Below are 72,089 nucleotides of genomic sequence, written 5' to 3' on the forward strand. Positions count from 1 at the left end.
TCCAAATTGACTTTGCACTATTAATTCTAAGACTAAACTTAGAGTTATTTGCAGTTTCAGTTCTTCAAAGCGCTTCGCTGATTACCTTTGATTTTTTCAAAACTCATCACTTTCCTGCCATTACTACCTTTCTGTTAGGCCACAAAGGTAATTATTACTTCATTAAAATATATATATATATATATATATTCATTTAATTTTATGTTGTTGGCTTCCATCCTAGTACCCCTTGAAATTTGCAAAGTATTTGCAAATTGTTGGTAAATTGATTGATTTATTGCTGTTTGTTCATGTGTGTCATGTTTTTAAACCTAAAAATTATGCGCCTTTTGTTTAACTTTTTGTTTACAGAAATTTTCAAAAACACAAAAAAGTAGAGAAACTCCTAAGTGCCAGTTATCTAGCTTCACGCTTAACAACATATGGCTAATCTTATTTTGACTCTGAGATGAGATATTATGTAATTGTATTCATCATGCAGATGTGTAATTTTATTTATATTTTTAAAAGACATCAACTCCTATCAACTCATAATAAAATTAATTAAGAGAATATTCAGGGACTTGCTAAAACAAGAAATAAGTAAAAAAGAAACTAACATCCAAGGAAATTCAGGGAAAGATGTTATTCATCATAACATGGTCTGATGACAACTAAGGAAGCTTGTAAGAACCATTGGGAAAAGAAGTGGTAATAAGCCAGGTGTAGGGGGTGCATGCCTGTAATTCCAGCAACTCAGGAGGCTGAAGCAGGAGGATCACGAGTTCAAAGCAAGTCTAAACAAATTAGCAAGGCCCTAGGCAATTTAGAGAGACCCTGTCTCAAAATAAAATATCAAAATGGTTCGGGATGTGACTCAGTGATTAAATGCCCCTGGATTCTATCCCAAAGTATGGTAACGAAAATCACCCTCAATGAATATCAACCAAGAGATTACTTAGATCCCAGAGAAACAATCCTAATAGAAATTCTTTAGAAAATATACATTTTTGCTTTGAAAAAAATTTAAGGATTCACATGACTAATAATGAAGAAATATTTTAAAAATGGTATTATTTAGGTATTAAAGGACTCATGATGTTTCTTATCAGTGAAGTCAACTGGAATCTAGTGAACAAAATAGCATTTCTGTCTTCTGCATTCTTCCAAACTTTCAGCAATGAAAATGACATTTGTATCTAAATATTTTTGTGTTGCACTTGAAATAAACTAAGAAGACTGTTGTTGCAGAATACAGAGGATCAACAGCATATAGCTCTCAGCTCCTGAGGTCAGCCCTTCTGGTGGCCAGAGATCAGCATTTCAGCACATTTGTAAAACATCTTGGGCACTCAGGCTCAGCAGCTGGGCTCAGCAGTATTAGATGAGAGATGGTGACCTGAGTTACCTATGTGGTTCTCAAATGATGTTCTGATAGGCCTTTTTCCAAGTCTTTCAGTGGTTGTGACAGTGAGGCTGAACCCTAAGTCCTCTGACTCCTGTATAGATAACATTCCTTTTATTTATTTCATACATTGAGCTTAAGTAGCAGATTTTATTTGAAGAGAAGGAGTCTTACAAAAATAACAACAACAACAACAACAAAAACATGGTTGAAAGCCACTGGCCTTATAGAGAAAACTTCTTCAGTCTGGAATGAGGGAAGTTTGAATGCTTCAACTAACTTGCTATAAATAATTGGAGATGTTTGGTAAGTCCTTTACCCCTTGAGGTTTGGGTTTCTCCATTTATTTGGAGAGGATATGCATACCTGCCCTGCATATCTTTCAGGGTTGCTATGAGAACCCAGAAATGTGGCAGCTTGAAAGCCTTTTACACATAAGTGCAATATTTTTTTTTCTTTTTGAAGTCATAAACATTACTTATAACACAGAGGTTTCTAGGGAATCAAAAATCACTTAGTTATCCATGAAGACATTAAGTGCCATCAGGGGAAAAACTATGTTAGAATTTTCTTTTTTAAGTAATAATGGAAAACAACTTATTTTGCAAATTTGGCATGATATAGGAGCTAAATACACAAGTTCAAGGAAATCCATGTGTCTGGCTGAAATATCTCTCTAGGGACCTCGGGACAAAACAAAGCTTTTTAAAGATAATATGTCAGGTTCTGCTCCTCTCTAGGATAGTGACATCGGTGAAGTGCTCTGACTCTCTGACTTTGATGTGTTTGAAGGATAATCACTGTGAAAAGCCAAGGGAGGAGACACATTAGAAGCTTCTTTCCCCACAGGCAAGAAGGAACCTGAATATTTCAATACTCTATCATTATCATGTAACAGAGGTTGTAAAGCTTGATGTAATTCTCTTTAGGTTGAGCAACCCAAAGAGTCATGCTGCATACCTAAAGTTCTAAAATGATTTCAGAATTCTTCAGAATGACCTAATTAATTTATCTTCCACAATTGGACACCCAAGAGAGTGGGAAAAGTGAGTTATTCAGCTATCCCATTATCTAGATAAGAAATCTGCTCTTTACCTCTTAATGGTTCTACCCGTTTCCTCATCTGTAAAATGGTTAGAAATAATAATTGTAATTAAGATAAAATGGGTAAAAATCATCATGGTTACAATCATCATTTACTAGAGTTATTAAAAAGATTAAATGAGGTAATTACCCAAATTGTAAGAGGCTGTACAATGGTATATACTAAGTTTGTGTCCACATCACAATGCTCTGTGGTTTGAGAGGCTCTAGACTACAATCTCAGAATATGTTATTGTTTTGTTTAGTTGTTTATTATAAAATGCTTTTTTAATATATGCATATGGTTATATCTTGACTATCTCATTCAGATGGAAGAAATTCACATGCTATATAAATAGGGGACTAGGAGAGGTAATCTTCCCTACAAGTTATTGGAATTGAGATGGACATACAGAAAGAAGAGAGTTGGAGACCAGCCTTGTGTTCCTACTCTCAGCAATGCCAGAAAGCATATCCTATATTTCCCTCTTAAAAATAAAAACCAATCAATTCACTTTTTTCTCCTTTTGAGTCGAGTCTCTTATGACTAAGAGTCTTAAATAATTAACTTCTTATAGATAACACTATGTTTCAATGCTGGCATTATATATCATATCATCATGCAACTGCATTAGATTACCATCTTACATATTGGTGCTCCTTAATATCTTGTATATACATATTTATTTTGACTCTAAATATCATATTTTTCCTGCTGATAGGAATTGGGGTAGGTGGGAGTGGAAAGTTTGCCAAAAAAGCATAACTAAAAAAGAGAGTCATTATGCACTATGAAAAAAAAATTCAGGTTTATCTGTGAGAAATTTAGTCCAGTCTCTGCTCCAAAAGTGAAGACCTTCTCCTCAGAGCACCTGTGCCAAGGCATATTAAAGAGTTAGATGCCCAACCATCTGGTTCTGAGGGCTTGCTTCCTAAGGTAATTCTGTTTTGTTTTTTAAGTAAATGGATATGATTATAATATGATTATTCTTTTTTAAAAGTAGCTAATATGTCTTTATCATCTTCAACATACTCTTCAGATTTGGTCTCAGGGATCTTATTTGCTGTCCTCATAATTAATTCCCATAAATTTAAATAGTAAGGGATTTGCTAGATGGTATTAAGTAGCTTATAACAATTTCCAGGAGGATTAGGGGATATTCATGAATGACACATCCATGGAAAGAACCACTAGTAAAAACAGTGTTCTGGGGAAACCCAATGGCCCCCAGCAGCTCTTGGAGGCTGTGTTGCTCTAGGCCATATGACTAGCATTAAGAACCATGACCAATGCCCGTCATCCTTGCAGGTAGAAAACATTTCCTGCTGTGTGGCTAATGATGCCTATTTCTCACTTATTCCTTTTAATCCTCACTTATGTCTCCCCATGTGGTAGAATACAGGCTGCATCTAGAGGCCTAATTGCAAGGAAGTTTCTGAAACAAAGTTTTTGGATTTTCCAGTTCTGTGGCATTAGGAAATCTACTAGAAAGTATTCAGAGCAGGTGTTGAATGTTCCAATCTACAGTGTCCCCTGTGAATTTTATCTCAACTTTGTCTTACACCAACTTCATGAAGTAGGTACTATGCATCCTGATTTAAAGATGAGAAGACTAAGACTCTGAGATCATGGGATGGTTATCTCCTGATCCAAATTTCCTGTTGCTTTCCCCTTACCTGGTGCCTTTCTCTGATTGTTTCTGGAGCTTACATGAATACTTCATTAAGGTTTCTTACACCTGCCATCTCAACAGAGACCACCAGCATACTGTCAAAATTGTAACATTTAAAGAGACATTTACCACCCATATTAGCCACCATTCTTCCATTGAGAGAATGGAATTAACAACTGGTAAGATTTGTTTCAGCGCTGTAATTTGGGGATTTTTCTTAGATGACATGTTTTAGGACTGTATGCTATATATATGCAAAAATTCTTCATGTCCATGAATGAAGCCAATTTGACATTTTCAACAGGTCTACTGTAAAATGTGTTGATACCAGTGATACTCTTCAAGACTGCAGTGATCAAATACAGTTAATGTCCTTAAAGTTGTTTTGTAAATGTGATTATAGTTTGGTACTGGAAAGAGAGGCATATTTTTAAAGATATATAAGGCATATATGGCAAAAAAGGGACAATTTATACTACTGAAAGTCAGTTTCTCATGCTTTTCCTTTGTTTAAATATCCCACCTTCAGATGCAATTACCATTTCATGCCTTCAGAACTCCTCAAGAAAATGGGAAAATTGATGAAAGAGTTGGTATGTAGAAGCATTTCAGCTGGGTTCAGGTTTTGCATCAATTCTCTTAAAGTTTAAAAATGTCCCATAGAATGAGGGGAGGGAAATTGTAAAACAAACAAAATCTGTGGAATTCATGAACTAGAACAGATATATTCAAAGTCAGGCTTTCTCTAGCCTTAACACTGAAGCTGGGTGCACTTGAATTTTCATTTTAGATCTATAAGAACAAAATGTTACTGAAGTTTAAACATAAGAGCTACATGGAAAACTTGAGTTTAGTTCATTCAGAATTTATTGGTAACAATCAAAAGGAAGTGCACACTATTATTATTTCAAACATATGTCAATTTCTATTCTAAATGTCAGGATGTCACCTGTGACTGCTATAAGAAAAACTGTCATCAAGAAAAGACTGAATTTAGGACTCAGAATTATCCAAAAAGGTTATGGGATATATACACGAGGTGGAAAGTGGGTGGAGGAGAGAGGGATTGGACCCAAGTCCTGCTGATTCTGTAATAGTTGCTTACTTATCTGGAATCATGAGTTTTTAGTCTGCTATGGAGTTTTATATTTTATGGCTCATGCCAGCCTCTACCAGTTGGCTGTAAATTCAACTACTAACCATTCTTCACACTAGAGAAACCATGTAAGCCAGATTGCTATTGAGCCAATATCAAATCCTTTTGGCAATTAGGATTCAACTCTAGCATTGGGGATGGGGTTAGGAGGGCTATATTGTTCATATATTACAATGACAACAAGATGTAGAGCTAATTCTGAGTGTAGAAACATGCATTTATAAATTGGCACAAAATCATGACTTGTTCTACAGTTCAAGAGATTCCTTCTGTCTGCTCCAAAAACCCTAAAAAATACCTTATATGAAAAGTTTTTCCCAATGCAGATCCAATAACAGTGTTAGAAAAAATAACATTGCAACTGAGCCAAGTGATAGGGTTGGAGAGGAACGAGACCAAGAAGTTTTCATAACTCAAGGGCTGCCCTGATGTTATTGAACTGCCATTTGCTAGAGTCCTAGATTTCTTGAAGGTTTATAGGGGCCACGCAGCCTTTATATATGCCAATTTTAATTTCTGATATCACCAGAATAGATTAAAAAACTTTCTGGTGTGATCTTTGACAATCTATGTGAAATTCTACAGAACCACATGTGAATGTGTCGTGTTTGGGTAGTTCATTGGCTAGTTAGATGCTCTTGGAGTACCTTAGCATACCTTTCTAATGGGAGTTTTTCAGATTTTATTAGCTGACCCTAGAGTGTGGATGAGAACTAAAAAACAAACATACATTTCACTATTGATGTACGCTTATTTTAAATTAAATTACCATGAAGATGGTGTCTTTCTTCATACTGTTACTGCACCTGCTTTTCTGTATCCATAATACTTTCATCGTTTCTTTGTAAGGCAAGTGCTATGGAAATTGACCTTCACCATTAGGGCATCCTTCCCTTTACCCCACAGCACACAGAAAACTCTTCCTTGGACACCTACCATAGACAACTCTCTCGTATTGTCATCAGGTCACTCAACTCTCACATGTTTATATTTAACTTCCCTAGGTGGAAGTCAAGTATTTTCTCTCCATAGCTCTTTATTCGTCTACCACTGGGTTGTATATCTTGGAACTTCTCTCTAGATATCTGTTGAATAAATGAATGAATAATGACAAGAATGAACCATTAAGAAGAACTCCAATATTCCTTAATACTACTTCTATTTGGAAGAGGTATTGTGGTCCATTTAACTTTGTGATCCAGAATTCTAAGGCAGAAGACTTTCATGTTATTTGATTCTGGAAGCAATATACTTGGAAGCGTCCATTTTAATGATGAAAGCAGGTGTCTTAATGTTCCCCTGTAGCCTGCAGCAAACATCACCATGAGAAGGCATATGGGGGCAGTGCTATGTAAGCACATCATGATGACTGTGTCCTGTGTGTCTGCCAACCCCCATCCCATCTCTCTCTCTCTCTCTCTCTCTCTCTCTCTCTCTCTCTCTCTCTCTCACACACACACACACACACACACACACACACACACTGAAAGAGAGCGAGCCCTATCATTTGCTTTGCTGCTTGGCATTTACACAGTAGCAGATGTGCTGTAAATAGATATGCAGCAACAGGGATGGCATACCAACAGACCCAGAGGTGCAGCATCTGGCAAAACAGATGAAGCCTGGCAGGGGGACCCAGATTTCCCCCAAATTGCTCATCTCCCAAGATCAGCTCCAAGGATCTGACCAGTACTTGGTTGGACACTGTGCCTTTGAAACAGATGGGAGTAGAGTTGAGGCAGTAAGAATATATGAAGAAAATGGTCATATTGCTTATGAGATGGAGGTATCTGTGCCAGGAAAGTTGAACCAGCCATTTTCTTTTAAAAGTCAGCTCTCACTGTCACCTGGTCACCATACATCAAGCAATGTCAAACATTGTCTCCCAAGATTCATCACAGCAGAGTAAGCCTTTAAATAAATGCCTTACCTTTCTGACAAGAGGATTAATTAGTTAATGTTACCACTGCTCCTGCAAGATGAATGGATGAAAGAAAACTCACAGAGTGTATTATTAATAATGGAATGAGGTCACGCCCCCTAAAAACCCTTTAGAAAGTTCCATTTTCTGTATAAAGCAGACATTTTGTACCATAGCCCTATGCTATTGTTGAAATATTTAACAAGCACAAAGCCATGTAATTTGTGTTCACTAGCAAAAAAGAATGCTTAAGGAAGAAACATAGAGGAAAAGACATTGAATCCACTCATCTTTCACTTCAGTGTGGTCTAGAAGCTGGGTCTCTTTTTCCCCTTGAAAGATAAGCTTACTTGTTCTCAGCTCTAATACTTACTTTTAGTTCATTGCATCCATTCAATTAGCTTTTATAAGAAATAAAAACTAACTATAAGGGACACTTGGATCTTTAGATATGTAAAATAGAGGTGTTAGATATGTCAGTGTAAATAAAAATCCTTGAACAAATGTAATTTTCTTATTGTCAGGAACATGTAGCTCCAGAATAAGGCTAACAAAGTGTTTCTGAAGTGGAAGTCTCCAGGGGGCCTGTATTCAGTAGGAACAACTACAAGATAAACAGCAAGGTACCCAGATAATAGGAAATTGAAATTAGTATAATTTCTTCCTCTAAAGAATCTCTTTACTTTCTAACTTTTTAAATCTCAACTTGCTATCAAGGCTCCTTGAATTTCATTTTCTTTTGTGAAACAAACCAGGTAATCTTAGCTTAACAATATTCTCTTGCACCTATTATCATACTTTTGAATCACATTTGCAGTCATAATTATTATATTTCACTTAAGGTATCCATGCCAGTTTCATAAAAGTAATCATCATCTCATATACAGCAGAGCCAGCATTTTATCTCCTGGACTCTATTACATTACATTGATGTAGACTTTCCCTCATAAATATCTATTGATTGATGCTTAATTTTTTTTAAAAAAATGATAATAATAATAGATAATACATAGAGAGCACTCTCAGAGTAACAGTCATGTACTATTTGATTTAATGCAGTGTCTTCTACTTATCATAGCACTTTGTAAGGAGAGTACAGCTGTCATTGCAATTTTACAGATAAAGATAATGAATCTCAAACAGGTGCACTACCATCACCAAAATATATAGCTAGCAAGGTGCGTAGTCTGAACTTGAATCCCATTCTAGATAATTCTAATGACGTTCATTTAGAAAACATTTTTTTATTGCATACTACCTTATAGGTAAATTCCAACTCTTTAAATTAGTGAGAAATACAAATAGATGACAGTACACTCTGTTTGGCCAGTGAATGTAATAATCTGGGAATATCAGGTCTGAAAGAGAGGAGTTTATTTTTTGAACACACAGTCTCATTCATGCACTAAAGTCACCCTTGATGATGTCTGTTTCCAAGGCTTTTCCGTTATCTCTGCTCCCAACCAGGGATGCTTTGGGGACTAATTAAGTATTGCCCACAGTTTGTAAAGCAATAATATAATTAACAATAGGCCATCTAGGACGCACTTCTGCTGTTATAAAATCATTTGAATACCACTGTATCTATGGTCCAAAAGCAGTAAATAACTTGCAGCCAAATAGCACTGACATTCAGATTCCGAGCATTCTAACGTATGGGGTAATTCAAAGCACTCTAATAGCTTGAACTGGAGGCTCGCATTCTTGATTGACTATTAATGGTGAATTGCTTAGTTAGTTACCAGGATAACTGCTGGGGAATGGGAAGTAAAATCATAATGGCATATGCTTGCAGAAAATGACTTCTTTATTGTAAAGATTTACAATCTTATGCATTTGTCTATTCAATAAACAATGATTCATCTCTGCACTAGCCCTAGGCACTGTTGTAGGTGCTCTAGATACTGAGGTGAACAGTACAAGTTCCCTGACCTCATGGAGCTTACATTCTTGTAAGCAAGACACAGTGTTGATATATTTAACTATGTAACTGCCTAATTTCAGACAGTGATGATTGCTGTAAAGAAAGGGTACAAATAAAAGGAGCCAGTGGTAGAAGGAGGTATCAAGTAGGGAAGAGCTCGGCAGAGCTTACATGAGTAGAATGCACTGTGAAGGTACAAATGATGAAAATCTGGGAGAAGAATATTTTGGGCAGAGGGAATAGCAGGCATAAAGACCCTGAAGTAGGGACAAGATTGGGCTGTTTGAGGAAGTCCAGGTGGCCATACTGACTGCCGAACAATGAGTAAGGAGGAAGTTGTACACAGGGAGATGGGAAAGGTAGTCAGGGACCAAAGTGTACAGATTCTTGGAGAACATCTTTGAATTTGAATGTGAAGCTGTGGGAGATTTGGAGGAAAGGAATAGCATGGTCAGATAATATGTTAGAAAGATCACGCTGAGGGCCATGAAGGTAACGTATCCCACAGGAAGGCAAGGGAGTAGGGAATAGCTCCTGAATAGCTATTTCAGTAGATGTCAAGCTTTGGTATTATGGATTAGGAATGAAGAAAAGGAGCATGCTCAGATTCATGATCGAATCATGATTTATAGCTGTCAAATGGACACTGCTATGTGTGAATAAAGAGAAATCTCATATTCAAGGGTTAATGCTAAAGTACCCAATGCTAAACTACCCCAAACAGGCTTGTTTTCTTCAGTTTAATGCACTGTTCTCAGTGGGAACTCCCGAGAACAGAACAAAAAGCCCTATTCTCTAAATGCTCAGAAATTAGTGTTGTGAAAAAGTCCTTAAGTCTAGGATTCTGGCACAAGTCCTTCTGCAAACTTTTCCTGGTGACCTTGGACAGGCTTTCCTACCACTCTGGACTTCAGACTCCTCTTTGGAAAAATGGGACCAGGAACAAAGGATTCTAAAATGTCAAAGCTTCCTTCCAACTATATTCTTTTAGCAAGTGATTATGTTTAATAAGTTGAAAGGTTTAATTTTAACCTAAGTGCACTCTATAGTCAGATATATTTTCTACTGAAAATGTTCACTGATAATACAGTTTTCACACTAAAAATCAAAATAAATCCTGGAAATTGATATAGTTTGGCAAGTACGATTTTCTGAAGAAGAATGGCAAGGAACACCTATCAAAACAGAGTATGTGGGTCTCTGAATCTTCTGGGATGTGACTCCCTAGATTTGGAATCTTTGTAGTGAAATGATATTTCTTTTGTACCTTCATCCAATATATGCACTAAATCTACTGAATGGCTTTCCCTTTACTCTCTTCCTCCCTCCACATAATGGATTGTTTGGGTAAAAAGACATCTTGACAAACTACATAGCTTCCGTTTAGTGTCATGTGGTCAATGCCCTTTTACACATTTAAAAATTCATACCCATTCAAGAATATGGAAAGATTCTGGAGGAAAGGATTAGACTCTCTTAAATGTAAGTGCTTCAAATCTAAAATAGAGTAAACTTAAGAGGTAGATATAAGCATTCTGAAATTGGTCTTAGTGTGGATTCCTAGAAAGAAGACACTGACCAAGGGCTTGTGCACAACTATTCTGTTAAGAAACAAAATCAGAGAGAAGCACAAATCAACAACAGCAACAAAAATAAACAAGAAAGAGATGGGGGTGGGGGTAAGGGCAGGGGAGGGGGTAGGGAGAAGGGAAAAGGGAGGGCTGTAGGGAAAGTCAATACAGGGTTATTAACCTGGTCCCACTGAGAATGTCTACTTGATGTTATGGAATCATTTTCTAAGAAGCTGCATAGTCTGCATTTTAGTTTATCTGGGGGGTGGGGGGGGTTATCCACCAGAATCTCCACCCAATGGGTCAAAATTCACTCTGAAAGGCTTTAATTCTTCCTTCAGTCTTGTTTTGCACAGAGATCCCAGGGATGTCTTGCTGTGCCCCATTCCTTTATGTTAATAAAGTCTGGGGGTGGGGGAGAGACAAGGAGCAGGAGCAAAGACATGAGAGGCTCGGGTCCCACCACCTACAACCATGAAGATTTGGCATCCACAACAGTGGCTGGAAACCATAAGTGTCTGCAGAGATGCATTAGAAGCATTTTTTCAAAGCATTTTCCCCGACTAATGATAAATGTGAGGTAGAGGAGGATGTGCCTCATTAGCAATATATGTGAAAATGACTTAGGGGACTTGGTCTGGTAAAAGTGACATGAGTTAACTAGTTACATAGCTGCCAAACAAAAGAACATAAAACAAACAGGAGCAATTCCACATTTATCAGTGTTAGCACAAGTAGAGTGTATAGAAACGGGAAGATTCTAGTACTGTTGTCTGCACTGGTCAGATCACACATAAAGCAGAATGTGATCAAAGAAAAGTGGTTGTGAAAACCAAATAAATTATGCTCCATAAAGAATCACAAATAAAGGAATTAGAATTGTGTGTGTGTGTTTGTGTGTCAATGTGTCTGTGTTGAATGTGTGTGTGTAATAGTAGGAGAAATTATACTGCCCAGTCTGTGCCACTCAGTCTAATACTTGCAGGTGTTCATATGAAGCAGCTGAGAGTTATTATGTAAAGTCCAATAGGTAGAAATAAAGACAAATGTTTGGATTCATTAGAGACACAATTTTTCATTAGTGAAAACTTTTCACATATGGGACGTGTGCCTTGGAGTGAAACAGGATAGTGCTGCAAGTATTAGTACCTTGGGGGAGACAGAAAAAGGACAAGGGACTTTTGAGTCAGAGGATATATGTTTGACTATAAACCCTAGGGCTTGTAGTTGGGTGATAACTGACAGGTTGCCTGGCATTGGAGTCTCAGTTTCCTCAACACAATATTGGTGATACTCTTAGGGTTAATGCAAGAATGACAATGTAGAGTATGTGGCTTCATGTGAATCTCTAGGAGTGCTGAACAAGTGTGCATCAATGTTCATAACAATTCCTGAGAAGTAGGAGGGTAAAAGTGTGGAGGCAGGGTTCCTTGGGTAAGGTTTAGCATCACGCACATGGTTGGTGTTCTCAGGTTAGGCAGTGTCTTGAGCTCTATGGAGAAAAGGTGGTATTCTCAGGAGCAACCTTCATTCAGTGGCAAAGCTGCTGTATTTTAAAATAAGGCTCTTGTGAATGAAAAGAAAGAAGCTCAAATTGTAATGAGTCTCCAAGGCATCTTACAAAATTCTCATTAAAAAACAGCATGGCCAACAGGCTGTATGGGTACTAAATCTAAGAACAAATAACGTGAATGAGATGCTAAACATCCAAATCCTGTACCGTTTGGTAAAAGGCATAAATTCAATTGGTCAGATGCCAAATTAAATGTAAGAGAGACTAATACAGTATTACCATAGCAGAAAACATTATTAGAAATTAAGCAAATGAATAAACATGTCTTCCCTCTGGTGAATATTTGTAGCAATTACTGAAAATTTTTGCAAGCATGTGGTATTTTAACAAAGCTTAGCATTATATGATGTACAATTGTGTGTGAGGAAGCTCTGGGGTGCTTTGCTCTGAGATTTGGATGGTGTTCTGTCCTTGCTTTTAATGAGAAGCAAGTAAATGATGTAAAAAATCAATTTGGTACTCAGATGGTGTTAATGAATGAGCAGCATCAACTGCCAGTTCTTCTCTGTTGGGACAGGTGACTCCATGTGTAGCAAGGTCCTCCACTCTAATGAGAGATGAAGCTGTCCAACAGCTTGAATGAAATGCTGGCACTCTGTAGAAGACATAGTACTCCTTTTGAGATAAACCAGTATCTTTTTTAAGCAAAAAAGGTCATTAAGACCCACAAGTTTTCAAATTCACTTTCCACTTCAATTTTCCACTTTTGTCTGACATCATTGAAGAATTAACTCATATACTTATTCATCCATCTGTAATTCATCATGAATGCATGCATCCCTCCATACACAAATCCTTTAATCCACGTGACAATTTAAAGCATGATCTTCAAAGTTATGCTACCTGACTACCTGTTTTCGGAAACTTGAGCCTCATTTTTTTTAAAATTTTTTTAATATTTATTTTTTAGTTTTCAGCGGACACAACATCTTTGTTTGTATGTGGTGCTGAGGATCGAACCTGGGCCGCATGCATGCCAGGCGAGCGCGCTACCGCTTGAGCCACATCCCCAGCCCATTGAGCCTCAATTTAATAACGTAGCCCTTAGAAAATTGTTAAGCCTTCCTAAGGGACAATTTTCTTATGTGTGAAGTGGGGATAATAATAGTTATTCTCATAGGCTTCTGGTCTATGAGAATAAATGCCTAGTATTGAGTTTGAGATGTAGTAAACACTCATTTAGTATTGATGTAATAGTTGTTATTTCATTTAAATTATTTCATTCAAATTATTGAGTACCATTAGTACTCAAAAAGTATGCTCAACAATCCTGCCAGTTTGCTTTCTTCATTAATTGCTTTCAATATTATAGATACCACATGAAATCAGCCTCTTATTAAATAGTGCTCATCTCTAGGAAAAAGAGCAGTTCTATAAGTTTCCTATATGAATCTCCAACTGACCAATTCCAACTTTAGCTCGGCTGCTTCCTATAAGTAATACATAAAGTCCTGTTTTCTGAACTTTGCCCAGAATTCAAGATACCTGACCTTAGAAAAAGCAATGAGGACCAGCCAGGACATGCTGCAGGATGTACATAAACTGCTGTGGCACTTTCATTCCAAATGAACGTCGGTATGAAGGCAGCACCTGCCCCCTTTTGCACAGACCATCCTGAAAATAACCCTGCTGTTTCTCAAGGGACCTGAATAACAAGAAATGTCCCTGGGCCAGCCCTCACTCCTGAGACATATTCATAAAACATGCTTTCCATTTGGATCAGTTTTTATTTTCTTCACATGAAAAAGCCCTTCACCATTCCTGCAACTGCTCCTTGTCTGAGAGATCCTTTGTCCAAAGTGAGTTGGATCTCAACGGAATTTAACCTAAAAAGAGAAAACTATTTGAAGTAACTGGGGAGATAATTAAGAACATAAAAACTCGCATTTAAAAGTGAGTTTTAGGAAGAATCAAGTTGTTCTCACCTAGTACAGTATACAAATATAACATCATGTCACCAAGAAGGAAGGGTGACAAATCTTCTTGAGCTCAAAGCTTCCATAAAAAAATTAGGACTGATTTGCTCTAAGCAAATCAAGTCTATGTAAATAAATAGTGATAAAACATTGGAAAAGTGTATTTGCATAAAAACATTTGCTGCTGAAATCTCATATTAAACTTTTTTTTGGGTGGGGGGGAATACAGGTGCAGATAAAACTAGAGAGTTGTGGGAAAGTTTGAGTTTGCTAGAGTTGTGGGAAGGTTTGGCAAATTACTCAGTATGATTTAAATATTTCTTGCCATTCTTATACCAGAATAAAAGATACAGGATACACAAGAAAATAAAATGTAGAAATATCAGAAAACAACAATAAAAAATCATTTACTAAATCCCAGGCAAGAGTTTTATGCTGAGAGATTTTTGAGTCCATATCTCACCTAAGCAAGAGAAACCCAAGTACAAAATAAAGAGAGTAAGGAAGGAGGAGAAGGAGAGGAGAGATAAGGATGAATAAAAAGGGGGGCAGAGAGACACACAGGCACAGAGATAAGAGAGGATAGTCTCCTTTGAATGATTCAATATCACAACCTCTCAAACGGGAGTTAGGTATGGATAAGAAAGTGAGATGTTATACAGTCATTCTTTCAGCATATATTTATTAATGTTTATTATCTTCTCAGTATCTAATAAACATTAGAACAAAACAAATTGAGAAAGGTAAGATTCTTTTTTTCATAAAATTATGAAAGGGCATAATTTAGGGTATAAATTTTTAGTTGAAGAGCAGAGATAATGTGAAAATAAGTTCACTATTTAATTCCTGGTAGTGATGAGCACTATGAGAAGAATAAAACAAGGTGAGAGTTGGCATGTGGCTGTGCTGGCCTGAGAAGTGCTCTCTGAGGACAGACACTTGAGCTCAAGCTCAATGACAAGCCTGGTCTAGTTTTGGAGGCAGCATAGCAGCAGGTGCCAAGACCTGAGGCAGAAGTAAGGAGGAGGCCATGTGGCTGGAGCTTCATGAGTAAGTGGAAGAAAAATGCCTGAGGAAATTGTGGACAGGTAGACAAGGATCAGGTCATTTAAAGCTTCACGAAAGGTTGAATTTTATTTAACTGAAATGGAAAGTAATTGGAAAATTTTAAGTCTCCCATTCTCTCATTTACCTTATTTTCAGTTGTTCATGTAACATTTACTTTTTAATGACTACATATTAGGCTGAACATAGGCCTCATTAAGTTCCAAATAACATAAATTGTATAGGCCACTTTCTTTTGTCACAATGGCATAAAAATAGCAATTTATAATACAGTGAAAGAAAAAAAAATCTATTACTTGTAGAATTTAGGTAAAAAAAAACAGTCTCTGATGAAATCATTGGATCATGAGGGAGTTACAATTATAATTTCAGATTTTTTAGAGAATAATGAAAATTAATATATACTTTAATTTGTATCTACGGGCCAAACTCAATATCTTGCACAACTCTTTTATAAAATCAAGTAAATCTCTGCACAAAATTTGCAACAGAAACTAGATAGATATTCACCACCTTGTTTCCCCCTTCTGGGCTCACAGCTAAACCACATTTCTCAGCGGTCTTGCATCTAGGTGGGGTGATCTGTGTCGTTCTTGCCTATGGAATGTGAATTGCAGTGACGTGTCTCTTCCAGTCCAAGGCAGCTAGAATAGGTTTAGTTTCTTGAAGTTCTCTTCCCATATATCCCTCCACACAGGTTTGTTATCTGAAGCATACCAGGATGATTATGAAGCCACATGTTGAAAATGGCAGAGCCTGAGCATAGGTGGACCCTGAGAGTTGAAGGATTGAGTTCAGCAGAGTTTACTACTTAACCTATTGACCTGCATGGACTGAGATGTAAGTGAGAAATACACCTTGTTGTATTTAGCTTTGGAGATGTGGGGGCGGCTTATTTGAATACCTACTATTACTTGTGCTGTCTATACAGAAACTACAATCCTTAAGTTGAACAATAGCTTAATTATGGGTGAGTGAGCAGGGAGGAAACGGATAGAGGCTTTAAGTAAGGGCCATGTCATACAGTGGTAAGCATTTGTTAAAAGTGAGGCTTTGATTCCTGGGAAGCAGATCATGTACTTACTGAATTAGAAGCTCCAGTGTTAGAGGTTGGAATGGATAAAATCTAGTGTGTTTTGGCAACTGTTTTTTTTTTTTTTCATCTGTCTATGATACAGATTACTCAGGAAAGGAATGGCTGATTTGCAAGCAAAAATAAAATATACAAAGTGCAGAAATTCGAGACCCCTACAGTTTGAAAAAGCTTGTGGTCTCCTCTAGAATACAAAGATAAAGACCTGATATTTGGAGAATCTTTGTACCAAACATGCTTATGGAGACCCAGTTTTGCAGCAAATTCCAGATTCAGGGTGTGAAGTGAAGATGTCAGCCACTCAGCTTTGCTATGAGTAGCAGCCACTGACAGAGCATAGGATGAGCAAGAAAGATAATCAGCTGACCTGGGAACTGAAGAACCACCTTAGTTGTTGGCACAGGGGATTGAAGGGAAGGAAACAGACCAGATGTCAACTAAGTGCAGAAGTGATTTAATTACCCCAGAATCTCCAAGCCCAAATCAAAAACTATTTGGTCCAGAGTCAAAGCAACTTTTAAGCCTCCATATAGTCCTGAGTAAGATGTAGACCCTCAAAGCCAGGCCTATTTTTCCAAGGTCACAGCAGATGTGATCATGGGAAATACTCGGGAATCCACTGTCCGAGGATGAATTCAGAAGGAGACACAGGCAAAGATGTTTGTTCCAGAGTGAAGATGCAGAGTCTGAAGGAGGACCTGCTCCCAGCTCTAGGATTTCAGAAGTACCTTAGAAGAGTGATTGATTGTTGTTCTCTATTCTTACCTTTTCCAAAGAGAACTGTTTGGGGGGATATGTTGACTATGTATCACCCTACATAATTGAGTGTAGGAGAAGCAACTGACTTATACTTTTAGTTTTATGGTAACCAGAAAGTGAGAAGTTATAACTGAACCTGATGATATGGATGGTACATCTCTGGGAGATCTTTTAGGATGCTCATATGTCCTTTGCTAATCCTCCTATGAGAGGTAGAATTTAATCTCCCTCTCCTTGAATCTGGTATGATCATAGTGACATTCTTAACCAGTAGAATCTGGCAGGAACTTGAAACTGTGAGACCAGTTTTAGTCATCTTTTTTGCTGCTGTGACCAAAAGATCTGACAAGAACAATTTTAGAGGGGGAGAAGTTTATTTTGGGGCTTAGAGTTTCAGAGGTCTCAGTCCATTGAGAGTCAGCTGCATTCCTTGGGTCTCAAGGTAAGGCTGAACATCATGGTGGAAGGGTGTGCCAGACGGAAGTGGCTGATATGATGATCAGAAAACACAGAGAGACTCTATTCACCAGATGCAAAATATATATCCCAATTCCATGCCCCCAATGCCCACCTTCTCCAGCCATACCCTACCACCTTCAGTTACCACTTGGTTAATTTTGGCAGGAGATTAATTCATTGATTAGGTCAAGGTTCTCATTTCTCCTCTAATCCTTCTTGCATTGTCTCACACATGAGCTTTTGGGGGATAACACCTCACATCCAAACCATAACAGTCTCCTACTCAGGCTGGTTGGAATATGCAAACTTAGAGCTTTAAGCCTCCTTATAACAAGTCCAATGACCCCACAGCCATGGTGCTTTCTGAATCCCAAGTTTCTAGGAAGCATCATCTAAAGACAGTGTGTGACTACATTGGCAATGGAAAGGCATCAGGCTGAATTCAGACTTGCATATGAGTGAAGTATCTTAGATCCTCCACCCCAGCCTAGCCATTGGCTAATCCCAGAATTTGGCGTGAACATACTTTATATACAGAGTTACCAAAAATTGTGCTGTAAATGGATAGTCATGAATGTAATGCACTCCACTATTGTCATGTATGTAAGAAATAAATAAAAAAAATAAATGAATAAAAATAAAAAAATAAACAGTCCAGGAAAAAAAGAAAAAGTAATTAATCATTACTTATTAATAGTAATAAAAATAAACCTATAAAATGTGAAAGATAAAAGTATTTTTTCTAAATAATCCATGTTGATGAAGAAATATAAAATATAAGATTTAGAACAGAACAATAACAAAAATGCTATACCTACCAAATATCATGAGTTGAAACTAAAAACAATTCTCAGCAGAAAAATCTATGAAAATCTCTGAAAGAGATTTTGTATTTTGGAAAATAAGACTGGTTCAATTTATTAGGCCAAGCTCTAAACGTATGAAGTTAGAAAAAGAACAAAATAAATTGAAGGAAAATAAGAGGAAAAGAGTGGTGAGAATAACAGAAATTCATAAACTAGAAAATACATTATAATTAAGATTAAAAAAAAGACAAAAGTTTGTTAAATTTTTCTTTTTGTCTCTTCAGAGTACTGATTCTTTACAGGACTTAGCTATCAAAAATGCAAAGGGCATAAAAACAGTATTTGAAACAACAATGAGTACGTATTTACAGATAATTGAATGTAAGAAAATATAAGATGTTGTTTTGAATAATTTTGTCTTGGAGAATTGGAAATTTACAAAACCAGCTAATTACTAGAAAAAATATTTTACTAACTCCTTAAATTTGACTCAAGAAGCTATCAAAAACAATAATACCTTGTAGGTAGGCATGTGAATTAGAATAATTCAGAAAGCAATTTGGCATTGTAGAGAGGTTAGAGTACCACGCCTCCCAGTTCTCATGGAATGGTTCCAATTTATGTGCAATTTAGTTACATAAATTGGCTATCATTAAAATAAGAAAACTCACAACAGCCATAATAGTCACTAACAGTTATTGAGTACTTACTCTGAACCAGGAATTATTCTTAAGGGCTTGACAGCTCACAACCAGAACTTAAATTCTCACCACATATCTAAGAAGCAATCACTATTACTTTCTCCTCTTAAAAGTAAAAAACCAGTTCATTCAAAGATGTTACTTAAAATATAGGTTAAACTACTCACAATGTCAATGCCAGGTGTTACTTAACCACTATGCTTTACTGCTTCTCATAGGCCTTAGCTTTACAGATTTTCTATAATAACTATATATAATGTTTATATGCAAAACAAAACACACATTATAAAACAATCTTCAGACTAGCTTCTGCTGGAATTCGTACAAAGCTTGAATTCATTTAGCCTAAATTAAAGATGTTTTAATGTATGACTCAAGGAACTTTGGAGCACATTAACAACTTACAGTGCAATGCTATTTACATTGAGCTTTCAATTTTAAAAGCATGTTGCCATAAGCCTTCATAAATGCCTAGTAAAGTAGGTTTATACCATCATTTGCATTTTATAGATAAGAAAACAGGTCACGTGACTGATTCTAGTTCACATAGAAAGGAGCCATCATCCCGAGTACAGGCTTTTTATCTATCTCTTTCTTATACTTATTCACACAATAGGTGTCACCCTGGTCCAGGAGAGTATTTTTACCTTGATAATTATTCTAAGATCAATGGAAATTATTCTAAGTCTATGGAAAATTCTCATTCTGAAGACTTTATTCTTTCAAGGGATGGTTCTAAATCAGTGGCATTCAGAGAAGATAAAAAGAACACTGAAGTGTTAGACTTGGTGCTTAAGACGGTATAGGGTCTCAAGGCAAATAGGTTTTTATTAAAAAGATGATTCTATGTCATTCATTCTTTGCTGTTGACTGAACTTGGCATTGATGGTGTCTCAGGGATCTACCTCTTTCCAAAAATGTGAAGGTGGCAAAATTCATTTTCTATGACCTCCTCTCTTCCTTTTAATTTATTTCATTGCTCTAGATTCCACAATCCTGTGTGTCCCTAATAGTCCTCTAGATGATGGGGTACTTTATGAAAAGCATGCTGGTCAGGAAGACAGATGATTTTACTTTGGGCCTCAGTTCTTCTTCTGACTCCCCTAGACACCTGAACATTCTATTCTTTGGCTCTAAACCTTTTTCCCCCTCTGCAATGGAGAGGGATGAATTTTGTAGCTTGAGAGAGGGATGCTTTCTACTTACTAACATATGTAGTTAGAAAATTGCCCCAGCTATTACTCCTCCCAGGACTATCTACAACTATAATGAAAAGACATTGAATTGCTTTATGTTTCCCCATATCTCTTAAAATTGACTGAAACACTCCAGATTTTTCTCACATTGACCATTTACTTCTCAAGTCTACTCCATGTGATGTACTATTACCAAAATGAGCTTTCTTACAATTGTCTCTCACAGATTTCCCCACGTTAATAGCCTGTTTAACCCATGATGGGGATAGATAACGAGGATGAGGGAGACAATGTGGATTAGCAGAAGCATAATTTACATAAAATGGCCGTGACCAAGTCAACCATAGATACAACATGTCTTGAATAACAATAATTTCTTTTCTTTCTTTCTTCTTTTTTTGTAGTGCTAGGATTTGAACCCAGGGCCTGATGCATGCAAGGCAAGTACTCTACCAACTGACCTATATCTCCAGACCTGGAATAACAATAACTTCTTGATCATGTTTAACATGTTTTAACTGTTGAACCAGATCCAAGGAATTTCTCTCATTCATTTTAAATGCACTGTCTCCTTCTATACTTTTCTTGTCTTTCCCCTAAGGTGGAGTTAATTGGGCCCTACAAGCATATGAAACCCGGAATGGTTAGGTCCTCTGGATGGCTTGCTCCACTTACTTAAGCCTGAGTGCCTGGCTCATTTCACTTGTAAAGTCATGAAAGTCTTGCAGTTTCATTTTTCTTGTGACTTCTTTTCAACTAGGTCTTTCTGATGGTTGATGTTCCTATAAATTTATTTCTATTAACTAAACCTAATACGCTTCTCTTCAACAACACCATGATGTTTTTCCTTTTTTATATAATCCAGTTTAAACTACAACATCACTCATCATCTTTTAATGACCCTTATTGCTCTCAGAATCCAAACTCAGGCTTCCTAAGCTGCTACTAAAAGTCCTTTACAATCTGATTTGGATTTAGCTTTCAGTCTTGACCTATTTCCTATCTTCCCTGTCCTGCCTCCTCTGTTGTCATCCCAGAACCTAAATGTATAGATGAGTCAGAATTAGTCACTTTTTATCCCTCTCAAGAGGGATAATTATATCAATAGTATTAATTTCTGAGACTTTTTTTGCAATAATTGGATAATTTAAACATGCAAGGGCCTCGACAATTTTAGAACTGTTACAAATGATTTTTCTATAAATATGATTACTCGCTCTTGTCATTATTCATACTCATGCCTTTACTTACACAGTTTATATAGGGTGCAGTTCTTTCTACTACTTTTCCTAGTTGCTGAAATTTTACTTGTTCTTCAAAGGTCAGATAAAATGCTACAAATATTTGAAGTCTTTTATGATAATCATAATTAAAAATATTTGTTCCCATTTGTGCATTATCAGAAAGACTTAGTTATATTTTGGTTTTAGCTCATATTAGAATTGTTTATTTCTGTCTCCACAAGTAGATTGCAAGGTTAATGAGGGCAGGGACCCAGGAGCACTTGTGACTCATCTTCATGATTCCAGAATGCCTAGGACTGATTAGTTAAGCAAGAAATGCCTACTAAAGTGAACTTGTAAATTGAAGAGAAATCTATTCCTACTACTGAGGAGATAAATTATAATGCTGGCTTGGCAACATTTAAAAAATATATGAAGCAGTGGTCCTCAGCTAGGTTGCCTCAGTTTCTACTGTCACCAATTCCAGGTCCATTATGTGCTTTTTTCTTCTCAGGAAATCCACACAAAGCTAAGAAGAGTAGGGTCAAGACAGGAATTTATTAAATAATTCTATATAGATAAATATGTATATTTTCTTTTTAAAAAATCTGAGAATACACTTTGTTGAGAAGATAATATCACTGTTATATATTATGTAAATATTAAGATATTATATGTATACTCTAACTTCTATGCACGAAAGAAGATAGACACATGCAAACCTATTATAATAGAAAGCAAAGGGCATTAAGGGCTTTCATAGTGATGAAAATAAAAACTAATGGTAACATACAAGGGGGATCCAAGATGGCAGACTAGAGGGAGGCTGCATTTCGGGACCTGGGATTCTAGTAGTGGGAATGCTATTTCTCTGCAAGTGATTAAAGGACCCCCATCACCTCCTCCTATGTGGGAATTCTGGCCACTGTGCCCATGCAGGTCTCTAGGCCTTAGCGTCAGCACAGGACTTTGGTCTGCTTGCCCATGTAGGACCTCCAACTCCTGTGACTAAGCAGAACCACCAGCATCAGTGCCTACACAGGACCCCTGGCCTCCCACCTGAAGAGGAATCCCAGCAGCAGCTCCCACATAGGATTCCTGGCCACTGCCCACAAACAGGACCTCAGGCAGCCATTTCTGAGTGGACTCTTATCTAACAATATGGGGTTTCCCGGTCATCTCTATCTTGGGACACTTCAACCACTACCATAGTCTGTTGAGAGCCACAGCCAAAGGGGCCCCAGCAAACTTCCAGCTGCCAGCAAACTTCCAGCTGCCAGCTGATGATTGGCTCACAGCGGCCCCAGCAACATCTAGCTGATTGGCTCCTCCACGGAGCTGCTCATTAGGGGACTTATTTGGCTCCGCCCACGTGACCCAGCCAATCAGCCTCAAGAGCAGGAGGATTGTGGGAGGTGGTGAGGTTTGTGTGGGGGTGAGAGGCTTGGGGAAGCCGGTGGTGGCAGTTGGGCTCTGAGGGTTTTTTCCTGAGGAGCTGTTTTGTTTGGCGTTTGTAGTTCTAAAAATAAAGTTAGTTTCTGGGGCTGGGGATGTGGCTCAAGCGGTAGCGCGCTCGCCTGGCATGCGTGCGGCCCGGGTTCGATCCTCAGCACCACATACCAACAAAGATGTTGTGTCCGCCGAGAACTAAAAAAAAATAAATAAATATTAAAAAATAAATAAATAAATAAAAATAAAGTTAGTTTCTTTTGACAAGTGGCTCCTGAATTGTGCCCAGCCAGACTGCGGCATTTGGTGGCCCGTACGGAGATCGAACCCGTGACCTTGGCGTTATCAGTAATTGATCCCGATTATGAATGTGAAATAAAAATTATAGCCAGTTCTCCAAAGGGTATATCAGTAATTTCACCAGGAGATAGAATAGCACAGTTACTAATAATACCAAGCCTACATGATAAATTTTCCAGTCATGCTGTAGAAAGAGCTTCCAAGGGATTAGGCTCCACAGGTGTAGATTGGGCTATGCTTTCTTTAAATTTAGATTCTCGCCCCATGCTAAAACTAAATATTCAAGGACATGAATTTAATGGGCTACTGGATACAGGTGCAGACCTTAGCATCATCTCTCGTCAAGAATGGCCAAAACATTGGCCATTACAACAAGCCACTCAAACGCTTCGAGGCCTAGGAGTGGTGACTAATCCCGATAGAAGCGCAATGGTATTAGATTGGAAGGATCCTGAAGGATGTAAAGGAACTATACAGCCATATGTATTGGATCATCTTCCCATAAATTTATGGGGACGAGATGTCTTAGATCAATTAGGTTTGACATTAACAAATAATATCAATCAAAATTCACCCACTATTATGGCTAGACAAGGTTTTAGGAAAGGAAAAAGATTAGAAAAACAAGAACAAGGTATAGCAGCACCAATACAAATAGATCAAGGAACAGGCAGACATGGGTTGGATTTTCACAAAGGGCCACTGAGACAATAAAAATTACATGGAAATCAGAAAGACCACTATGGGTTCCTCAGTGGCCCTTGACTAAAGAAAAGATACAAGTAGCCCATGATCTGGTCAAACAACAATTAGCAGAAGGACATATACAACCTTCTGTATCTCCCCATAATACTCCCATTTTTGTCATCAAAAAGAAATCTGGTAAATGGAGATTATTGCAAGATTTAAGAGCCATTAATAATGAAATGGTCATTATGGGACCTGCTCAATCGGGGATTCCTCAATTGTCTGCTTTGCCAAAAACTTGGTATGTTTTAGTTATAGATATTAAAGATTGTTTTTTTTTTCAATTCCAATTCATCCTGAGGATAGTCCACGTTTTGCATTTACTATCCCTGCACTGAATCATGAAGGTCCTGATCAGAGATATGAATGGAAAGTACTCCCTCAAGGGATGGCTAACATCCCAACTATGTGTCAAATTTATGTTAACAAAGTAATCCAGCCACTTAGAAATCAAAATCCTGAACTACAAATATTTCACTATATGGATGATGTATTATTAGCACACAAAGCTAAAAACACATTGCTAGAATGTTATGCCACACTTACAAATTTATTAAAAAATTATAATCTAGAGATAGCAATAGATAAAGTACAATTAAATTTTCCAATTAATTATTTAGGAGTTCTATCATCCTCAACCAGGGTCCGTCCACCAAAAATTCAAATATGAGTAGATCAACTCAAATCACTTAATGACTTTCAAAAGTTATTAGGAGACATAAATTGGATAAGGCCTTATCTAGGTATTCCAACAGGAGAATTGGGACCTTTATTTGATATCCTAAAAGGTCCATCAGATCCAAATTCACCCCAAATGTTAACGCCTGAAGCAAGAAAGGCATTAAAAATCATTGAAACATATATGGAAAATATGCATTTGGATAGAATTGATATAAGTTTGCCTTTATTATTTATTGTACTACCAACAAAAAATATTCCTACAGGAGTATTTTGGCAAGAAGGTCCATTATTATGGATACATTTATCTTATTCTCCTAACACTATTCTTACTAGGTATCCTGAGGCTGTAGGACAATTAATACTTAAAGGAATAAAAACAGCAAAGGGAGTATTTGGAATTTATCCCAATAAAATTATTACTCCATATACTATGAATCAAATTGATGAATTAACTAATGAGTTAAATACTTGGGCAATAATCATGTGCAAATCTAATGTTTCATTTGATACACTTACCATCTAATCCTTTATTGTCTTTTTGGTCATTGCATCCTGTAATTTTTCCAAAAATGACAAGAAAAACACCTATCATGAATGCTCCAAATATATTCACTGATGGGTCAAATAATGGTACAGCAGCAATAGTTACACCTGATCAAACTTTTACATTTTTAGTACCCAAACAATCAGCTCAAAAGGTAGAGCTTAATGCAGTATTACAAGCTTTTGTGATGTTTAAAGATTCTATATTTAATTTATTTTCTGATAGTCAGTATATAGTTAATGCTATAGTATCCCTTGAAGATGCTGGTAGGATTTCCCCTTCTTCTACTGTTTTCTCTTTGTTTTCCACTATACAAAGTTTAATGTGGGACAGAAAAGATCCATTCTTTATAGGACATATAAGGGCACATACAGGATTGCCTGGAGCCCTTAGTTTGGGCAATGATTTAGCAGATAAAACTACACATGACATTCATATTTTCTCTACACTAGAAGACGCTATAAATTTTCATAAAAGGTTCCATGTCAATGCTAATACTTTACAAAAGCATTTTAAAATAACTAAGGAACAAGCTAGACAAATAATAAAACAATGTCAAAATTGTGTGACCTTTTTACCACAGTTAATCTTGGAGTCAATCCTAGAGTGTTGAGAGCCACAGCCAAAGGGGCCCCAGCAAACTTCCAGCTGCCAGCAAACTTCCAGCTGCCGGCTGATGATTGGCTCACAGCGGCCCCAGCAACATCTAGCTGATTGGCTCCTCTGCGGTGATGTTCATTGGGCTGTTTCCCCGCCCTTCAGACTGCCAGCTGATGATTGGTTCACAGCGGCCCCAGCAACATCTAGCTGATTGGCTCCTCTGTGGTGATGTTCATTGGGCTGTTTCCCTGCCCTTCAGACTGCCAGCTGATGATTGGCTCACAGCGGCCCCAGCAACATCTAGCTGATTGGCTCCTCCACGGAGCTGCTCATTAGGGGACTTATTTGGCTCCACCCATGCGACCCAGCCAATCAGCCTCAAGAGCAGGAGGATTGTGGGAGGTGGTGAGGTTTGTGTGGGGGTGAGAGGCTTGGGGAAGCCGGTGGTGGCAGTTGGGCTCTGAGGGTTTTTTCCTGAGGAGCTGTTTTGTTTGGCGTTTGTAGTTCTAAAAATAAAGTTAGTTTCTTTTGACAAGTGGCTCCTGAATTGTGCCCAGCCAGACTGCGGCATTTGGTGGCTCGCATGGGGAGCAACTGAGGGTAAGTAAACTGCTCGCCCCTGAGGGCAGGGCGAGAGGATGGGTAGCCATTCTAAGTTTCCTCTTTAGTTTTGCTTCATTTTTGTTTTAACTTGCCTGTCCTTGGAGATGAGTGAGATGGAAGAAAAACCGCTCACATCTGAGGAAAAACTATTTGCGTCTGAGGAACAGATAGGGAGAAAGGACGGATACACATTTCAGGAGGATAGAAAGGCTGATATAATGAATTATTGTTCCATTTTTATTGCATTCTGTCTCAGTTTTGTTTGGAGTCATCTTGTTGGGTTGTATTATAGTAGAAATACGGGATCAGAAATTAGTAAAAAACAAACCGAAAGACTGTTAAGTAAATTGTTAGAGGAAGGAGGCTTCCCAGTAAAATCAAGAGCAGTCAGGGCATACGTTGATATAATACAAAAATGTAGCCCATGGCTTTTTAAGGAGGAGTTGTTAGATATATCACAATGGAACCATCATGGTGAAGATTTAAAAAGAATAGAAAAGAACAACTCAGGGACTCTGCCAGTTGGCACATTGCCATTGTGGACGTTCGTATTTGGTTTGCTTAGTCCAAAGCCTTCAGTTCAGGCAAAGGTAGAGGAAGGAGAATACATATTGATTCAAGTAAAAGAGAAGGTCTCTCAAGTTAGTCAGAAAGAGGAAAAGATTCAAGTAAAAGAGAAGGTCTTTCGAGCTAGTGAGACAGAGGAAGGAAGTTTAGAGCAGAAAAAGCCATCAGGGGAAAAGTTACAACAGGAGACTGCTAATAACACCTTTCTATCAGAGAGCGTAAGTGTCCAACCAACAGCACCACCTCTACAGGAGACTGCTACTAACAGCATTCTATCACCAGAGGGCATAAGTGTCCAATCAACTGCACCACCTCCATATGCTAGGAGACTCCCAACCCCCGCAGTTGATAGTTGGGATCCTGAGACAGGATCTCAAGTATGCCCTGTATTTGAGGTAGGAGGGCAGCGAATTTACCAGGGTTTAAATTTCAAAACAGTGAAGGAGCTAAAAGAGGCTGTAACAACCTGTGGTCCTCAAGCACCCTTCACTGTAAGCTTGATCGAATCCATTACCAACTTAAACATGACGCCAGCAGATTGGGCTAATATTTGTAAAGCTGTGCTAAATGGAGGACAATACCTGTTATGGAAGATTGCCAATGAGGAATTTTGCAAGGAGACGGCTAGGCGAAATGCAGCAGCTGGTTATCCTCAGAGAAATCTAGATATGTTGTTAGGAAAGGGACCTTATGAGGAGCGGCAGCAACAAATTGCATATGATCCTGGTGTATATTTACAAATTGCTGTAGATGCAGTTAAGGCATGGAAGACTTTACAAGGACATGAAGGTTTACAAGGTCAATTATCTAAGATAATATAAGGAGCTAATGAACCTTATGCTGAATTTGTAGATAGGCTTATTCAAACAGCTACCAGAGTTTTTGGGAATACAGAACAAGCAATGCCATTAATAAAACAACTGGCTTATGACCAAGTGAATCGTTGGTGCAGAGATATCATTAGACCATGGAAACAGGAAGATTTAAACACATATATTAAATTATGTAGAGACATTAATGAATAAGAGCAAGTCATGGCAGCTGCAGTAAAACAGGCTTTAGATGCCAGAGACAATAATGAACAAGGGCAAATTGTGGCAGCTGCAGTAAAACAGGCTTTATATGCCAGGCCAAGAACATGCTACAATTGTCAACAAACAGGACATTTTAAAAGGAATTGCCCCATAGGAGGAGGGTTTAACAAAACTAGGTATCAAAGGAGTAGAATACCGGGTATTTGCCCATGATGCCATAGAGGGAGACATTGGGCTAATGAATGCCATTCTCAAACCACCATAGAGGGTACTCCATTACATTGGGCTAATGAATGCCGTTCTCAAACCACCATAGATGGTACTCCATTATCAAAAAATGAACAAGGACCAAGTGTTTATCCACGATATCGTGGAGAAAGGCATCGGGCTCCGTTGCCAAAAAATGGACAGGGGGCCCCAATGCTCCGGGGCCCCAAACCACAAATATACGGAGCACTGGAGGAACCCAGCAACCCCATAAGGGTAGTGACCAGGACACATTGTCCATCAGATCCCTCATCAGACAAACCAGAAGGAGCTCAGGGTTGGACATCTACGCCTCCGCCAGATCAGTACTAACTCCAGAGATGGGAGTTCAAATCATTCCCACAGGGGTAAAAGGACCTCTACCCAAAGGAACAGTAGGCTTATTATTGGGACGCAGCTCTTCTACTCTAAAAGGACTTTTGATAAGTCCTGGGTGCCGCAGTCTGGCTGGGCACAATTCAGGAGCCACTTGTCAAAAGAAACTAACTTTATTTTTAGAACTACAAACGCCAAACAAAACAGCTCCTCAGGAAAAAACCCTCAGAGCCCAACTGCCACCACCAGCTTCCCCAAGCCTCTCACCCCCACACAAACCTCACCACCTCCCACAATCCTCCTGCTCTTGAGGCTGATTGGCTGGGTCACGTGGGCGGAGCCAAATAAGTCCCCTAATGAGCAGCTCCGTGGAGGAGCCAATCAGCTAGATGTTGCTGGGGCCACTGTGAGCCAATCATCAGCTGGCAGTCTGAAGGGCAGGGAAACAGCCCAATGAACATCACCGCAGAGGAGCCAATCAGCTAGATGTTGCTGGGGCTGCTGTGAGCCAATCATCAGCCGGCAGCTGGAAGTTTGCTGGCAGCTGGAAGTTTGCTGGGGCCCCTTTGGCTGTGGCTCTCAACAATAGTCCCCTACACATGGTAGCCTGCCCCTGGGGACACAGGGCAGTTTCTGGAGAGAGCTGCCAGCCACAACACTGCACACCACAGGGCTGCATTTCTGGACATGCCGCCCAATACCACCACCTGGCCCCATCCAACCAGACACCCCATCTCTGAAAGCAGCTGCCTCCATCTTGGGACACATTTGTCATCATCTTTAGTTGGGGCAACTTCCAGCTTGGAACACTAGCTAGGGCCTAGAAGCAATATCAAGGTACCTATAGTCCCCAACTCCCCACTCTCCCCAGCAGCCACTAACCTGGCACAGTGCTTGTGGCTACGTGGCTGGTTCATAGTTCACAAAACCTGGCCCTGAAATCCTTTGAGATTCTCTCTCTCTCTCTCTCTCTCTCTCTCTCTCTCTCTCTCTCTCTCTCTCTCCTCCTGTCCCCACATCCCCAACATTTGTGAAACCAAGTAATTTTTATTAATTAGGCTACTGACAGTTGGAATGTCTGAATAGTATATTACAGTTGTGTTGTATATTCTTTATCTCCTATTTTTACATTTTTAAATTTTTCTTAATTTTTATGTTTGTTTGTTATACTCTATTGTCTTACCACTTGTCTCCCCAAACCCCAAAATCAGTTTCTCTCTACTGCTACTAGCCAACTTCTTTAGATTCCTCTTCATACTTCCTAAGATCTAATAACTCTATATTCTCACCTCCTATCACCTTAACATCTTATCCTACACCCCACCCCGGGTTCTATCTTTGTTCACCATAAGAAACTGTAGACCCTTTTGCAAATCTACTGTTTATATTGTAGATAATAATTAAGCTCACCATTTCTTTATATTTTGACAAAACTTTAAACATCTTGATTGCAGTTATTTGGTTTAAGACTGTATGTTGTTTGTATTGGGGACTGTTAACACTGTTCTTCCCCTTAAAGGAGAGGTATTGGAACCCTGAAGGGACACTATAAGCATAAAGGGTAAAAACTGTAACACCTCAGATTAGTGGAAGAAAGGAAGACACATGAACAACATAAAAAAAAAAAAACAAGGGAAGAAAGTGCCCCAAAGAAACCATGATACTACATTATTAGAAGCCATGGGGTAGTAAGAATTGTAATGCATCCCACTGTCATTTATTAAAAAAAAATAATAAAGAAAGAAAGAAAAGATCCATGGCCAGCACAGCAGAAGAAATTACACAGAAGGAGTTCAGGATGTGCATAATTAAAATGTTCTGTGAATTAAAGGGTGACATAAGAGAGCAAATGCAGGCAGCAAAATAAGGAGTTATGTAAGCAAATACAGGAAGCAAAAGACTACTTCAATAAGGAGATAGAGGTTCTGGAAAAAAAAAAAAACAAATCCTTGAAATGAAGGAAATAATAAACCAAATTGAAAACTCAATAGAAAGCATCACCAAAAGATTAGATCACTTTGAGGACAGAACCTCAGACAATGAAGACAAACTATATAATCTTAAAAATAAAGTTGACCACACAGTGAAGATGGTAAGAAACCATGAGGAGAACATTCAAATTATGGGGTAACATAAAAAGACCAAATTTAAGAATTATTGGGATAGAGGAAGGCATAGAGTTCCAAATCAAAGGAATGAACAATCTATTCAATGAAATAATATAAAAAAATTTTACAAACATGAGGAATGAATTGGAAAATCAAATTCAAGAGGCTTCCAAGACACTAGATGTACAAAAATCACAACAGATCTACACCAAGGCACATTATAATGAAAATACCTAGCATATAGAATAAGGAGAAAACTTAATATGCCACAAGAGAAAGGAATCAGATTACATATAGGGAGAAATAAACTAGGATCTCTGCAGATTTTCAACCCAGTCCCTGAAAGCTAGAAGATCCTGGAACAACATATACCAAGCTCTAAGAAAATGGATGCGAACTAAGAATCCTGTATCCAGCAAAATTAAGCTTTAGATTTGATGATGAAATAAAAACCTTCCATGATAAACAAAAGTTAAAATAATTTACAACTAGAAAGCCTGTGTTACAAAACATCCTTGGCAAAATATTCTATGAAGAGGAAATGGAAAACAACAATGAAAAGCACCAAAGGGAGATATTACACTAAAGGAAAACCAATCAAAGGAGAAACCAAGTCACATGAAAAAATACCAAAAATTAAAAAAAAAAAATGACTGGGAATACAAATCATGTCTCAATAATAACCCTGAATGTTAATGGCCTAAACTCATCAATCAAAAGACATAGACTGGCAGATTGGATTTTTTAAAAAGACCAACAATAAGCTGTCTTCAAGAGACCCTCTCATAGAAAAAGACATCCAAAGACTGTAGGTAAAAGGTTGGGAAAAAACATACCACTCACATGGACTGTGTAAACAAGCAGGGGTTTCCATCCTCATATCAAATAAAGTAGACTTCAAGCCAAAGTTAATCAAAGGGATAAAGAAAGGTATTACGTACTGCTGAAGGGAGTCATACATCAAAAAGACATAATAATTATAAATATATATGCCCCAAACAATGGAGCATCTATGTTCATCAAACAAACTCTTCTCAAGTTCAAGAGTCAAATAGACCACAACACCATAATTCTGGGTGTCTTTAACACACCTCTTTCACCACTAGATAGATCTTCCAAACAAAAGCTAAACAAAGACTATAAAACTCAATAATACGATCAATAACTTAGAATTAACTGACATATATAGAATATTTCATCCTTCAATGAGTGAAAACACTTTCTTCTTAGCAGCACATGGATCCTTCCCTAAAATAGACCAGATATTATGCCTCAAAGCAACTCTTAGCAAATACAAAAAAGTAGGGATACTACCCTGCATTCTATCAGACCATAATGGAACAAAATTAGAAATCAGTGCTAAAAAATAGAAGCTACTCCAAAACCTAGAGACTAAATAATGTGTTTTTGAATGAACAATGGATTACAGGAGACATTAAAGAGGAGATTAAAAAATTCTTAGAGAATGAGACCACTGATACAACATACCAAAATCTCTGGGACACTATGAAGGCAGTACTAAGAAAAAAAGTCCATTCCATGGTGTTCATTCCTTAAAAGGAGAAAAATAAAAAAAATAAAAAATGACCTAACATTACATCTCAAAGCCATAGAAAAAGAACAAATCAACACCAAAAGCAGTAGAAGGCAGGAAATAATTAAAATCAAAGTTGAGGGCTAGGGATGTGGCTCAAGCGGTAGCGCGCTCGCCTGGCATGTGTGCGGCCCGGGTTCGATCCTCAGCACCACATACCAACAAAGATGTTGTGTCCGCTGAGAACTAAAAAATAAATATTAAAAATTCTCATTCTCTCTCTCTCTTTCCCCTCTCTCACTCTCTCTAAAAAAAAAAATATCAAAGTTGAAATCAATGAAATTGAAGCATATGAAACAATTGACAAAATTGACAAAACAAAAAGTTGGTTCTTTGAAAAATAAGTAAAATTGATAAATGCTTAGACCCTTTAATGAATAGAGGGAGAGAGAAAACTCAAATCACTAACATACAGGATGAAAAAGGAAATATCACGATGGACACTATATAAATACAGAAGATAAATATAAATTATTATGAAAATTTGTACTCCAATAAAATAGAAAAAATTGAAAGTATCAACAAATTTCTAGAATCATAAAATTTGCTCAAACAGAATCAGAATAATATACATAAATTAAAACGTTCTATTTCAAGCAAAGAAACAGAAGCCTACCAACCAAGAAAGCCCAGGACTGGATGGATACAGAGCTGAGTTCTACAAGACCTTCAAAGGAGAAGTAAAACCAATACTCTTTAAATTATTCCATGAAATAAAAAAAGAGGGAACACTTCCAAACTCATTCTATGAGGCAAATATCACCCAGATTCCTAAACCAGACAAAGATACATTTAAGAAAAAAAACTTCAGACCAATATCTCTAATAAACTTTGATGCAAAAATTCTCAATAAAATGCTGGTAAATTGAATACAAAAACATCAAAAAGATAGTACACCATGATCAAGTGGGGTTCATCCCAGGGATGCAAGGATAGTTCAACATATAGAAATCAATAAATGTAATTCATCATCACATCAATAGACTTAAAGATAAGAATCATATGACTATCTCTATAGACGGAGAAAAAGAATTCTACATAATAGAGCACCCCTTCATGTTCAGAACACTAGAAAAACTAGGCATAACAAGAACACATCTCAACATTGTAAAAGCTATCTATGCTAAGCCCCAGGCCAACATCATTCTAAATGGAGGAAAAATTTAAAGTATTCCCTCTAAATACTGGAACAGCACAGGAATGCCCTCTTTCACCACTTCTATTTAGAGTTCTTGAAACTCTAGCCAGAGCAATTAGATGAAAGAAATTAAAGGGATATGGATAGGAAAAGAGAGTTCCAACTATCACTATTTGCCAATGACATGATTCTGTACCTAGAAGATCCAACAAATTCCACCAAAAAAATTCTACAACTTATAAATGAATTCAGCAAATTAGCAGAATATAATATTAACACCCATAAGTCAAAGGCATCTTTGTACATCATCACTATACCAGACCTTAAACCATACTATAGAGCAATAGTAACAAAAATGGCATGGTATTGGCACCAAAATAGACTTGTAGACCAATAACAGAACAAAGGACACAGAGACAAACCCACATAAATATGTTATCTCATACTAGACAAAGGCACCAAAAACATATATTGGGGAAAAGATAATCTCTTCAACAAATGGTGCTGGGAAAACTGGAAACCCATATGCAACAAAACGAAATTAATCCCATATCTCTCACCATGCACAAAACTCAACTCAAAGTGGATCAAGGACCTACAAATTAGTCCAAAGACCCTGTGCCTAATAGAAGAAAAAGTAGGCCCAAATGTTCATCATGTCAGATTAGGCCCCGATTTCCTTAAAAAGACTCCTAAAATGCAATAAATAAAATCAAGAAACAATAAATTGGATGCATTCAAACTGAAAAGCTTCTTCTCAGAAAAAGAAACAATCAGGTGATGAGAGAGCCTACAGAATAGGAGTAAATTTTTACCACACTCAAATCAGATAGAGCACTAATCTCTAGGATATACAAAGAACTCAAAAAATGTAACACCAAAAAACAAAAAAACAAATAACCCAATCAATAAATGGGCCAAGGAACTGAACAGACACTTCTCAGAAGATGATATACAACCAATCAACATATATGAAAAAATGTTCAACATCTATAGCAATTAGAGAAATACAAATCAAAACTACTACAAGATTTCATCTCACTCCAGTCAGAATGGCAGCTATCAAGAATATAAACAACAATGATGTGGGCAAGGATATGGGGAAAATGTCACACTCATACATTGCCGGTGGGACTACAAACTGGTGCAGCCACTATGGAAAGCAAAATGGAGATTCCTTGTAAAACTTGGAATGGAACCACCATTTGACCCAGCTAACCCACTCCTCTGTTTATACCCAAAGGACTTAAAAACAGCATACTTCAGGGACATAGCCACATCAATGTTTATAGGAGCACAATTCACAATAGCTAAATTGTGGAACCAACCTAGATGCCCTTCAGTAGGTAAATGGATGAGGAAACTGTGGTATATATACACAATGAAATATTACTCAGCATTAAAAAGAATAAAAATCATGGCATTTGCAGGTAAATGGAAACATGCTAAGTGAGGTAAAACAATCCCAAAAAACCAAAGGCCAAATGTTTTCTCTGATATGTGGATGCTGATCCATAATGTGGGTGGGGGGAGCATGGGAAGAATGGAGGAACTTCAGGTAGGGCAAAGGGGAGGAAGGGGAAGGGAGGGGGCATGGGGGTAGGAAAGAGGGTGGAATGAAATTGACATCATTACCCTAAGTACCTGTATGAAGACACAAATGGTGTGACTCTACTTTGTGTACAACCAGAGGCATGAAAAATTGTGCTGTATAGAGCTGGAGCTGTGGCTCAGTGTCAGAGTACTTGCCTAGCATGTGTGAGACACTAGGTTCAATTCTCAGCACCGCATATAAATGAATAAAACAAAGGTCCACCTACAATAAATAAATAAATAGATAGATAGATTTTAAAAATTGTGCTCTATATGTTTACTATAAGTTGAAATACATTCTGCTGTCATGTATAACAAACTAGAATAAATAAATAAATTTTAAAAATAATGGTAACGTAATAATGCTAGTAATCTTAAATTAATAATTATAACAAATCAATAATTCAATAATTTATTGCTTTGTTCTGTTAATTATTCTTAAAATTTTACATAAATTAATTAATATATCTACATATCACCTATCTGAGTTGAAAAGTACTATAATTAGGCTTATTTTACAGATGAAGAAGTGAGTGATAAGAAAGATTAGGGAAATTTCCCATTCATGTGTAAAATATGCCTGGTGAATTTCTTCCAAAGAGTATAGAATGAAAAATGAAAAAAATATAACTAACTTTACAGATGAGAAACCTAATAAATGATACCTCAACCAAGTGATACAAGTTATTCTCAATGGTGATAAGTTGTGTTAATTCTAGGTGTCCTTGATCTGATACAATGAAAATGACACTGTGTGGTCTTCCTCCCAAAACTGTGTGATCTTACTCACCAAAACCTATACCCCCAGCCTAATTATGAGAAAAACCTTAGACAATCCAAGTAGAGGGGGTATCCTATAATATGCCTGATTACTCCTCAAAATTGTCAAGGTCAACTAGAGCAGGGGTGTCACAACAAACTGTTAGAGTCAAGAGAAGCTAGAGAGATGTAACTCCTGAATGTAGTGTGGCATACAGGATGGGATTCTGAAACAGAAACAGGACATCAGGGAACATATAATGAAGTCTGAATAAACTATGGTGCTTCACTAATAATAATGCAACAATCTTGATTCATGAATCATAACAGATGTGTCTAATATGGGTTAAATTGTATCCCCCCCCCCCCACAGAAAGATACCTTGAAATCCTAGTGCTAGGAAACAGGAATGTGACTTTTTTGGGGGAATGAGATCTTTGCAGACATAATTAAGACCAGGGCATACTAGATTAAGGTGAATATGGATACTGTGCCTGATGGAAAGCCTTGGAGAGACACTGACACATGCAAGAGAAAGATGACCATGTGAAAACACAAGAAGCTGGAGAGAGACAGCCTTAATCCTAGGCATGCCAGAGATTACTAGCAATCAGCACAAGCTCAGAAGAGGCCAGGGAAGAGCCCCTTAGAATAATCCTTAGAGGGTGCCTGGCCCCGACAGCACCTTGTTTTTGAACTTCAAAGTCCTCAAAATCTGGTTTGTAGAAACATTTATGTCAGCTCTAGATAACTAATACTGTACCATGGTAATGTAAAATGTTGATCAAAGAGGAAACTGTGTTTTGGAGTAATGTATGGGAACTCTGTTCTATATGCTCCTTTTCTCCTAGAAGTCGAAGCTGCTCTAAATTGTGAAGTCCATTACAAAGAGTTTTGAAAAAGCAAAAAACAAGCCCAATAAAATATCACTTTATATCAAAGATGGTGATAATAAAGAATAACAAGTAACTGCTGGACATGGTGGTGCACACTTGTAATCTCAGCAGCTAGGGAGGCTGAGGCAGGAGGATCGGAAGTTCAAAGCCACCTGCAACAACTTAGTGAGACACTGTCACAAAAATTTTAAAAAATAAATAAATAAAAATAAAAATGGCTGGCTGGGATATAATTCAGTGGTAAGGATCCCTGCATTTAATCCCTAGTACAACACCCCTCAAAAATGGGGTATTGGCAAGACTCTTGAGAAATTTATACTGGGCTGATGAGAATATAAAATGATGCATCCTCTTTGGAAAGCAGTCTGATATCAAGTCAGTAAACCTAGAGTGACCATATGACCCAGCAATTCCGTCCTCAGGTACATGCCCAAGACAAATGAAAATGTATGTTCACACAGTCACTTACACATGAATGTTCATGGAAGCATTATTTATGATAGACAAAAAGTGGAAACAACACCAATGTCTACCAACTGATAAATGGACAAAAAATGTGATTTACTCACACAGTGAAATGTTATTCACTACTTTAAAAAATTAAGTACTACTAGATGCTATCACCTAGATGGATCTTGAAAAAAAATCACACAAAGTAAAAGAAATCAGTCACAAAGGACCATGTATTACTCTATGACTATTGAAATATCCAGAAAAGTCAAGTTCAGAGAAAGAGAAAACAAATTGGTGGTTGTCCAGGTCTAGGGGGAAGAATAGGGTTATGGGAAGCAGCTGCGAATGGACACAGGCCTTTTTGTGGAGGTGATGAAAAAGTTTTAAATTGATTATGGTGATGGCTCTACAACTTCCTGAATATACTATAAACCATTGGCTTCTATACTTCAGATAGGCAAAGGGTACAATATGTGACTTGCATTTCAATTAAGTTATTATTTTAAAAAGAAAGTGGGTCACAGAAGGAACCTGTACCTTGTGCAAGATCACATGAATGATAACCAGCAGAGCCAGGATTAGAACCAAAGCAGCAGGTCATTAGGGTCCACACTGAGGCCACCCTGTACACTGCATCCTTTCTTGCACTTGTATAAAAATGGTCTAAAAACACCAATGTAGAGGCAAGCCTGAAAGAGGAAGAGGAGAACTATCAGCATGGTGACTTGCCTCACTTTCCTTCCTCAGAGTTGCTCCTGGTGATAGACAAGGGCAGGCTCGGAGGGGAAAGTGTCATTAGAGTCCTGATTACACTCACAACCTCCTGGAGGGAAGGAAGCTTTTTTTTTTTTTTTTCTTTCCCCTTTTGCAATTCTGAGAAGAGTTCTATTTAGGGGAGCAAAAGAAAACGTATTCCCAGAAATATGAGAAACACATTCCTGGTACCCACTTGAGTTATTTAGATGCATGACAAAGCGTCATTTAAAACCAACTTAAAATTAACTCTAATGAGGCAATATTGCCTTCCGTTCCCACAGCCTGTCACACTTTTGCTCTTCTTTCATGAGAGGTGCTGCATGTATGTCAAGCAAAATCAAGAATCCCCCCCCCCAAGAATCTGAAAAGTTTACGTATATATGAAGGTATTGTCAAGGTGGCTTCTGATCAACTCTGAATTTTTTTTTTTTTCAAATACTAATAGTTGGATCGCACTGACTTAGTGAGCTGCCCTCTCAAGGTAATCTCCCTCAGGCCTGTATCCCAGATGGAGGAGTCAAGGCTATACATTGTTCTGATCCTTAACTATAAACTAGTTGTCCAGCCACTGTGCCTGGGGAAGTCCCAAAGGCAGAAAACTGCAGAGGAAGACAGAATCATATGGAGAATATTTGGTAGCATGATTCTGTGCAAGCTTCCTGGATATTGAGACAACTAGGTTTTATATCAGCAAAGGACTTATAAGTAATGTTTGGGAATCTGAATGTTATTCAACAGGCCATGGAGAACCTCCATGGGGTTTTCAGTGGAGAAGAAGCATTTGTTATTTGTAAATTATTTCTGATTGCATTGATCTAAAGGGATAAGAAAAGAAACGATAATGCAGATGGTTATACGCAATCACACATAGACATGGACCTACTATCATCTTATTAATTGAATAATTACGAAAGCTGTGGGTTATGAAGACCTATTTTCAAACAAGGCAGAGCACAGTTTACTCTGCCACTGTGTGAGTTTGAAGAACTTCTTTTAAATCATGAAGTTTCCATTTTCCTACCTATAAAATATGAATAAAATGATACCTCTTTCCCAGGTCTTGAACAAAAGTAAAAATAAGATAAAGTATATATAAAGATATTTATTCCATGTTATTATATGTCCTGATACAAGAGAATTGGGCAGTACAGGGAATTGTTCCTGGTTTCTAATGCGTAAGGAGCTGTATGATAGAAAATATAATGATTTACGGGCCCGGGAAATAATAGAAGTGAATTTATCTGGTGGTCTTCATGGTAACATTGAAGAATCTGTCAAATGCTAATAACATTGTAGGAATGCAATTCTTTATGTGGTCAGAGAATGAAATGCAAATTTCAGAAATTCATAGACTACTAGGAATTTGCACTGAGAAGAGGGAATCAATCAATTCATCAACCAAATATACAGTTATCTTATTTTCTCTTCAATTTGATAAACATTCAGTGGGCTATGTGATCCTCTTTTTATTGCTGTGATAAATACCTGCAGAAAACACATAAAGTAGGAACGATTTATTTTGGCTCATGGTTTTAGAGGTTTGAGTCCATGGCTCTAAGGCAGAAACATCATGGTGGAGAGATTTGGCAGGGGAAGCTCCTGAGCTCATGCCAGACTAAAATATGAGAGAGAGAGACCTGCAGAAGACAGACCAGGGACAAGATATAGTCTCCAAGAGCATGTTCCCAGTGACCTATTTCCTCCACTCAGCCCTACCTGCCCTACAATATTCACCACTTCCCAGCTGTCCATTTAGCTCCCAGTGGATTAAACCATCAATGAGGTCATAGCCTCTAGTGAGCCAATCATTTCCCCAATTCCCCAATTTTAGACATTGCTGCGTTGGAGACCAAGACTTCAGCACATGGGCTTTGAGGGGATATTCTAATCCAAACCATAACAAGCTCCTTCTTAATGCTAGGCACTATAACAGGAATGAGAACCAAAGACTATTCTTATAAGTAGCCAAGTTACCAGCCACATACACACTCAAGAGTAATTCTTGAAGATAGAGAAAAGTGTAATTCTGCTTTATGAGAAGGGTCTGAGCCAAGATCCTGATGTAAGAAAAGATGAGACATACTCAGGATCAGGAAATAGAGGTGCCTTACTCGTAGAGCTCATCAGCCTTAGAAAAATAAACTATGGCCCCAAATGCCAACTTTGGACTTCATTTTCTGTACAACACAAAACATAGAAGATGGTAGAGAAGTAGGGCTTCTAATGAATGAGCTATTTTAACTTAGATGTATCTGTCAAAAATATGTAGAATTGGAAGAGGCAATAAAAAGAGCCAGGAAGTTGAGTAACTTAAAATAAACCAGCAGCTAGACTGTGGAGACCTAAACAACAGCAACAGGAATGAAAAGGAGAACTGGCAGAATGAATATGAAGGGAACATTGATGTATTATTTTAAGAAAAGGAGATGGCAGAATGACAGGAACTTTACCCTGATATCATAAGTGATAAAAACTGCTTTGTAAACTATAAAGAGTTATGCAAATGTACGACATGACACACGTTCTTTCATTTTGTTCTGAAAGAATAAAACATACACTTATACCAAATGAAACAAAACAAAATGATGTAGACAAAATTCCTATTTTTTGTAATATTAGGAGAGCTTACAGAGACCAATTGTCTTGTCCAAGGATATACCATAAAATGAGAGAAGTAGAATTTGAACTGGAATTATCTCTATTTTATACCATAACATAGGTCTCTACTGACAAGTATACTTATACCAGGTGAAGGTGTAAAATAGCCTCACAGTTGGTATCAGTGTATGCCAACAAATTTGTATTTGCTACCAAAAAGTTCCCTCTAACCACACCTATACCTTTGTCTTCTTTTGTTGAACCCATTTTAATGGTCAAAAGCATCTATATGACATGTTAAAAAATTCCATTTGCAAAGTCTTAAAGATGTTGACTGATTTACTGCATAATGGACACTCAGAGATTTGAAAACATGTTTGGTATTCTGATATATTGAAAACTGGAGCTTACTTAGAAATACTTGTTGTTTCAGTGTTTGCTGTAAGACTCCTTATTTCTAGGAATTTTGGGGTATCTGACAAATTAAGCTCACCGAAGGCAGACATCTTTACCTAATTTATTCAAGGATCTGTTTTGAGTGCTAGAATAACCATAAGCATTCAGTAGAGGCTCAACAAATATTTGTGTAATGTGTGAACTACTTTCCTCTGGATAGCAAAGATGAAAATATTTGCTTAAAATATACTTGCAAGCCAGATATGATGGCACACGCCTGTAATCCTGTTGGTGCAGGAGGATTACAAGTTCAAAGCCAGCCTCAGCAACATAGCAAGACCCTGTTTCAAATTAACAAATAAAAATAAAAGAGCTGGGGATGTGAATCAGTGGTTGAGTGCCCATGGGTTCAATACCTGGTACCAAAAATTTATTAATTATTTAATTAATTAAAATATATATGTGTGTATATATATTTCTACACACACACACACACACACACACACACACACACACACAATACCAGGCAACAAAGCACTTGAAAGTGGTTTTTCTTAGAGGTTGAGTAAGACAACTTCTTTCTTACTGGATCTCTCTTTATAACCAAAAGAGACTGTGAGACTAGGCCAAGCTTGGTCTTTAGGCAATGATCTTATTTGCTATTTGATTCTCAGGGAGTCTATAGACAGAGTCAGTCAGCCTAGAATTAAAATGAGGAAAAGGACTCTTGGGCTACCTAAAAATGAGTGAAATTCCTTTTTTTTTTTCTTTCCTTATCACCAGCCTGAGTGATTTCTGGGAAGAGCAGCATGCTATGATGGAAAGAACATGGGGCCCAGAGTCCAGTCAAAGAGTGTTTGAATCCCAGCCACCTGCTTGTTGGCTGTGTGACCTACGAAAATCACTATATAACTCTGAGTCGTCATATGACATCCTCATCTGCAAAACTGGGACTAGACTACATCCAGTCGTTGCTGTTGTGAAAATTAAAGAGAAAGCGTAAAGGTCTTCACACACAGCAGGTACTTAGTAAATCCATATTTCTTTTATTTTTAGATATGTTAATTCTTTTCTTTGCCCCTGTGTCTCTGAAGATGACAGTGAAAGGCCATGGAGGCAGAACAACCTTGTGCCACTACCTTGTGTGTATGGGCAGGTGTCAGGGCACAGAACAACCTTCTGGCACCATCTATTCAGGGCCATTGAAGGAGTCCTTCACAGGGAGAGTGGGGGCTGGCTCTCTCCCTTCATTAATGCCCAGTGGTGTGTGGAATCCAAAGCAGGATGAACAGTCAGAAATTCACCTTTTAAAAACAAGATCTGCTCTGATTCCCTCCAGGGACCATGGCCTGGGGAATAAATTGCCTGTTCTGGGGCTGCCTGCTGTGTGGGAGAGTGACTGTCATGGGCTTTCAGCTTGTCAAATGCATTGCTTAGCCATCAGTATTTACTCCTGAGGGAGCCACCGCTGGGAGTATCAACACAGAGAGGAGTTAAATAGAGCGTGCTGGTTCTGTAGCACCAGGGCTCAGGCGGGCCCAGCAGGAGGCCCTCCCTTCCTGGCATGCACAGGTGGGGTCCTGCGCTTCTTGCTACATCCTCAACTCCCTGTGTTTTAACATCTACTGGGTTCATCTAGTGTTTTAGTACGGATTACTTTGTGCTCAGGGCTGGCGTGCACCCTGCCTTCTGCCTTCCTAAGTATCCAGTGAGGAGCAGATGACTAATCTGAATTTAAAGATGAAACTCACCTTCTGAGCAGTTAAACAACTTGCCCACAACCACCCACTTAATTTTACAAAAGAGGATTCAAATGTACACTGAATCTGTAATTCTTTGGGTAAAGAATCGTTTCCAAAGGACAGATCTGAGTTTTGTTTCTCAGGCTGAAGATGGTCTTAAGTACCTTCACTTTTCTGTGCTTCTGTTGGCCTCTGTGATAAAACTTCTCTTATCAAATCCTGCCTGTCCCTTCCTCACTAGTTTGATGAGGTTTATTTTGACTTCATTTTTGAAATATAATATCAGGACCAAGGTATGAGAAGCCGAGAGCTTACTTGATTCCTAATTGTGCACATAAATGATAAAGATAGTGGGATTGATCGAACATGTTCTCTCTGCCTCATAGTGTTCAAAGTTCTTTACATGTAGGAAATCATTGAACCCTGACAACTCTAGGAAGTGGGTATTGTCACTGAAAACTTACAGATCAACAAATAAAGAGACGGATTGTGCAACTTTCTTAAGATTATGTGGCTGATAAGCCACAGAACCAGGATTTGAAGCCACAGAGTTTGACTCCAAGGGCTTGTCTAACTACTGCACCACACGACCCCCATTTTATACTCTCTTTATGAAACATTAGAAGAAAGAAGGAACATAGAGAATTAATAGCTCTTCTTATTTGTTTTACTTTTTTCTTTCCCCCTTTCTGTTTCTTTAAAGAGAGGACACAGTGAGCAAAGATGTAAGAGAGAAGAAAAAATACCTTAGAAACCCATTTAGACAATGGAATGCCTGCCAAGGAGAGGTTATTGAGGCAACATTGCTGGAAATAATTTTAAAACAGATTAGCCAAGCACATTAGGGGAAAAGACAGAAAGGGCCCGACACAGCTGCCAGGAGTCATGCTTAATTCTATCTGGAGGCTTCCATTGTCAAGGGTGAGGATGCATTGAATGATGTCCCTCTATCCGGGGCACTGACTGCTTGCCAAGGGAAGAAATGCAATGATCAAAATCAGAGACCTGGCATGCACCCGGGGAACCAAGCAAAAATGTTCAGATGCCAAAGAATATCCTTGAAAGGTGCGTCCTTCTCTTCTGCCGCATGGCCAGAGGTCAGTTAATGGAGACCAGATGGGTAGACAACAGCAGCTCCAAGTATAACCCCAACATTTCCTGTGAATCATGTTTGCCCACATCTGCAGGTGGTGCCCTCTTCAGGGAGCAGAAGGTCCATGGTCAGCAGGGAAGGTCATGGTCCTTTATCTGCTTTGCTGTTGAAAGAATAAATACAGTCAGGAAAGCTGGAGATTAGCTCTGGTGGTTTCTGATGGCCATGTGCATTGGAGAGAAGTGGAAACTACATGTTAAAATGCAGATTCCCAGTCTTCATATCCAGATCACAATTCAGTGGCATAGGAAGAGGCCTAGAAATCTCCAGTTTTAAAACCTGTTTACTGCATTTCTGTCACAAGGGGTCTTCAGCTCTTGCTTTGAGAAGCCTCATTAAAGGTTCTTAAGAGATATGCATCTGAGTCGCTTGTGGAACCTCAAACAACCACGATTGCCTGTGCTGCTAGTCCTTCTGTGCTCAGAGTTCTGCAGAAGGAGATCAGGAGTCCCAGGCTAGATTCCCAAGTAGCCACCAGAACACAGATGAACATGCAGGAGGTGTATTATGGAGACCCTGGTGAGTGACACCACTGAGAGGGAAAAAGACTGGGCAGAGAAAGAAGAGCTGTGAAGCAGTCTCATTGCAGACCTCAGCCAGTCTCAGAGACAGTGAAGCTCAGATGCTCCTTCAAATGAGTCCTTATTTGGGATAAGGGAAGAGGGACTTTCTACTTCCATGTGGACCAGTCAAGAGAAGCCTCCCTTGGACAGGGAAGGAGATGTTAGTCTTCATTTAGCCCTGGTGATCCACATAGAGACTCACATCCCAAAGTAGGTCTGGGAGTGCCTCAGGGCATCCTCCATACTGAGCATGAATTTTGCTTGCCTTGGCTTCTGTCTCATTCTTAAATACTCTGGCTGAGAACCAGGAGTGCACATGTGCCACTGGTTATACAGACAAAGGATGTTGGGCCTCCCAGAGAACTTCCCTTCATTCCACCGAATGCAGATCAGCATCATTGCCTCTCTGAAGACTTTTATGGTACTTTCAGGCAGAGTTAATCACTCTACTCTTAGAACTAGAACTTATAGAAACCTCCATTAGCATGTTCCTGTCTTTCCTATTAGCCAGTTTATTTTACAGGGAACATACCATATTCCATTTTGTATTCCCAGCATCTAAGAGAGCCTGTATATAGTGGTGGCTACATGAATGAATGAATGAATGAATTATTATTTATTCATCAGTGACTGAAGGGTCAAGAAGATAATGCTCTTAATAAACTTCCTTTGGTATCCCAAATAAGAGCATTGAGTAAGACTGGTGACATTTTCACCTCCCTGTGCAATAGAACTGCCATAAACAGGCTTATTAAGTGCAGATTCCCAAGCTCCCTTCTAGGTCCTTTGAGTTTAGATGTTATGACTAGGATTCTGCCTTTCCTTTCTATTCTGCTATCAAATCACCTATTAGTCTACTTTTGAGCAAGGACTATTAGGCAAAAAGTTTCTAACACTATTTTAGAATGTTTTTCAGAAAAAAAAATATCAAAAAGTGATTCAAACTCTCAAATGAACCTACTTACACTCTTTTCAGACTCAGATCAGCCATGTCACCTTCTTGCCTATAAAAGACCCTATGACAAAGGAATGGGGTCAAATGGTGAAGGCTGGTAGCAGATTTCACAAAGGACCTCTTCAGTGATTTCAGAAAACTAAAACCTCCCCTACTTTTCAGTAACCCAAAGCCCCTAGCAAATTCCTCAAGCCACACAGCTTGTCCAGGATACATCTTATTACTCTGGGCCTCACGTGTGAGCTCCCCGCCGGCTGACCCTGTCTGGATTAGGTTGTAGCCTGCACTTTCCCGCCAATCACTTGCATGAGCAACCCTGAAGCGGAACAACCAGTGATCGGCCACAATAACAGGTCACTGAGGGGACTCAGAGGGAAAGGGGAACAGGATGAGTTGCACGCGTTCCTTATCCATCCAGAGAAATGCCTGGGGACTCCACTTGTTTGAGAGCTGGGTACCATTACAGGCTCCTGACAGTTTAGTTTAGATTTGTCCTTGGGGAGAGTTTCAAAATTTCGTACTGATAGCTTGTATAGGTGAATGATGCTGTTACTTGTTCAAGCAGAAAAGAAGAGCTTAGACACATAATAGGAACTTTGGCTGCCCCTTAGCATCTCCAAAGCCAGAGTTTTCTATTATGTAAAATCCACAGTGCTGAAAATCTTCAGGAGGTGGTCTAGGGCAGAAGGACGGACTCAGCCCGCATCTCCCAACCCCACTTCACTTCATCTTAAATGGTTGCTTCACTACAAGATTACAAGGTAGTGCTTATATAGATGATTTCCAGAGAAGAAACTTTAACCCCTTCAGAAATCTGATTAATATCATCCATGTAAATCTGTAAGAAGCCATGTTGTTTATAAGCATTGATCACGGGGAAGACAGCAAAGTTGAAAGTTAAGAAGATGTTTATAAAATAGATGTATTTTGGATCTAGGTACCAAGCAGAGGGAAGAGACCCAATCTTTCCTAAATGTCAGGTCCTATAAGCATATCACCTCACCTTTCCCTGGGACTGTTGCACTCTGTCCTTTAGAGATGAGGAAACAGAGGCTCACAGATGTAAGCCCAGTAGTGAGGGATGATTTGGGATTTCTTCTCAATCCTCTCATCTCTGATGGCTCCACAGAGGGTGCTGAAAAGAGCAACGTGGAGAGGGGAGGGGAGGAAGAAGGTAAAAGATGGCAGCAGTGGCAAAGTGGGTTAATACCTTGTTGTTCCGGAAAAGTACCCTCAGAATCACCTGGGGAGCCTATTCAAATGGGGCCTCTGTCAGTCCCTATTATTGCGTAACACACCAATCCCAAACTTAATGTTCTAAAACAAAACAAGCCATTATCTTTTCATGAGTCCTGTGGGGTTGACAGAGGTACTGGGCTATCTGAATGCCCAGAATGATCTGGCTCACCAGTGGGGTGGATACTTGCCCTGGTTGCCAGCTCAGCTGGGGCTCTCAGCTGGGGCTCAGTTCTCTCTGTGGGCAGCTCCACACAGCTACCAAGGCCTCCTCATAATTGGTGACCCCATTCCAAGAAGGAGCATTCTCAGATGATAAGTCCCAGCAGGTAAGCACAGCTCAGGCCTTTGCTTGATTCACACTAAGTTTCCACTAATTGAAGCTGACCAGATGGACAAGGCCAGACAGTCTGCGTGAGAGAATTCCATAAGGGTATGGACATCGGGAGATGTGACTACCAGAGCTAACCTAGCTCAAAGTGGGTTTCCTTTACCCCACTCTAGGCCTACTTAGGGGACATCTTCAGAGATTGCATGCAGGTTATCTGCAACTTTAATGAACATTCTAGAGTATTACTGTAGTTTGTCTTCCTTATTTACTTTACTCTTCCTTCTACTTTCTCCTTTTAAAGCTGACTTCATGCTAAAAATCTTGGTTAATTCATTAATTAGCAAAGCAATGGGATTATTGATTGTGAGAGAAAGAGATTCATTGATCTGGAGAGAAAACAACAATATCAACAACCATAAAAATTCCACTAAAAAAGTTCTTTGTAGTTACCAATGACCTCTATGTCACTATTAAATGAACATTTTTCAATCCTTGTCTTACTTGATTTCTTACCAGAATTCAATATTGTTGATCATTCTCTTCTGGGAACTACTCTCTCCCCTTGCCTTCTGTGATAGATCACATATGGACTTCTTTCCTACACCTCCACCTGCTACCTTCAGTCTCTATGGGTTCCTTGTTTGTTTTTTTTTCCTATACTCTAAGTGCTGTCGTTTTTCAATGCTTGGTTCTGAGTGCTTTCCCTCCTCACTTTGTACTCTCTCCCTAAACAGCTGACACCCACCAAATACTTCCCTCATCAAATATCATTTATGCACAAATAGCTCCCAAGTTTATGTGACTAGTCTGGGTCTCTCCTCTGAGCTGCAAATGTATACATCTAACTATTTTCTTGACTCCTCTCTTAGGTGGTCTCAACAGAATTCAGGTTGAAAGTGCCAAACTGAACTCAATACTTCCTTCTACCTAATCCCAAATTGTTCTTCTTTTGTGTTTATTTTTTTAGTAAATCGCACCATCGCCCAGGCAGTTCTGCAGTAAGAGGCTTCGAGGACTCATCCTGCTCCTTCTTTCTCCATCAGCCACCCACACGCTTCATTCAGTCCATCCCCACTCTTGGTGACCTGACCGCCCAATATGCCCACCTCCCTTTGTCACCCTCTCCTGCAACACCCTAATCCAGGCTAACATGTGGTCCCTCCACATCCTGTCATTCTTCCTGATCTACTTTCATGACCTGCTGAAACCTTTCTCCAGGTTTCAGAGTAATCACTTAAAAACACACCTAATTATGTCACCATTTAATTTAAAGCATTCAATATCTTCCTATTGATTTTAGAATAAAGAAAAATCCTTACTACGATTCCCAAGCTCTTGCATGACCTGGTTTCTACTTCTGTTTCAGTCTCTGTGTCAATCTCCCTCTTGTTTCCTGTGAACTACTTGCCCTGGTCTTTTTTCCATTTCCCTAATCGCCTCCCACCTGAGAGCTCTGGCATACCTGTGAGAAAGCCTTTCCAACACCATTTTTTTTTTTTTTTTTTTTTTTTTTTGCTGATTCCATATCTCGGTTCACTTGCTTCTTCCTCAGGGAAGCCAGTCTTCAAGGTCCCCACCAGCCTACTCCAGTACCTGTTGTGAACACACTTGTAGTCCCACAGCTTCTGAGAAATGCACTTATCCATATGCTGAAGTCTGTTTTCCTCACTGGACAGTAAGATCTGTGAGGTCAAGAACCACATTTGTTTCACTTATTAAATCCCTTGGCTTGTCAGATAACAGGTAGGTACTCAAAAATATTTTTGAGTGAGTGAATGGAGGAGGAAGGACAAGTGCTTGTTTGGACCCGAATGTCTGCCATCGTCAATGTTATTTGCCTGCTCCTTGGGCTTCCTGAGGATTTTTTTTTTTTTCTGCTGGATCAATCTACACTCGTCCTCAGCTAGGATGGCTTCATTTTCTGCCATGATCTTTGTGCGTGGTTAGACAGTCAGGATAAGGCTTCCTTGACACCAATATCTGGAGCCACCCTCTCCAGAGAGAGCCCCTTCCTTCTGGGCATATTTTAGTCTCATTCCAAGCACTGGACCTCTGAGTCTGTGCTGGCTAGAAGGAACCTGACTGTGGGCAAAGTTGCAAGAATTGATAATGTCTCTTTAGCTTGGCTCCATGACCTTTAAGCAACAGCAACGTAACTTGCTTGTCATTGTTAAGTAAGATGAAATCTACCTCTCATAACTGGATCCGATGATGGCAGGAGAGTTTGGGGTTTTGGTATTAGAAGAGACGATTTTATTTGAGAACATAGGCAATATTAATATTAAAATATATCCCTTGTACATTATTTGAAATTCTACAGGGGATCTGCTTCCTATTTTAAAGCAAAGCTTGCCCTTGAGAAGTATAAGTTTGTTTGGTTTCTCCACTTATGTGAATCGAATTTCTGACAAGACAGCCCTCCACACAACCAATTGGATCACGTTGCTTTGACACTTTGGGGTGTCGGGAGCATTCCCAGGGCAATTGATCACATAACTGTCCATTCACCTTCCACTAATCCTTTCTGCCTTGACCTACTCTAAGGAGGATTACTGAGAAATCTGGTTGCTGCTATTTGTGAGGGTTGAGTTTGTATAGCTCCTAATCATTATTGCACTTTGCACTTTGAATGGATATTTTTGTCTTGGTATTCTCTTTTCCTCCCCTTTGTGCATCCCCTGAATTGATCTGTGTATAGACTGACTTTACACTTTGATGAATTGGAAAAACAGTGCTCAGTAGTTTTGCATTGGGGAAAGAATTTATATTTTATTAAAAATGAAAATGGTTATTTAAAGGTGAGAGTTCTTAGAATGATTTTACAGGGCCTTTGCTGGCATAGTCAGTTCATTTGATAAGATAAATCTTAACGTCTCCAGTGAGGCCTCTCTCTTGGTGAGTTTTACCAACATCTGGAGAGTGATACATACTATCTACAGAATAAGATATAAGGTGTTTTAGCAACACATAGACTTGGGCTACAAGATTTCATTCCCTCATCACATTTGACAGTAGCAAAAAGGGCTCAAACCTCCCAAATTTAACATGCACAAAACTAAGATGATTGATGATTTTAAAAAGTCTATTCCATCCGTCCATCTTCTTTCCATTCATCCCTCAACTTATTCAAGGAAAATGTTTTAAGCTTGTATAATATCCCAGACTCTGTAGGTAGAAATGACAAACAAATAAAAGTACAGTTCATGCTTTATGGAACTTATAGATGGGAGGAGACAACAATAAAATAAACACAAGAAATGGGAAGTCATGGCTGTGATCACCGCCATGAAGGAGAGGCAGCTATTTCTATGGAGCAAGTGGCAGGGATACCTACACATGGAAGAGTATGGGGAATGAGCCACCAAGGCTGTGTCCTTTCTGCACTCTGCTAATTACTGAAGAAGGGCGATAGAAAGTTTAAAATTATACCTACCGTTCCAATATTCACCCAAGGTTTAACTACAGTGTTAGGATTTTGGTTGAGAAAGCGTCCTTTATGATAACTCTCTTGAAGTAGAGCTCTTCTATTTCTTCCAGAATGTTGTCCTGACCCTCTATCTTGCCTCTCCCCTCGTAGTCTTCTCTTACTTCTGAGGTACACCCTGCAGAAATGCACAGTTAAAATAATATGCTCATATTCAAAGACTACCTCCTGTACCTCTCTAACTCCCCAGAGCTGCACTCTTGGTCTCATCTACAGTCACATATCCCTTCCCTCCTGTCCTGTCTTGTGGAGATGAGGGAGATGAGGAGGAAATGGGAAAGCTGAGCTCCAATATTATTCATTTAGAAGCTAAATTGTGAGAGGGGTTTACTTCCATCTGACTCAGTAAAAAACTGACATTAAAAATAGTAATAAAGGGGTCCAAGTTCAAAACTGAAAGAAAAGGCCACCTGTTAAATCTGAAGAGTGAGATTGAGGAAAAAATCTTTAAATAGTAAAATCAATCAATAAATCAATCAGGAAAAAGAAAATAATGTTTTTTTTTAATTTTAATTTTTTTTTTCATACTGGGGATTGAACACAGGATGCTTAACCACTGACCAACATCCCCGGCCCTTTTAATTTTTTTTATTTTGAGACAGAGTTTTGCTAAGTTGTCAGGGTCTTGCTAAATTGCCAAGGCTGGCTTTGAACTTGTAATTCTTCTACCTCAGTCTCCTGAGCCTCTGGGATTACAGGAATGTGCCACTGTGTCTGGTGATAATAATTCCATCTCATGATTTCCTGAACATTTATGACATCAAGATAGTGTTCTAATAATAGAGCAGAATTTATTTCATTTAAAAGGGTTAAAAATTATAGCAAATTGATTTCTGGCTGGACAATGTGAGGAGTTCCATTCCACTGCTCTGCAATAAAGCTGGTGAAAATTCAAATATAAATATAAATAAATAAATATATATATATATATATATATATATATATATATATATATTACTTATATGTATGTGACTGTAGATGAGACCAAGAGTGTGTGTGTGTGTGTGTGTATTACTTACATATATTATTTGAGAAAATATATTTTATATATTATTTAAGACAATATATATTTTCCAAAGTATATATACATACATATAAATATTTACAACTTCTGGAAGTGATCCTAAGGCAAATTTCAAACAAGAAAAGAAACTTCTCTTCAAGAAAATCTACAAAACTTTTGTTAAGGAAATAAAAAATGTATGCTGGTTGAACCAAGACTCTGCCTCCTCCTTGAGTGCTCTTGAGACAGGGAGCTTTCTTGTCTTCCCATCTCATGGACCTGTTCCATGGGGTCATCGTGCTAAGAATACTGTCTGTCTGTTAAGGTCTTGTCCTGGCTCTTGAGGTGGTGGCTCCACACCAGGAGAAGTGAGCCAAGAGAAACTCCAACTACTGTTTCCACCACCAAGTGCTCTCCTGTTAGAGCAGAGGTATCCCTCAAGATAAGCTTACCATTGTCTCCAACCATAGCTGCCTTTATGAGAAGCAGGATCTTGAGCCGAAATCTCCTAATTTCTTCCCTGCAAAACGGACTCCATTTCAACAGTATGGAAAACCTAGCAGACCTCTCAGAACAGTGAGAGCTGCTACCCAAGGCAGATGTAGGACTGTCCTAAGTCCACAAACTCCTTTAAAAATGAACAAATGATTTTAAAGGGAGCTGAGTATAGACACGTCTCAAAATTCCCCATTACAAATGTTACTTGAATCATTTGGTTTAAGGATTGTATTCTGTCTAAGAGCAAAATATGAAGTGTAAAGGTGTGTCTGTATCCCCAAATTAGAATCTTTCCACTGTGTCTATGTAGGTGCCATGAGACTCTGAGTGATTTGTGTTTCTTCTCTCTCAGGTATCCATCGGTTGAAGAGCTTAGATCCTTACATAAATAAAAGTTGATGGTGCTGGGACAAAACCATGACCAACACAAATTCTAAACTTTCAGAGAACTGATTTTTAGTGACTATTTTAAGAAATAAATGAAGGGAAATGGTACTTTAATTTCTGGAGGCTTTTAATAACTATATAATACACATTGAAACAACCAAATAGTAGCACTGTTAGGGAAACTTTACTCACATAAATGAATTTGCAAGGACAGTTTAATAACATTTGCAATTAAAATTATTCTTGAGCACTGGAAGGACGGCTTTCAATTACATGTAGATCACTGGATTCATTTAATTCATATGACTTGTAAATTTGAGAGTCTGTGCTTCTAAAAATAAAGTCATGAAATCCTTCCTGAATATACACAACTCTATTAACAACTTCCTTAATTAAAATTATCAACAGTAAATACGTTTGATTACAGTTTCAGTATATCATGCCTTATTTAATGTTCCATCTATTTTATATACTATCATATTGGAATTTTCAACTATTGCCTTCATCTTCATATATTCAGGCTTAATAGAACTTTATTTGAGCTTAGTTTCCTTTTTTAATGGAAAAATCATGCATTATATTTTATTCACAAGCAGTTAATGTTGAACCCAATGAGCAAGACAATGATGAAAATTATTCAAGAGACAAAAACAGGCAGTTGGTCAGTCCTCTTGACCTTAGGTAAATCAGGATGTACCAAGAATTGCCATTTACATAGACAAGCATGCCCAGGGACTAACAGGAGGATGTAGAAGGAGTGATAAGTGAATTTAAAGTTAATTTTTCTAAACTCTCAGCTAAATGGTTATGGTTAGGATTCTCTATAAACATAAGAGAGAAGATCTACAGCAGGCAACTTGTTTCTGATAAAGGCAAGAAAAATGGTTAATCCCATGGAGAAACTCACCCTGCCATTTTACAGGATCACCAAATAAGTGAGTAGCATATATCTCAGGTAGAACACCTAGGTTTGATTTAAGAGTAAATTTTTTGTCATCTCCATTAGTACGTTTTGGGCATGTGGTTATGACCCATGAGCAGAAACAGGTCCCATAGCAAATTGGCGAAGGAGACCTATACTTTAAAATGATTGAATGCATTCGTCTATTTTCTAACTTAAAAACTTGTAGTTTATTCTTTCATGTAAATAATTTAATGGAACTCACAAGAATATTGAGATTAATCAGGGGGTTCTGGAATTCAGGCATAGCTGGGCATGGACACCAGGAATATGCTTACACCAAGTTCAAGAAGCTTCCTAAAAGGAACTCAACCCAGGTCAAATGACTTGCAGACCATCTGGTGTCAAGATCAGACTCCAAGTTTAGCATAGTACTTCTCACATAGATCGACCAGTCACTAGGAACATCTGCCCAAGATTAAGTAGAAGAAAAGAAAAGTGCTCAGAGAATATCTCTTTACAATGTCCATAGATCACTGTGCTCAGCCCAGCATTAATGGTATCGACATTGCAATATCAGTAACATTATTGGAGGGATCTGCATTAGTCTTTTGCATAATGGTGTTAGAAAGAGTGAAAGGGTGAGAGGAAGACCGAAGGGGTGTGTATGATGGAAGCCAGTGTAAAGATTTTTCAAAGAGGAATGTAGCTTTGTATATAATTATGGTTATAGATATAAATATTACATGTTCTGTTTACATTATGACATATAATTTTTTTCTGAATGCAGTTTTTATGATGCACACACACCAATGTCAGGCCAGGCAAGAAATGTATTTCTAGGCAAAATTGATATGTTGGAGAGTAGAAACAAGGGTGCTTTCTCTTCTGTAACAGAAAGCCAGTGGTAGATTTATCTGGTGGCTGGAAAATTAAAACATATGATAGCAAAAATACTCAAGTTTTATCAAATCTCAAATTATAAAACTTAACATTATGACCAAGGAGCTCCTTAATTAAAAAAAACATTTTGAATTGGAGACCATATTTTTTTCTTTCAAAAGAAAAAGAAATGGCAAAGTAAAAATGGTTTTTGGAGGAATATTTTATCATTCTTACAATCTTGTTTTCTAAGAGGCCTCTTGACTCCTCAGGTCAATGGTGCTGAGTGTCTGGCTGGAATCCTTCCTAATAGAGATATCTGTATATAGTCCATGGTATCTTGCCAGGAATGATTTAATCTTGAAAAATCATTGACAGGTCTCTAGGCCCTGATGCTAGGGGAATCAAAGCATAAAAAGTCTATAATTTAGAAACAAATATAGTATCTCTTGTGAATCTATAATTTGCTAAAAAAGAAATATTCCTATGGATAGACTAAAAGAAATGAACCTTACCATATTCAAATTTCCACAAGATAGTATCAAACATTATCTTTCTTTTGGAAATATCTTGGTATTAAAATTATTAATAGCAGATATTCAAAGCGTGTATGCTTTTACTCTTTATTATTGAATTTAGTTTAGAACTGCAGCAATATGTTTTCAGAGTTTATGTTTATATGGTACAGTATTAGATGCTAGGACTACTAGATAGTAAATTCACATAAACTCACTTTCAAAGGGTTTATTAACTTAATTGAGATAAGCTCATTACATAGATAGATAATTTAAAAACAAGTTAACATTACAGTTTTTACTGATATTTTTAAAGGTGTTAGTTCTTCAAGAATTAAAAGGTTGCATTAGTCTGAGTTTGCCAGAGAATCAGAACAAATAGGATAGAGAGAGAGAGAGAGACAGAGAGCTATGGAAATCTACTGCAAGGAATCAGATTACAGGTTTATAGAGGCCAAGCTATCACAAATCCCAAAGGGGTGAGAAAGAAGAGAGCTAATAATGTAAGTTTCCTTCTGAATCCAGTCTACAGGCAGGAGAAGACAACCAGGTGGAGAGAGCCAATTCTCTCCTGCTGAGCCATTTGTCATTTGTCATTCAGAACTTCTAGCACCATCCATGTGCACAGGGCTACATATCACTGTGAGGTTCCACACTGTTTACAATGTGCCTCTATCACTGACCACACGTAGTTCACACAGACTCCACAGGTTAAACACACAAGACTCCCATCGCTTCAGATTCAGCTAATGAACCCATACCACACACACTTCTGACCAACTGGTAACAAATATGAGGAGTAGCATTACTTTCTCAAGTAGGATAATTCTCTGTACAACTCATAGGATTAGAAAAGTGTAATGATTATAGCTTGAAACCCTAACCCAATGTGACTGTATTTGGAGATGGTTAAATGAGGTCATAAAGAAGGGGCCCTAATCCAATAGGACTGGTGTTCCTATATGAAGAGGAAGAAATACCAGCTATCTCTGTCTCTCTTTCCCAGTCTTCTGATATCTCATTATGGCAGCCCGAGTGGACTGATACGACATCCATTCATGTTACAAGTTCAATAATACATCATCATAATTATTATTCCACTATCTGTCATTTTCTCGGCCCAATATAGTTTTGCTTCTTCCTACCTCTTTTGTGCTGTTATTGGCATCATTTTTTTTTCTTGGAGCACTTTGAATGCCATCCTGCTGGCTCTGTGGTTTCTGCTGAGAAGTGAGCTTTCTGTCTTATTGGGGTTCTCTTGCAGGTGATGAGTCATTTTTCTCTTGCTGCTTTTGAGATTTTCTCCTTATCTGTGACTTTCAGCATTTTTCCTCTATGTCTTTCAGTGGATATCTGGATTTATCCTCTTTGGAGTTCATTGAGCCCCTGGATGTATAGGTTGTTTTTTCAGTTTTCTGGGGGAGTTTTCTGTCAAATAAGAATTCTTTCTGTAGCAAACCTACTTTTCAAAAATGAAGGGGAAATACAGACTTCCATAGATCAACATAAAGTGAGGATTGGGTGCTCAGAGACTGGGGTGGTTTGTTTTTACATATCAACTTGCCAGACCAGACAATCCTAGGCCTGTGCCTTTCCACAAAAGAAAACCAGAGGCTTTTGCTCACACTTTCTTCTCACTCCTGCCTCCTGACCAAATCTCACACTTCCTTAGCAGCCCAGTGGGACAGGGCCTGGGTGGTCCCTCCTATCTTTTCAGTATGGGTTCTCTCTCCATCTGTTATTCTTACCATATCTGGCTAATAATCAAGCCAACACTTTAAAACAATGGTTGTGCCCTGGATACTTTTCTAAATGCTAGAGATTCTATAGGGATTAAGGTAGATGTAGTGACAGTCCTGCTGGAACTTCTGAACTGAATTGAGAGCTTTTTCTACATCAGGAATAGAAAATCTGATCCAAGCACTTAAAGATCTCTCTCTACAGACCCTGCACAATGGTCCTTATTCCAGTTTAGGTTTGGAGCAATGAGAAGATCATGAAACTCAGAACCAGATCTCACTAAGATTATTATGTTTTATAGGATCTGAGAAAGGTTATTTAAGCTTCTACGTGTACATATATGGTTGTACTGATAACATTTGCAAAACCTGAAGAACTGTATTCATAAGCAAGTTGTACTTTTGTTTTTTGTTGTTGTTTTTTGGTATTGGGGACTGAACCCAGCAGCGCTTTATACATCCCTAGTACTTTTTATTTGTTTGTTGGTTTGTTTGTTTGTTTTTATTTTGAGTCAGGCTCTCGCTAAGTTGCTGAGGCTGGCCTCAAACTTTCCATCCTCCTGACTCAGGCTCCAGAGCTGCTGGGATTTCAGGCATGTGTCACTGCACCAGGCTAAGTTGTTTTTTAAAATGCACATACTAAAAGGAAAGACTAGTGTTCCTGAGGCATCTGTTCTTATGTACTCCTGCAGGACTCACTGGGTCTGATGAGTATGTTGAGTGTTGGGCAGTCAAAATGCAAGGCTGCAGACATACATTACACACACACAAGCGCGCGCACACACACACACACACACACACACACATGGCTAAAAAAGAATATACATGTGGCTGGAAGCAGAGCTAAATTGTAGAGCACTATCCTGGCATGTGTGAGGCCCTGGGTTCAATCCCCAGCACCATACACACACACTACACACACAATATAGTGTATGTGTGGATATACATTTCTGTGTGTGTGTGTGTGTGTGTGTGTGTGTGTGTGCATTTTTCCCAAGCTCCCAGTTGATGCCTGAACCTTTGGACTGAATCCTATATACATATGACATGTTTTTTCCCTATGTATACAAACCTAAGATAAAGTTAAATTGATAAGTTGGAAACTATGTATGAGCATGCACACAGACACACACATACACTCACACACACACACATGCATGCATTTTTTTTGGAAAGTTTGTAATAAAAGTTACATGCATAAAAATACATAATATTATAAATATCCCTTGTCTTGAATAAGGGGAAGACCTTTCTCCATCTATCAGTTTATATAATGCAAACATCTTACCTCTACCAAAATATCAGTTTATATAATGCTAGCATCTCACCTCTACCTGAACAACTTTATAAGCAAACATACGCCCCAGGGAAATCATTAAAAATCAATGATCCAGAATTACAGTGGCATATATTTTTAAAAGCTTTGTTTATCTCTGCTCATTAAAAATACCTTTACACACTGCAATAATCCTCATGGTGTGAATTAATAACTGCATCTTTTAGCTTTGTTGTTTTGCTTGTTTTACTCATGGTTCACTGGTTTCTAGGCCTGTTTTGTGTACGGTGCTATTTTCAGAGTCACTGGATTATTATCTGCCTTGTAAAGTGACAGGCAAAAATCCGGGGTTTCTAGGAGCAGTGGGGAGATTGTTTGCATGGAGGGAATAGATTTTTTTTTTTTTTAGGAGAACAGACATCTAGACAGTATGAAAATCAAGGTTATCAAGTGACAAGGACAAAAGGACAGAAGAGAAGATACAGGGAATAAAGCACACTTTTCTTTTCCCTCCAAGTAGAACTGTGAAAAATAAAGATCACTTAATCAGCTCCCCTTCTTCAATTCTCCAGGGAGAAGGAGGGTACTCAATAACACCTCTATGGTAGCCCCTTATTCACAGGGAATGTGCTCTAGGACCCCAGGTGGATGCCTGGACCAAGAAACAGTGCAGACCCCTATTTATACCATGTTTCCCTCTACATACACACCTATAGTAAACTTTGACTTAAAAGTTAGACACAGTGTGAGATTTGCTCTACCATAGATCTTAAACAACCTCAACCTGCATTTTTCTTCTTTCTTTATTAAGTTGAAAACTTTTGCCTTTTCATTTAAAGGGAGCACATCATAGATTCCCTTTGGCGTATGTGAATTATTGGCATCATATTCTTGCACTTTGCAGGTACTATTAAGTGAAGTAAGGGCTACTTGAGCACAAACAGTACAGTGCTTTGACAGATGTTGGGATAATCCAACTATTGACTAAAGAGCAGGTAGTATATAAAATGTAGAAATGCTGGACACAGATGATTCACATCTGAGGCTGGATGGAACAGGACAGAGGAAGATCATGCTACTAAGAGTAGTACACAATTTAAAACTTAGGAATTACATATTTCTAGATTTTTCCATTTAATATCTTCATATCACAGCTGATTATGGTTAACAAAAACTACAGAAAATAAAATCACAGATTAGGGACAATTCCTACATGCAGAATGGCAACAGATGCTGGGGAAGGGACAGGAAATTGAGACCCACAGTTGAGGACTGGATCTCTATCTAGCACAGCCATAGTGCCACCATTGGTAAGTAATATATTTCTATTTCCTCATGCATAAAATGCAGATAGTAACCACAGCTCCAATGGACAGTTATTATACTTACATGAAAATCAGAGGAATATAAAAGAACTTACATCATACTAGGGACTTGAGAAATGCTCCTTGTTCTAAATGACAATGTGTACAGTCACAGCATTTCAAAGGATTCTTCCATTTACAAATCATTACTGTCACTAAGTCTATAAAATGAGTAGAAATCTTGTGGTGGCTTTTCAGACTAGTCTCCATTTTAAGACGGTTTTCTCAGTTGAAAAGTTGAGTTTAAAAATACATAATGCATAAGAAGGAAACTTGTAGACAGATCTTTCTGGAAGGCAAAAATTGTATATTTGAGTTTGTGGTGCTTTGAATATTGAGGAGATTTTTAGTTAGGTCATGGGGAGACCATCCTGAGATAAAAATAAGAAAAGTGACTGAAAAATTCTGAAGTTGTTCCGTTTGACTTTCGAGTTCTGAAAGACATGAAGAATGCCTTTCCCTTTTCTTTTGGTTCTGCTACAATTGGCCATGTAATGGTCTTACCAACAGCTCAGATCCTGCTGTGTTTGAAAGCTCTTTCTTTCTGTGAGGACAACACTCTGGGATATGCATAAAAGCTTTGGAGGATAATTTTGTAAGCACTTTTGATTTTGTCTAAGATAGGTCACTTGAAACTCTAGCTATCACAGGATTTTCTTAGCCACTAGAAATGTGGAGCTTCATTGAATTCTAAATTAAAAGTATACAAAGTTAAAAAGACTAACATTTTCAAATGTAGTATCACCCACATAATAAATACTCTGAAATCAGCTCAGTTATTCATTCTCTCTCTCTCTCTCTCTCTCTCTCTCTCTCTCTATATATATATATATATATATATATATATATATATATAGTGTGTGTGTGTGTGTGTGTGTGTGTGTGTGTAATGAATAACACAGTTTTTCTTTGAAACACAAATTTTGAGTCAGGCATTTCCACACTAGAATCCATAAAGATGAGGAGAGTACAGAAAATGACAGCTCAGGATTGTGGGAATCAGTCCAGTCTTAAAACAACAGCGACAGCAAAATAAACAAATAAACAAACAAAAAAGGATCTATGTTGAGTCCTTTATTTTCACATTCAAAATGTGAGAGGTCAAAATCCCTTGAGCTTCCAGAGCTTGTTTTAGATTACCTTTCTTCCAGTTGGGGAAAGATGTCAAATAGCAAATGTGTTGTTAGTTAAAATACCAGGCAGCCAGTTTCTAAGTTCTGATTCAAAGTACTGTTCCTGACCTGCTTCATATAAAATTCCAGGCCTTGCATTAATGGCTACAAAATATATACCCTGCCAACTTGCAAAATTCTGGCTTTAATGTAAAGGGTCTCTTTTTTCCTCAAAGAGGATGAAGACAAAGAGATTGTCACAGAACCAGCTAAAGCCCCCAGGTTCCCTGATGTTTAAAAGATGAACCTAACATCTTGCTTAATGCATTCTCGAGGATATGCCTGATTTAAGAAGCCTAATGTGCACTTAAGACATATCTGATTTACAAAGCTTTCTTGATTAGAGAAGAGTCTTCCCTTGGTCCATTATGATTGATTTGTAAAACTCAGATTACCTGCTAAATACAGCCTTTCTACTGAAAAATGGTACTGCATAGTGCTTATAGACCCCGTGTGACAAAATCTTGTTTCTTGGTCTTGTCCCCCACCAACTATGTGGCCTTGGGCAGTCCTTTAAGTTCTCGAAGCCTCAGTTTTCTCACTTGTAATATGGGGGTAGAAATCATAAATATCTAATAGGGATACCATCAGGATTAAGTGACATATTGTTTCTGCAGTTCTTAACAGAGTTTCTGAAACATATTATGGGCTCAATAAATAATAGCTGTGCTTTTGCTGTTGTTAATCTAATAATGTATATGCACTCACACAGCAATCAAATGTCCCATTTGAGAAAAGAGCTGAAGATAGCCTTCCAACCTCAATTTTCTATGTCTTAGATTAGCATTTCACATTTCAATATGTCAATTTCTCTTTCCCCTCATTCCTTTTCTCTTATTTCCTTCTGTCTTTTCTCTCTCTCATTCTTGTTCTATTTCTTCACCCATGAATATTTCTCTGTAATAGTTACCATCTGCTTTAAGTTCAATGCTTTACATGTGTGATTTCTATGCCTTAGAAATAAAACTAATACATATATATGTGTGTGTGTGTGTGTGTGTGTGTGTGTGTGTATAATTACCACTAATTTCCAAATGAGTAAATTAGCTCAAACCTCCCACAGAGATCACCATTTGCATGTTACAGCCAGGATTTGAAAAACCAGCCCATCGAACTCTGCTGGGCATTCTTTCATGTTTTTGAGTTGGTTTATTGTAGGCTGCCCTGGAATGGCCTTAACTGGGACAACTGAGCCATCATTCACATCATCTTTTATACTCCCTCCAAGTAGGCTCATCTTGCTCATGACAGGGCAGAGTTTGGGAGACTAGAGGGTAATGCATAAGGCCTATGGAGCTCTGGGTTCCTAACTGGCCCCCTGTATGTCTGCTGTCTTCTACTGGCCAAAGCAATCACAGAGCCCATGGTCAAGATGAGAGGAGTGATGAGGTTCATATTGCAGGGAAGGGTGGAGAAATGAGAACATTTTGCAATCCATTTCCTCAGCAGCCATTCTGTCACATTGGTTTGCCCCCTGCACTTTGAATGTCTGGCTTCTGTTCATTTCTCTCCAAGTTTGAAAAGCTTGAAAGAGTATCAGAGTGTCAGAGCAAGGGATTGCAACTGGTTCTAAGCAGAGCAGAAAATTAATGGCAAAATTTCTCATTAAGAATGAGTGCAGTTGAGTGTCTATAATAGTTGCATTGCAATAATAATTTTTGAAAAAACTTCAAAATTATATCCCTACCATCTGTCTTTATTTTGCTAACCTACTCTACTGACATCCCCAGGAAAGCCATGCATGAGGTAGCAACATGAAAAAAAATCTACACAATAATTTGCAAACACACATTTCTATTTTTTATGGCCGAAAGTGGAATACAGTTTGGGCTGCGTAGCCCTGTGGCAACAGAATGCAAAGCCATAGCAGGTATCCACTTCCGAATTTATCTTTGCCTAGAGCCCCATCTGATTTATTTTTAAGTATATTTCACCAAGATACCAAAGTCAAAATGTTATTTACAGTGTGGAGTTAGAAGTATTAATATACTGCAGCTATTTCTCCAGAAAGAAGTGAGCCCATAAGTCCATTATTATGAAAATAGGAAAATACAGCCCTCTTATTTATTTATTTGCAAACTTCCCCATTGTAGAAAGGGGTTTAACATAACTTACACAATTGGCTGTAAGTTAAGCCACATGTTTTGGGAAATGGAAAATCAATCCTTTTGTAACACCCTGCTTTGATTGATTGAGCAGCATCTGTATGTTTCAGGAGAAGAAGAGAAAGATCCTGCAGGTATCGATTCCAAAGTCATTATTGTCCATGTTCAGTGATAACAAACCAGCTTTTTGTTTCCACTCTGCATTTGTTTGAATTAACTGGAGAATATAAGGATGCAAAACACTGTGGTTGTCTCTGTAGGGAATCTTTGCCTAGACCATTGAATCTGCTCTTCCAAGAATCAATTTTTTTTTTCTCTCTCTCTGAATTTTCCTGGGACACATACGGATACACACATGGCCAACAACTTTCTCTTCCTTATTTTCAAGTGGTTAGAGTTCCTTACTAAGGGAATTTTATTTTTGTCAGAGGAAACTCTGAAACTTCAAAAGCCTGACTGCGAACACCTGTCTTTAAATCCTTCATTTACATTAGGTATTCAGTCAATGTTTAATTCCAGCAAATACTTGCTGGAATGTCATTCCATGCAAAGAAGTACCTATAATAAATATTATTTCATTTTCTTCCTAGGTATATTGCATGTGGAGGGAAAAAATGAAGCTAGTTTTCCTTATAGGCTTTATTCTGACTTACAAGAAGGAACCGGTGGTCACTGTGAGTTTGATAAATGCCTGATGAACTCCAGGATGCACCAGATACTTTCCTAGGTACTACTGATTCTATTAAGATGTAAAACTAGATACTGTTCCGGAACTCAAAGAGTTTGTATAGTGGTATTAGAGACACCAAGGCAAGTCAGAGCATGGTAAGTATCCCCAGAGAAACAATCAAAATGGAACTAAGCTCAGAAGTGGAAAAGTTTGCTTCTGATTTGGAAGAACCAAGAAAGACTACACAAGAGAGATGATATCTGAACTGGTCCTCCTCTGGGTTTTTGGCTCTCAGTATTGCTTGGCTGGTACAGCTGTTTTCATATTTTGTTGTACCTCTTTCTTTCCAAAGTTAACCTGTCAACATGTACTGTGGATACTCTGTCTCCCATTGGACTTCCCTGGATTATCCATTCTTGCTGGGTTCCTTCTCTTTATCCAGAAAGCCTCAACAGAAATGTAACCAAGTTTTGCCTCTTGCAAAACCAACAAGACTTATAGTGAAGAGTGTGAAATAAAATTTCTGTTCCTTCCTCTTCCTTCATTCAGCTGCAGATTGCATCTCTCCTTTCTTGACCTCAGGACTCCAGCTAGAGCTTTCTGTAGGCTTCTCCTCTCTATTGTGGAGGGAAAGGGCCAATGTAAATTATTCTCTTGCAGAAAGCACTGTTTGAGGTGGGTATTTTGAGGTTTCTGGTAGTCGGGTTTCCTTGAGTTATGTTAACAGTCTCTGATTCCCAAGTAAAATAAGAGAATTTATAAAAGGGAATATAACCACATACTGATAGTAATTTCTATCCCTAGAAAGGTAATAGAAATGTTGACGTGTATACCTCCACTTCTCTCCTTAATCTTCAACACTCAAACACTTTGTGGCACCCAGATGTCCCTGCAGAGCCTTGAACTATAGACTAGAAACAAAACCTCCCTGTATCTGCACAACTACTGAGCAAGCTACAGCACATGAGAGTAACAAAAAAGCTCCTAACCGGCCTCTTTAATGGAGGACCCAAAGCAAAGTGGGTTGTCTAGAGACAGGTTATTGAGTCCTTACAAATGCGTATGTACAATCAATCAATAAGTACATGAAAAAATGCTCACCATCTCTAGCAGTCAGAGAAATGCAAATCAAAACCACCCTAAGATACCATTTCACTCCAGTAAGATTGGCAGCCATTAGGAAGTCAAACAACAATAAGTGCTGGCGAGGATGTGGGGAAAAGGGTACACTTGTACATTGCTGGTGGGACTGCAAATTGGTGCAGCCAATTTGGAAAGCAGTATGGAGATTTCTTGGAAAGCTGGGAATGGAACCACCATTTGACCCAGCTATTCCCCTTCTGGGTCTATTCCCTAAAGACCTAAAAACAGCATGCTACAGGAACACTGCTACATCGATGTTCATAGCAGCACAATTCACAATAGCAAGACTGTGGAACCAACCTAGATGCCCTTCAATAGACGAATGGATAAAAAAAATGTGGCATTTATACACAATGGAGTATTACTCTGCATTAAAAAATGACAAAATCATAGAATTTGCAGGGAAATGGATGGCATTAGAACAGATTATGCTAAGTGAAGCTACCCAATCCCTAAAAAACAAATGCCAAATGTTTTCTTTGATATAAGGAGAGTAACTAAGAACAGAGTTGGGAGGAAGAGCATGAGAAGAAGATTAACATTAATCAGGGGTGAGAGGTGGGAGGGAAAAGGAAAGAGAAGGGAAATTGCATGGAAATGGAAGGAGACCCTCATGGTTATACAAAATTACATACAAGAGGAAGTGAGGGGAAAGGGGAAAAAAAACAAGAGGGAGAAATGAATTACAGTAGAGGGGGTAGAGAGAGAAGATGGGAGGGGAGGGGAGGGGAGGGGAGGGGGGATAGTAGAGGATAGGAAAGGCAGCAGAATACAACAGACACTAGTATAGCAATATGTAAAACAGTGGATGTGTAACTGATGTGATGCTGCAATCTGTATATGGGGTAAAAATGGGAGTTCATAACCCACTTGAATCAAAGTGTGAAATATGATATGTCAAGAACTATGTAATGTTTTGAACAACCAACAATAAAAATTAAAAGAAAAAAAAACACAAATGTGTATGTATATGAACAGAGGGATTTAGCAAACTATAGTTTCATTTCATAATTTTTCAACCCATCTGCACTGGATGCCTGTTATGTGGCAGATGTTATGCAGAAAAATGAGGTATGCAAAAACAACTCAGGAAACCTGCCCTTGAAGGATTCAAGCTTGGTGGCTGCATAAACTTGTGAAAATAATTGTGGAAGGTGCTAAAAATGTAGGCAGGTGGGAATTTTTGTTAAATCATATAGGAGGAGGAGAACAGTTCTCCTTAGGGAATGAAAAGAGTGGCTTTAAAGACACAATAGTGGTTGACTTTGTTGAGAAAAATATAGGAGTTTGATGATAAAAGTCAGAGAAACCCAATAAGGAAGAGAGAGACACAATAGCAAAGCATGTCCATGGAAACACAGGTCCTACACTATGGCCAGCAACAGGGCTGAGACAGAGTGTAGATTCATAAACAAAAAATCAGAAGAGTGTAGGGCCAAATTTGGATATGGGTTATTGAATGTTTATTAAATCCACAGAAATGGAATTAAAATCTGGGGACCCAAATGCTGAACAATTCCTAAATGATAAAAGACGTTCATGAACGTCTACTTTGAAAGAAGAGCTGATAGAGAACTTTCAGTGAGGTAAGATGGAACTGCCAAAAGCAGTTCCACGGAGTTCAAGAATGAAAAAGAATTTGATGAAGCAAGATGTGGACAACAGGAACAAATATGGCAGAGAAAGCAATAGCATGTGGATTAAAAATACATAACCTGGATTTCATAACTTGAAATGAATTAGTAGGCTCTGGGTGGGCTGTGAAGGCAGATGCTGGGATGAAGCATGCTAAGAAGCAGAATGGGAACTCGGCTCCCATAGTCACGCAGGGATATGAGCTCCCTCCAGTGTGTGGTTCTACCACCCAACTTCTAGATCTAACCCTGTAGCCCTTTGAGTTCAGTCAGAGACTATGGAAAAACCAGAGCATGGAAGGACCAACAGAAGGTACCATAGGGACAAGGTCTTGAAATTGTATACATTCTTTTCACTTAAATTCTACCAGCCAGAACCCAGTTGCATGGCCTTCTCTAACTGCCAGGGTAAATGGAAAATGTATCTAGCTGCACATAATAGAAAAAAGAAGAAATAGGGAATAGAAGTCATGAATGCAAAGCAGTGTCTGTCATTGATTTTTCTCCCTGTCCTTTTATAGCATTAAGAGAAAAATAGCAAAAATAATTTTTAAGCAAAAGGGACATTGAGCAAGGATTTTTCAGTTATTGCATGCTTTTTCTTTTCTATTTCAGTTTATCTCATGGGATAGACACAAAAACCTTTCTTCTTAGAAATAACAGAAAACCAGCTACATTTTTTTGATCCTATTTGCTTTCAGTTTGAGGGAAAATTTTTACAAGTAGCTGTCAGTGTTCTTAGGCCCCACACATGGTATGGGATTTGAATGAGGTTAAAAGTAGAGAGAAACAAAATATGAAACTATGAATGATGATTATTAAGGGACTTTCTGGCCAGAGAAAAAAATGCAAACATTACCAAATACTATGGTGCTTCAGATACCAGTTGGGTTATTCAGACACTGGCTGGAAATCTCATTTGAATGACGGAGAAGCATCTGACAGTGTCAGTGTGAGAGTCAAAGAGTGCAACTGCCCCTCTGGATGTAATTATAGCCAACAAAGCAGAATGTGTTGGTGTTCTGCAAGGTATGGAAACCAAGGGAGAACATCACCATGGCAGTAAGGATTTTTTAATAGGCAGCAGGAGAATGAAGAGCAGGTTTTAGGACATTCACAAGAAGAGGGAAAGATTTTGTAACTAGTACCTATAATAGGATCTGACTTAGATGGCATAGGGAAACTGAAGATTTAACCATAGAATTTATTACAAGGATTGCAGATGAGGCAAGAAGAGAAAGAATGGGCTCAGGAAACCAATGTCCCATCTTGGATCACTTTCGGCAAGAATATGATTTGGAAGAAAGTTCAGAACCTAATAAGAGGTATGAATCTGAGTATTGGAGATCCACGTGGGATGGCAGAAGATGAAATTAACTGAGACATTCACAGCAAGCAAAGCAATTAATTGTGTTTATGACAAAGGGGGAACTGAGGATACAGCTGTTGGGGTAGATAGCACTGTATTTACCTGTAACAGAGATAAAACCACAAGTTCCCACTTCTCAGTCTTTTCCAAATATTTTTGCACCAAGTCAGAAAATCCATACCAACCATTTCTTCTCATTTTCAAAATGAGTAAAAAAAAAATCCAGTATGGAAGCAGACTTACCATTTTTTATTTCAGCTACAGTAAATGATTTGATGCCTATAGTCCCAGATACAATCAATTGAAGGGTATGGAAAAGAGTTAAAAGGGGTCTTCATGTTGAAATCATCAACACTCATTGATGAATTTTAGAGACTGGAAAGGAAACCCCAAAATGGAAAGGATAAAATAATAAAATGATCTTCAATTTTTAAAGGAGCAGAAAAATAGAATGTGAGGAAGAAATATTCAATTGTCAGTTTGCTAACAGTCTTCTGTCAAGTTAGAACATATAAACAGATGTTTATACTCATTTGTAAAAGTAAGCCACATTCATTTCAATATAACATAAGTGTAATGCAGTATAATATGTGCCAAACAACCTTCATTTCAGTTAAGATGTATTGATAATTATTATGGCTGTATGAATGAGCCATCTTGAAGCCTAATATGCAAACGGAATTCAAGGGGCAATACTCACACATGTGGAAAATGTGTTTTATTTTTTACTTTTTAGTTTAGAATAATTTATACATCCAACAAGACACAAATGTATTTTTCTTTTTAAGAGAAATAGCATCACCAAAGACTGTTGAATGAATATGGCTTAACTTTTCTATGTACATATATAAATACACCTCAGTGACTCTCTATATCATGTACAACCATAAGACTGGGATCCTAATTAGAATGAGATGTACTCCATGTTTGCATAAATGTGTCAAACTATACTGTAATGCATGACTAAAAAGAATAAATACATAAATAGCATTACCAATAAATCTAGAAATCCCTTTGACCTGTTCAACCTGTTTTGTTCTCTGCTCCTCCCTAAAAATGACTTTCCCTGTAACATTCATGCATTCTTCATGTCTTTTCCTATTTATACACACAAACTCATGGAAGAGGAAATAAATACTAATAGGTTGAGTAAAATTTTCATAATACATCATATATTTTAAGTTAACTATTTTGATTTTTTATTTAAAAATACACATATTTCTCATGACACATATAAATAGCTAATATTTTATTGAGCCCTGACAAATATCCCATTATACAAAATGTCACAATGTATTTAGTCAGATACTTTAAAGAGTGTTTCCTTCTTTTTCATATGTGAGTTGAGGATTAGTGATTTCTTCAGACAAGCTTGCCTCGAGTCACCCAGTGGTTCTGTTTATTTGGTACTGTTCCATGGTTCCTTTTGAGAGCTTTTGAATTGCTTCACAATGTGCTTACTGAGTCCTACTTTTAGAATTTTTCTCTATTTATTGTACTGATGATCCTCCATTATAAATGTAACCTGTTTTTTTTTTTCCTTTCCCTCTTAATCTGTTATGAAAATTATGAGCACAGCATGTAGGCCACAAACATTCCAGAGTCTACAAAGTCTAAGGTGACTAGAAGTTTCCCAAATTTCAACTTTCAAAAACTACATTTGGTGGTCTGGGATTGTGGCTCAGCAGTAGAGCGCTCGCCTAGCACGGGCGGGGCCCAGGTTCAATCCCCAGCACCATATAGAAATAAAGGCAGTGTGTTGTGTCCATCTACACCTAAAAAATAAATATTTAAAAAAATTCATTTGGTGTCTCCATGTGCCAAGGAATATTAAGACTATGTGGCCACTCTGGAGAGACTCATTCATTCTTTTGTGCTGTGGTTTCTCATTCAGCTGGAAGTGTGAAGACCCTGTGCTAGGTGTTGTTCTGGTCAGTGGAGACCCAGCCATGCAGACAAACATGCCCTCACGGCACTTCCCTGTCAGGCGGAAGCTTATGGAAAATCAATAGTGAGTGAGGTTAATTTGAGATACTAACAATGCCACGAAGAAAATTAAACAGGTAAATAGTGAGAGACTATGAGGAAGGGGAGCAAATGCTCAAATAATAAAAATAGTAACAACAATAATAATAGTGTTTAACATGAAAAGAGGGTGTTGTAAGATAATTACACGGATGAAATCATTTTATTATCACCAAAGCTCAGTGGAGCAGGTACCATTTTTACTCTTCTTTTATACAGGAGGAAGCAAAAGCCCAAAGACATTTGGTGGCTTGCTAAGGTCCCACAGCATTTAAGAGACCAACATGGTGTAGGTGGGACAGTCTCTTGAGGAGGTCATATTTTCGCTGAGACCAGACTGATGACTTACCTCTGGAAACCAAAGGGCAGATCCACACTGATGTCTTTCAATGAAGGTGCTTGGCCTATCTGTGGAACAAAAAGGCCAGTATGCAGAAGCTTCTGGAAATTAACATCTTCAAAACAGGATGATACAACTCTGGAGGAGACTCTGAAGCTATTTTGGGATAGCACTTTTTTATGAAATAATGCTGTAAAACATGAGTTCTCCATATTAAAAGAGTCTAGAAGTCAATATTTCTGGTCTCCTGCATGGTGACATGGGACTCTGTGGGACACACATAGAGTGAGAATCACAGGGTCTGGGAGCAGTTGTTTTCTAAGAAGCACATCTTGGACCAGAGTACAAGGGAAACAAGGGGCATTTGGATTCAGTAAAGCATGATATCCTCAAAGAAGAACTAGAGAAGTCAGGTCAGTTTTAATAGCTGCATTTTTATACTTTGAAAATTTCTGTTTAATAGCTCCTTAACGACTAGTAAATTAGTCATTAGTATCTTGCTATGGGCTCTATATCCACTCTTGGCTTTGTCCACTTTGAACAATTTCTTGAGTAACCCATAAAAATATATTATTAAATCTGTAAAAGACATTAAAGCTATGATTAAGCACATACAGGGAATGACAAAATCAGAGTCCATATGAATTAAACAGGCTTAAATTTATAAGTCTGATACTTATAAGATATACTTTAACAGTGAACACTGTGAAATACTTTTGAATACCTACACGTGTGCATGCACCCAGTGTATGCTTCTACATGTGCGTGTATGTATGTGTGTCTGTGTCTGTGAGGGTGTATATTTACAAATGAACATGCAGAGAATGGAGGAGTTCCTGGTTTAATGGAATGACACCTGGAACAAGGTAGGCTCTGCACACTACCTGATGGATGAGAGGACATGTGCATGAATGAAGAAAACAGGGTCCCCTCCACAGCTGTCTCATCTCTCTAACAATTCTTGCCATAAGGAAATTCTAAACATATTTTCAAAATGTTGACTTTGGCAAGCTTCTAGTCATCCTAAACTTCTTGGACTCTAGGAGATATATGTTCCTAAACTTGGCCTGCACACGCCATATAATTCTCACATCAAATTAGGAGAGTAAGAAAGAAAGACCCATCTCTGATGCACTGGGGAAGATTACATATCAGAACCCTCCTTCGTACTGAGTCTGTCCTCAATCATTTGAAGAAACTTTGGTCAGTGTGCAAGATTTAAAAAGGTCACATAGAAAATAACCTTGAAGGGATAATCTGAAGGGGAATGTAGCCTGGGAAAGACGATGACTTTCCCAACACTTGAAAGAGTAGACTTTCCCAATATTTGAAAACTATTAGGTGAAATAAAATACAGAGTTTAGGATAAAGGGCAGTGGTTAAATTCAGGTCTCAGTGCATTTTATTTGGCTGATAATATTAGTCTATAGAATGTTTCAAGTGTGAATTCATTGCCAATATTAAAAAACTGGGAGCTTTTACATGCAAATTCAATTTCCCAGTCTTTCTTGAAGAATTGGGAAATCTGTTGTTATTGGACCATGCTTCTTCCACAGTAATTACTGGGGCTGGTATTTTCTGTAGAAGATAAATGCAAGTTTTAGTTTAGTTCATCAAAGGCCCCATCATTCCTTATTTATATGTTATCTTATACCTAAATCAGATAATTTGTATGTTATTTATCCCCCCCAGCCTCTGTTATCTATAGAACAGCAGAGCAGGGATTGGCAGTGTTAGTGAGTCATATTCAGGGAAAAAAAAAAGATTTATCCAACAATGGAGTTGGACATGTTAAAAGGTAATAACCTCCCCAATACTGGATATACCAAGACAGGCATTGGAAGAAATACACAGTTGAAGTCTGAACTGGGTCTATAGTTAGTCCAAATGATCAAGGAAGTGCTTTCTCATACTCTATTATAATATGCAAGGTGGGGGGGCTGGGGTTGTGGCTCAGCGGTAGAGTGCACCTAACGTGTGTGAGGTGCTGGGTTTGATCCTCAGCACCACATAAAAATCAATAAAATAAAGGTATTATGTCCAACTACAACTAAAAAAAACATTAAAATAAATAATATGCAAAGAGCTGAGGACAGGTGGTGGGGAGAGAGTGTAAACCACTAGGACATACGGAAAAAATAAACAACTTCAGTGAAGGTTGCCAAGAGTGTCTAGGAAGTAGTGGGAGCAAATGAGACTCTAAATGATGGCTTTCCATTTTGGAGGCACTCATAAACTTATCTGCAACGATTGCAATTAAATGAGGTGTATCCTGGGCAGCTGTCTTGATGCATTAGGTGGCCAGTTGGAAAAGTAAAAAAAGTAGATTTCCTTGCAATGTAAAGCACCAGTACCAGCTCCTGAAAGGTTGGTGTCTCAAGGGTCTCAAATCAATTTAGTGGAGGTATTTATAAAATACGTTCATCAAATCATTTGTGGCCCAGGATGGATTAAGCCTGATCTGTTTTTAATCATTATAATTACCAAACTGTTTTGTGCATTGCATGTTCTCCTTAATCATAAAAGCAGCCAAACATGTAGGCAAATAGATTCAATTTCTCTGTGCTCCTTTTTAATATCTTAGATTCTGTCCTTTGAGGGCTCAGCGGTATCTAGGTCCTAACCATCAACCCTCACCAAACTGTGCTCATCTTTGATGCTTGGGGGAAAATGAAAATTCAGCAGCTCTATTTAGAGACCA

Source organism: Spermophilus citellus, assembly GCF_964194105.1.
Source record: "Spermophilus citellus genome assembly, chromosome: 15".
In the NCBI taxonomy this organism is placed as follows: Eukaryota; Metazoa; Chordata; class Mammalia; order Rodentia; family Sciuridae; genus Spermophilus; species Spermophilus citellus.